We start from the raw sequence: 72,089 nt of genomic DNA on the forward strand, positions 1-72,089 counted from the left end.
ATTTGTGTAATAGTAGATAAAAATCAACTCTCTAATACCATTTTTAAATATTTCTAATAAATTTTTATATTTCTAAATCAAATTTCGTGAATTTGCCAGAATTCTAAATTCCATTGCTAATTTTTAAATAGCTGCACACATATGTTATTGCAGTTTAGGGTGGGATAACTGTGTACACTGTTCCAGGTGGGAGAAATCTGTGCATAGATTGATAAAGGAAAAAAAAACCACTTGCTATTCAGAAAAAATACCAAAAAAAGTCGTGAGGACAAGTATGGTACAAAAAATTGTTCCTATTTATTCAAGCTATGTACTTTACTTCAATAATGCAGATTCATAAGGCTGTTTAACTTCACTTCAATAATGTAGATTCATATAAGGATGGTATAAGAAACACGTTGAAGCCATTCTACTTGAATATAAGACTAACCCAGGTAGACCTTTTACTTGAATATCTAAGCCTAACCTAGGTAAACCCAAAAAAGTAAACCCACGGCTCGTAACAGAGAACCAACAAAGTGGCAAGTGGATTCGACAGATCAGGCTACCCTTCCGGGCTAAATGCATTATTCACTTTGCTACAGGCAAAACTATGTTGCACTTTTAAAACCCTTTTATGGACCCTGTACCCTACTTTTCTTTCCGGCATAAATCAAATTGCTTTTGAATACTGTTTGTCTACACTAATTAAGCCTTCAAAATCCATATTTTCTGAGCAAAAGAAGGAAAACTATATTGCAAGACTTACCTCTAGATTCCTCAGAGTGCAATGATGAATAAATCCAGATGTATAATTATAATACATATATTTGGTCATAATACCATATGCTGCATATGTGTACTTGGACTCCTCAGGGCCATACAGGACAATACTGGTTCCAGGCTCTGATGGTGTAATCCAAGAGACAATAACAGTTGTACCCTCATAGTCTCCTTGAGTGATATGAACCTGGTAAAATCAAAGCCCTAAACATCAGCTGATTCTTCCTTAGATGCCATTTAAAAAATTAGACTGTTCATTCAAGTTGAAAATAACAAAGAAGAAGAAGAGACAGCATTACCTGTTGGGGAGCATTGTAACCAGGGGGGACATAAAAAGCACCACTGTCCATGGGCATATCCACATTATCGTTAACCCTACGCACATATCTGCTAGTAATTCCTGCTTCAACTGATATACAAAAACTGAACGCCACCAATACAAATAACATTAATGAGTGCTGTTTGATTGCTTCCATTTTGCAGCCCAATCAAAACACAGAGTTTGAACTCTGTCAAGTTCTCTGCATAAATGTCTACCATTGATATTCTCCACTGTATATCTATCCTTTATATTCTCCGCTGTATATATATCTGTAAACGCTAAATGATTGAAGAACTCCTACGAAAGTGGGCTTCTCCGAATATGCTCAATGGATATTCAAAATACATCAGATTTTAAATGGGTTTTGTTCTTGGTCAAGGCATATTGTACTGCAAGTATTTTAATGGTTGATCGAGATATTGCGCTGCAAGGGTTTCGTTGTATCTGCCCAATGGGTACGCCCTTTGCATTCCTGTTTACCCACGACTCTATTGGTCGAGTCAGCCCGTGACATGGGAATGGCATCTCTGGAATAAATTATGTAATGGATATTCGAACACCTCACCTTTCTATTGATTTTGACTCTGTTATCTTCTCGATGGCATTGCATTCCAAAGTATTTTAAATCGTAATCTAGGATAAGGACTGATTTCATAAATATATGGGGAAGCTGATGTTGTGGGCTTTACTGCAATAATGCAGATTTATGAAGGAACGGTACAAGAAACAGGTCTTTTATTTAGGTTGTGGGCTTTACTGTGATCATGCGAAGTTGGGATTCTTTTTCTCTCACAGAGCTATACAAAGGGCAGGAATGAGGACAAGTATGGTACAAAAAATTGTTCCCACAGGCGACATCGAGGGCAATGGAATGAAATGGAGTGATTACATGCGTACCTGCGTACTCAGGGGCCAGATAACCAAAAGTGTCGGCCAGCCTGGTTTCAACAGAAAACTTTCCATCAGGGGCCAGCTTGACCAACTCGAAATTCGAGACCTTGGCCCTCATGTCGTCGCCCAGAAGGATATTAGAGGGCTTCAGATCTCTGTGAATGAAGCTCGTCTGTGCAAGGCTGTGCAGGTACTCAACTCCGCGGGTGACATCGAGGGCAATGCTAAGCCTCTGTTTCCATTCTAGCGGCCTCAGCCCGGCCGCCGCCCATTCAAACAGATGCAGACTCAGCGGCCCCTGGGGCATATACTCGTACACCAGCATCTTCTCCCCGCCGTCGATACAGTACCCAAGGGGACGAAGCCGATGCGCTGCTCAGGCAGTTAAGGAGTTGCAGCTACCTCAACATAATCTAACGACTCAAAATGGCTCAATCGTCTAACATATCATCTAATGGTGCAAAGTAATGACACGTAGGCAGAGAGCAAAGTTGATAAGGAAGTATATCTCTAGGTGATAATGACAACTCTTCCATGTTACACTTAAGCTCAGTACCTTGTAAGGATTTTGTGCTAGAGGGTGCAGATTTGTGTAATAGTAGATAAAAATCAACTCTCTAATACCATTTTTAAATATTTCTAATAAACTTTTATATTTCTAAATCAAATTCCGTGAATTTGCCAGAATTCTTAATTCCATTGCTAATTTGTAAATAGCTGCACACATATGTTATTGCAGTTTAGGGTGGGATAACTGTGTACACTATTCCAGGTGGGAGAAATCTGTGCATAGATTGATAAAGGAAAGAAAAACCACTTGCTATTCAGAAAAAATACCAAAAAAAGTCATGAGGACAAGTATGGTACAAAAAATTGTTCCTATTTATTCAAGCTATGTACTTTACTTCAATAATGCAGATTCATAAGGCTGTTTAACTTCACTTCAATAATGCAGATTCATATAAGGATGGTATAAGAAACACGTAGAAGCCATTCTACTTGAATATAAGACTAACCCAGGTAGACCTTTTATTTGAATATCTAAGCCTAACCTAGGTAAACCCAAAAAGGTAAACCCACGGCTCGTAACAGAGAACCAGCAAAGTGGCAAGTGGATTCGACAGATCAGGCTACCCTTCCGGGCTAAATGCATTATTCACTTTGCTACAGGAAAAACTATGTTGCACTTTTAAAACCCTTTTATGGACCCTGTACCCTACTTTTCTTTCCGGCATAAATCAAATTGCTTTTGAATACTGTTTGTCTACACTAATTAAGCCTTCAAAATCCATATTTTCTGAGCAAAAGAAGGAAAACTATATTGCAAGACTTACCTCTAGATTCCTCAGAGTGCAATGATGAAAAAATCCAGATGTATAATTATAATACATATATTTGGTCATAATACCATATGCTGCATATGTGTACTTGGACTCCTCAGGGCCATACAGGACAATACTGGTTCCATGCTCTGATGGTGTAATCCAAGAGACAATAACAGTTGTACCCTCATAGTCTCCTTGAGTGATATGAACCTGGTAAAATCAAAGCCCTAAACATCAGATGATTCTTCCTTAGATGCCATTTAAAAAATTAGACTGTTCATTCAAGTTGAAAATAACAAAGAAGAAGAAGAGACAGCATTACCTGTTGGGGAGCATTGTAACCAGGGGGGACATAAAAAGCACCACTTTCCATGGGCATATCCACATTATCGTTAACCCTACACACATATCTGCTAGTAATTCCTGCTTCAACTGATATACAAAAACTGAACGCCACCAATACAAATAACATTAATGAGTGTTGTTTGATTGCTTCCATTTTGCAGCCCAATCAAAACACAGAGTTTGAACTCTGTCAAGTTCTCTGCATAAATGTCTACCATTGATATTCTCCACTGTATATCTATCCTTTATATTCTCCGCTGTATATATATCTGTAAACGCTAAATGATTGAAGAACTCCTATGAAAGTGGGCTTCTCCGAATATGCTCAATGGATATTCAAAATACATCAGATTCTAAATGGGTTTTGTTCTTGGTCAAGGCATATTGTACTACAAGTATTTTAATGGTTGATCGAGATATTGCGCTGCAAGGGTTTCGTTGTATCTGCCCAATGGGTACGCCCTTTGCATTCCTGTTTACCCACGACTCTATTGGTCGAGTCAGCCCGTGACATGAGAATGGCATCTCTGGAATAAATTATGTAATGGATATTCGAACACCTCACCTTTCTATTGATTTTGACTCTGTTATCTTCTCGATGGCACTGCATTCCAAAGTATTTTAAATCGTAATCTAGGATAAGGACTGATTTCAGAAATATATGGGGAAGCCGATGTTGTGGGCTTTACTGCAATAATGCAGATTTATGAAAGAACGGTACAAGAAACAGGTCTTTTATTCAGGTTGTGGGCTTTACTGTGATCATGCGAAGTTGGGATTCTTTTTCTCTCACAGAGTTATACAAAGGGCAGGAATGAGGACAAGTATGGTACAAAAAATTGTTCCTGCGGGTGACATCGAGGGCAATGGAATGAAATGGAGTGATTCCATGCGTACCTGCATATTCAGGGGCCAGATAACCAAAAGTGCCGGCCAGCCTGGTTTCAACAGAAAAATTTCCATCAGGGGCCAGCTTGACCAACTCGAAATCCGAGACCTTGGCCCTCATGTCGTCGCCCAGAAGGATATTAGAGGGCTTCAGATCTCTGTGAATGAAGCTAGTCTGTGCAAGGTTGTGCAGGTACTCAACTCCGCGGGCGACATCAAGGGCAATGTTAAGCCTCTGTTTCCATTCTAGCGGCCTCAGCCCGGCCGCCGCCCATTCAAACAGATGCAGACTCAGCGGCCCCTGGGGCATATACTCGTACACCAGCATCTTCTCCCCGTCGTCGATACAGTACCCAAGGGGACGAAGCCGATGCGCTGCTCAGGCAGTTAAGGAGTTGCAGCTACCTCAACATAATCTAACGAATCAAAATGGCTCAATCGTCTAACATATCATCTAATGGTGCAAAGTAATGACACGTACGCACAGAGCAAAGATGATTTCAGAGGGGAACGCCTTACGGCGTAATAATATTTATTTTATAGTTTTAAATGCGAATAATTTTTAACGTATATATTCTAGCCTTTCTATCATAATTCTATTTACTAATACAACTTTCTAATGCAATGTTACTATCACAAGAATCATTATTTTTTGGTTGGATTTTTATAGTCCAACAGAAAGATTATTCAGGCTTTTTCAACCAAAACAATAATTCAAATTTATATGAAGATGTTTAAAGATTTTAAACGAAAAATTAATTTATATTTTAAATATGTATATTAAGTTTTTTATTTTCTAAAGAAATATTTATGAATATTAAAATTTTGGTATTTTTATAAATGTGTTTATATAATTATTATCTTAAACTAATAAAACTTTAATTTTAAATATTTTAATGTATTTAGAAATAAATATTTAAAGAAATATCTATAAATATTGAAATTTTAGTATTTTGTTAAATGGGTTTAAACTAATATAATTTTAATTTAAAAAATTTAATACATTTAAAAATGAATATTTACTCATATTGAAAATAGAATTTAGTGTGTATACATATATATATATATATATATTTTTATTAATAGCAAAAGGTATAACATTAGTTATATATAGATAACAACAAACCAAAAGTAACAACCTTGGAGTTCATGCTTCTAACTAGGTATGCCATAACTAATCACATTTTCTTTTTGTGAACCTATGCGAGAAGATCACACACTAGAGGTGTTTAGAGGTTTTTCGTTTTTCCCTTTTCTCCTACAAACATCTACCCATCCTACAAATTTTTCAGTTACAACTGAGGTTACTGTCATATCCTTGTCTTTCAGAGAAAGTTATATCGATATTGCCTCCTCAGAGTGTGTGACATCCCTGTAACTATCTGAAGGATCAGATTCATCAGGTCATTTGTACCCAATGGTTGTAGCCACGATTAATACAGATGAACTTTCTATCTCCATAGTCAGAGTATTCTTATCCATTGAGGGTGTAGGCCTATCGACCCTAGGCTGCATATGATCTTTCAAGGCTGAAGAACCCGAAAATGACAATTCCTGCTGAGTATTGTCCTTCTTATTACCTGTTTCGTTCTTGATGTTTGATGCTACCTTCTGATCACGTAATCCACGATGTGGTTTTCGCGGCTGCACAGATCTTGGCACCGCTTTAGGGCAGGCATTGTTAAGATGCCTGGGTTGTTGCCAAGATCTGCATCTAAAAGTTGTGTTTTCGTAGGCTGATGAAGTTCCTTGTCCCATTTTAGGATGGTTTTGTCTGCAAGACCTGCACTTAAGTCCAATTCAACACATGTGTAGACAAAATAGATGAACCCACTAACTAGTCACTCACTGTCTATCTTGGAAAAAAGCCCAAGAGAATTTCCAATACCTTTAAGGAAAGCCAGCCTAATCCACTCGAGGGGTAAGTTTGGAAGTGTTACCCAAACTAGAGTGGCTAGAGTCTTCATAGAAAGCAAGTTGAACTCTAGAAACCATGGTTTTATTGATAGTCCCACTCAACCCCAAAACCAGGGACCCTGGTAAAAAAACTGCTTCCAGTCATCTAGATCCGTGAAGACGACTATAAAATAACCTTTGGAACAAAATAAAAAATCTAAGTTATGTGTCCAATTCTGAAAAACCCAATCCTTAAGGGCAAAGGTCGAAGGCCAGAATCCATTGAAATGACAAATGATCATACACTCAGTAAAATAATGTATCTTCATTGTCCTGAAGATTGAATTCATTTGGAGCGCTGGAGCTTCCAATGAATGTTCAACCATGAAGGGTTGACTTGCAAGAGCCTTCGGGGGTTGAGGGCCAGGGATTGAATTGACAACTTGTTTCAATGAAAGGGTTTTTGGGGTAGAGGATGTCCCATTACCTTTAGCACCTCCTCGTAAACATGAAATGAGAGAAACAAAGGCATATTTATTTATGCTATAATCCCTCAAAGTATTTTCCATATTTAGTTTCCTCCCCACATGGAGGATCCTCGTACTCCCATTTAGAATGGTTGTTAGTTTAAAAATTTTGTCTGCAAGTGTAGGCACTTTCTTCCATTCACAAACCCTAAGGCACATAGATTTTCCAACTAGGGTTTTAACAAATATTAGAAATTTTTGGACCCCGAAATCCCCAAGACCATTCAATGGTTGGAAATTTTTATCAAACAATTCTCCAACAGTCCCACCCAAGTGTTGCAACGACCTCCTAAGGTCGTGAGCACTCAGTAGTAGTTCTTCCTAGGTTTGAGGAAAGATATCATCGACTTGAACGATGTGTTGTGGAGAAACAGTGGTTTTGAGGGTTTCCAAAACACCCCCAGCCACCTCACTAACCATCTCTGTGTAGTAAATGTCACCACTAACCAGCGACTAACATAACTTAGTATCTTAACATAATATAACAATTCTACCATACAATTGAAATAAAGCCATTACATTATTGTGGATTAACTTCAAATTTGTTTAAAACAATATTTAAAATGTATAATTATTAAAATACAATTTAACTTTAAATATTTTTTATACATTTTAATTTATATTATTGTTGCTTTCAATTTAAAATGTGAAATAGTTTATTGGATTAAAACGTGAAATAGTTCATTAGGACATGGTTTTCATACTTGTGGTATTCGAGATTATTGCGTTGAGAGACACATTCTACAATTCAATATGAGAGAAATGTATAAGATTATCGGTATTCATCGGCTATTCATCGCAATCGCACTCACTCAATTGGTATTCACTGAATTCATGCTCTCTATTATAGGCCAGCTACCATGGAAATCGTGGTTTTACCTTTATAATCTGCATAATCAGTCTTTGATAATGGTTACTGAGCCTCCACAACCCACGGACGGTTGTTCCAGGCCGACGCCCTAATATCAAATTATCAGGACATGATTTAAAACATGTCAGGAATGTTCAAGGTCTTTAAATTGAATACGTATAGTGATCTGTTTACAATTGCACAACCAGATAGCAATTTAACATCAGATCCAAGTAAATAGATTTACTAAATTTACATTTGGAAGTCCAGTAAGTAAATATTGAAATAGTGATCTATCAAAAGCTCGAGAGGAAATCAATTATGTTAACGATTTATTCCAAAAGCGATGAAAATTTTCGACAAGAATTTTTCGTTGAAGAGGGTTATGTAGAATTCGTTGCACTTGGGGGCAAAGTTTGTTTGTTGGGATTATTTTGGCAAAATGGTCATTTAAATTTTAGTTTTAATTGTGTAAATAAATTTAAATTTAATATATAATGTTTCACATTTAACATTTCTTAATTTAAAAATCAATTTAATTATTATTATTATGTATAAATATAATATACATAAAAAGAGATAAGTTAAATAATAAAAAATGTATGATAAATAAATAAAACTTCTTTTTATATTTACTCCAAAGGTATAGTAAATAAATAAAACCTTTTTTTATATTTACTCTATAAACTTATTTATATTTACAAAAATTCAAAAAAGAGGTTTTATTTAGGTGAAGCCTATGGCCCAAATACAATGAGACAAATTATTATTAATACCATGGGCCAAATACCATATTTATAAAAAAAGTATAGTAAATAAATAAATATAAAAGAGTTACAAAGAGGTTGGTAAATAAATACAAATATATCAAATGAGATTAGAAATCAACATCTAATTATATACCAAGCCTATGGGCCAAATACCATGGACCAAATTGTTATTAATAACATGCAATTTTTTTTAATTAACCCTAATATTAATATTGAAAGATTAATAATATCATTATTATTAAATCCAATATTCATATTAATTTATTAGAATATTTATATTATTAAATTTAATAACCTTGCATTAATACAATATTAAAATTTTTATATTATAATATATATTAATATATCATGATATATATATTAACTCTAGATATATATGGAAGGGAGAACAAAGACATAGATTGATAAAGGTGGAGAAATAGGGGGAGTGACAAGGGAGAGATGGAGATGAATTGAAGGAGAGGGGAGATGAGGAATGAAGAGAGAGAGACAGAGAGGAGTAAGAGAGGTAGAGAAGGGTAAGAGATGGAGAGGGAGACATAAAGATGGAGGTGGGAGAGAGAGAAGGAGAGAGGGAGGGACATAGTGAGAGGATTGGAGGGCAGAGAGGGAGAGAGAGAGAGAGAGGCGGGGGAAGAGAGGAGGTAGGAGAGAAAGGGAGAGAGCGGAAGGATGAGAGAGAGGACTTGGGAGAGAGGAGAGGGAGGGATAGAGAAATGGAGTTGGAGGGGGAGATAGGGAGGAAATAATAAAGACATAGAGAGTGAGAAGTGGAGAACGAGGGAGTGACAAGGGAGAGATGGAGAGAGAGTGTGTATGTTTAAGGGTGAGCTAAAGAGACATAAAGGGAGAGATGGAGACAAGCATGGGGAGGCCGGGAAGAAGAGAGAATGAGAAAGGGAGGGATATAGTAAGATAGTTGGAGAGAGAGAGAGCGATGGGGGGAGAGAGAGGATTGGAGGGAAAGAGAGAGAGAGAGAGAGAGAGAGAGAGAGAGAGAGGATTGGATGAAAAAAAAGAAGAGGGAGAGAGCAGGGGGGAAGATGTCGAGAGGGACAAGAGAAAGAGAGAGAGAGAGCAGGAGGGAGAGATGAATTGAGAGAGAGGAAGAGAGTGATGGGGCAAGAGAGAGGATTGTAGGAGAGAGAGAGAGTGATGGGGAAGAGAGAGGAAGGTAGGAGATAAAGGGAGAGAGAGGAAAGATGAGAGAGAGGACTTGAGAGAGAAGAGGAGAGAGGGAACGAGATTGGACGAGAGAGAGAAGGATAGAGAGATGCAGTTGGAGGGGGAGAGAGGGAGTGAAGAAGAAAGACATAGAGAATGAGAAGTGGAGAGAGAGGGAGTGACAAGGGAGATATGGAGAGAGAGTGTGTATGTTTGGGGGTGAGATAAAGAGATAAATAATAAGAGATTGAGAGAAGGATAGAGAAAGAAATATAGTAACAGAGTTGGAAGGTAGAGAGAGAGAGAGAGGGAGAGATAGGTGGGAGAGAAAGAAAGAGAGAGAGGATGTGAGATAGTGGAGAGAGGTAGGGAAAGAGAGATGGAGATGGAGGGGGAGAGAGAGGGAGGTAAGAATAAAGACATAGAGAGAGAAAGGTGGAGAGAGAGAGAGAGAGAGGAAGTGATAAGGAAGATGGAGAGAGACGAAGAGAGGGCAGCAGGAGGGAAGAGAGATAGAAGCGGGGGAGAGGGAGAGAAGGGGAAGAGAAGAGGAGGGAGTGATAGATATAATGGTTGGAGAAAGAGAGTGTGTTTTGAGGATGATATAGAAAGACAAAGGGAGAACGAGATATAGATGGAAGGTGAAAAGAAAGAAGAGAGAGATGTAGATAGGGAGGGAAAGACAAAGAGATTGATAGATGTGGAGTGAGAGAGCGTGTGTGTTTGGGGGGGTGAGACAAAGAGACAAATAAGGAGAGATGAAGAGAGATATATATATAGATGGAGCGGGGAGAGAGGGAAGAATATTTCTTGCACTATATGCATTGATTTCAGTGTAGATGGTGATTTCTAATCCTATTTGTTTGCTTGCACTAAATGCATTGATTTTAGTGTAGATGTTTATTTCTAATGATATTTGATTACTTGCACTAGATGCATTGATCTCAATGTAGATGATTTCTAATCCTATTTGATTGCTTGCACTAAATTAATTGATTTCAGTGTAGATGGTGATTTTTAATCCTATTTGATTTCTTGCACTATATGCATTAATTTCAATGTAGATGTTGATTTCTAATTATATTTGATTGCTTACACTAGATGCATTGATTTCAATGTAGATGTTTTTTTTCTGATCTTATTTTATTTCTTGAATTAGATGCATTGATTTTAGTGTATATGTCGATTTCTAATTTGATGTATTTGGATGTATGATGATACATTCTTTTTAAAGTGATTGGATTAATAGTGTGCATTGATTTTCAATGTAAGCATAAAAAATTATTGACAATGTAAATTTATTTTTGTGTTATAGTAATTCAACATATTAATATTGAAGAGCATGAGAGATAAGGTATGATTTTTACTACAACAACTTGAGCTAAATATTTAAATGGTTTATGATTTCAACTGTCCTTTTCATATAATCAATATGAAAATATGACAAAACTAACAAGGGTGACAATAAGAATAGTTGAAGAAAATAGTTTGAGATTGATCACAATGAAGACTATTTGTAATTGACTACATTTTTATTATTCACTTTTTCTATCATTCAACACTATTACATTGTCACTTTATCATTTTTCATCTTTGACAATATTTATCATCTCACAAATTGAGGTAACTAAAATAATTTAAAATTAAAATGACCATATAAATCTCATACATATTTAGCATATTTAAAATGGTTATATTAATATTAGATGTATTTACATATTATTGATCAAATTAATCATATGTTCGATATATTTTCCCTGGTCGCACAGGACTAAAACCAACCTAGATCCATCTTAACTCTGGATCTATCAAGTGCCGAGAGAGATCCAATCTCTCGAGCTTCAAACCTTTCCTCAAGTTTTGCACTCAAAAAAGAGGTTTGCACCTCAAGAGATTTGATCCCTCTCGATGCTTGATAGATCCGGAATTAAGATGGATTAATATGGTATTAAATTTTCATATATGTATGTATTATTATTATTTCACCAACTCTCTTGACATTACACAACCCTTTTCCTGTAGAATTTCCGAGAGTGTGAGCTATCACATGGAAATTTGTCTCCAATTCTAAGACATGTCCCATCTAAGTAAGATTTATGTGTCATTTTATCAACCGCATACCCATACTAGGGTTGTCATCGATGGTGGAAAATGTTTAGGTTGGTCGTGCTAACTAACCCTCCATCACCGCACTCCTTCCAAGCTCATTCTCCTCTTGTCCTACCTCTAGCAGGGATCTATAACTCCGACACATAGAGATAGGTAATCTCAACGTTTCTTAACTATTATTGGGTCGTTACAATTGGAGGATCTCACTATTCCAACATGGTACATTTGCAGAAGGTAAGGGTTCTAATTCTTATGAAATTCTCGTCATTGTTTTCCTTCAACGATTTATTCTGAGTTTACAGACTAATTGATACTTGGAAACTGCGGATAATGTATGACTGGCTAGTGTTTATTTGTTTTATTTCGTGAGTTCCCACATGAATAGGTCTTTTCTCTACCCTTAGAGAATTTATCAGGTTTGCCAACACAGTCTCTTAGGATTTACTAATCATCGTGCCTCTACAACACTTATGTTAGGCCCCTATACTACTAGTGTAACCCCTTATTGTTATTAGTACAACTCACTTATTATATTGATGTACCCATGTAGTGCCCATATTGTTACTATTGTGCTACATAGAAGCCCACTATTGTTATTGTTGTGCCCTACAATATTATTGTTATGTAGGCTTTGATTGTATTGGGACCACTTAGACTCCTATATATAGAAAGGAGGTATTTTAATTTGTATCATCCAAGAATTGTTCATTTATGTAATGTAAAGGAGGTTGCCCCCTCGAAGAGGCTGAATTCTAAGGCGTGGATCTCTCTTTTCTATCTTTTTGTGAGCTGGTTTCATAACATTTGGTATCAGAGCTTTGGATTCTAGGGTTTCGCTACTCCAAACAGGTCATCGTGGAATTTTCGCTATAACTTTTGTTCTGTGACGTTTCAGAAGTCGAAAAAAAAACCCATTTGAGAAGAATTGGAGCTGAACCTTGGGTCCGAATTTCAGATCTTTTAGCGCGATATTTTCGGAGATATGATCTGAGGAAGTTGGCCTTTTTGCAGACTCCTGAATTACATTCAAAACAGGTGACCTGGGGAAAATCATCATAACTCTCTCTCTGAAGATCGGATTGAAATTTCGTAAAAAGGTAAAGAAATAGGACGGACTGTAGTTTCTTGTGTGTGTGTGTTTCAGATTCAAAGGTTGAAACAGTGACTCGTGGCACGTCGTACAAGTTCGCTCTACTGAACTAGTCTATAATCAGGTCATCTTGGGATATTGTGCATAACTCTTTCTTGGAGAATCCAATTTGGATCAGATTGGTGGCATTGGAAAGAGGACACAGAGGGCTACTATAGGCCAGAATTTCAGAACTTAAAGATCTGAAAGTACATAGTTACAGTCGTTTCAAGGTAGAGCTCCTAAAATCAAGAAAAAGCAAGATGAGGAAGTTTGATGGCAAGGATCCGGTAAATTGGATACTTCAGATGGAGCAATATTTTGATATAAATGGTGTACAACTGTTACAAAAGGTATGTATTGCATCTTCATATTTAGAACCAGATCAATTTTTATGGTACAAAGGGCTTTGTTCTCATAAAAAACTTGTTACGTGGTCAATTTTCACGAAGGAAATGATAGCACATTATGAGGATACAAAGAGCAACACCTTCTTTAGAGCAACACCACAACAATTGGAAAGTGTAAAAGGGCTTTGTGACATAGTGGAAAGCAAAATTATGGAAACCAGGAAGCATACCCCTCACAACTATAAAGATGGAAGTATTGTTTCTCCTAGCCTTCCACAACCTACAAGGGTTACACCACAACAATTGGAAGAAAAAAGAGAAAAAGGGCTTTGTTACAATTGTGATAGAAAATGCATTAAAGGTCATAAGTGTGCTGAGAAGAAATTATTTTACATAGAATATGAAGAGGAGGAAGAAAAGGATCAAGAAACATCAAAAGAGGAAGATATGCGCCAAGACCCCATCCCAGAGAAAGAAGAAATGAATCCAACCATATCTTGTAATTCATTGGTCGAAATTACCACTCCTCAAACTATCAAGATAGAAGGACATATCAAGAAGAAAAATGTTCAAGAAGTGAAAAATCAAATTGAGCATCAAGAAATGAATCCAACCATATCTTGTAAAGGACTGGAAGAAATTACCACTCCTCAAAAGATAGAAGGACATATCAAGAAGAAAAAGGTTCTAGGAAAGAAAGATCACATCGAGCATCAACATCAAGTTCTCCAACTTTTAAATGATAACACCACTTCGGTGCAAAATCAAATGAAACAACAGGTAGATCAACATCGTAGTGAAAAATGTTTTGATGTAGGTGATTGGGTATTTTTACTGCTACATCTCAAGCAAGCTATTTATGAGAAGGAAATGTTGGCAATACTACATGCACTTAAAAAATGGCGACCTTACCGAATGGGAAGACTCTTCAAGGATGAGGATGTGGAAGCATTGTTTTGTGCTATGTATATTATCCAACCAAATTGGATAAACGAAGCAAGGGAAGAATGGAAGAAGGACGAAGAAGTATGGCCACTAATTCAAAAGTTGCAAAAGATCCCAATTCAAGCAATATTGCCAGAAATTGAAGAGGAAGGAAAAATCATATTGGAACCTGGAGTAGTCACAGAGACAAGAACCCGACAGCTACGAAATCGATCAATTTTAGAGTATCTCATCAAGTGGAAGAACTTACCTACTGAAGATTCCACATGGGAGGACAAGAATTTTATACAGGAGCATCAAGAACTACTCAAGCATTGAGGACAACGCTTTTTGAAGGAGAGGGGCATGTTAGGACCCTATACTACTAGTGTAACCCCTTATTGTTATTAGTACAACCCACTTATTATATTGATGTACCCATGTAGTGCCCATATTGTTACTATTGTGCCACATAGAAGCCCACTATTGTTATTGTTGTGCCCTACAATATTATTGTTATGTAGGCTTTGATTGTATTGGGACCACTTAGACTCCTATATATAGAAAGGAGGTATTTTCATTTGTATCATCCAAGAATTGTTCATTTATGTAATGTAAAGGAGGTTGCCCCCTCGAAGAGGCTGAATTCTAAGGCGTGGATCTCTCTTTTCTATCTTTTTGTGAGCTGGTTTCATAACAACTTACTTCTTCAGAGATTCCAACTACTTGTCAACAAAAGTATATGCAACTATTATGACTTATGTCATAATCTAGTTCGTTGAGAACATATATTTGGTTTTTTTCTTTGGGGTTATTAACTCACTCCATGGGTATCTTTGCTCCCCATTGGGCTCCCAATCATGTCATTGGCATTTCGTAAAGGACCTCCTCTTTGTTGGGAACATGCATTCCTGTTTTCTTAACAAATTTGGTAAGGTAAGAAATAATTCGTTATTTATCAAAATTCATAGGGTTTTTCTATGGCCTTAGGATTAATGTATTTTATCCTCTGCCTTTGATAGGAATTCTTATGGATTGCTTATGGGACCAAACTTAGTTAGTAATTGATTCCAGTATTTTGTTGTTGTCCTTTGGCTACTTCATTTACAAATTTATGTTATATATAATTCATTCTCCTTGGCGACTTGTACATGTATTTTGTTTTGCAAAGGAGTGGGTATTCAAGGTTTCACAACCCATTATGTATTCCAAGCTTTGATAATTTCACTTTTTCCTTGTTACAGGTCAACTTATGACTGTAAGTTGAATGAGAGTTTTAACAACACAATTAGGCTCTTTGTAGAAAATTTATATAATTTCTTCTATGCTACGACTGTTGGCCTTATACTTAATTAATTATCATTTTACATATTCAATGGTTCCAACCCTCATGTCAAGGAGCATCTTACAAGATTATATAATTTGAACCAAGGTTTTGTGATTATAATAGACTCTTGTTTGTTTTAATCATTTTGGATAGATTCCATAATCCAAGGATTATCCATTTTTTTACTATTAACAACGTACTATCGTATTATTAGACATATGTCTTTGAAATTTAACTTTATTTTACATAGAAATATACCTATACTAGCAATTACCCCAAAAGGTGCAAAATGAGGCCAATAGCTTTGTTAGTTTGGAAAAGTTGTATGAGAAAGTCAATTGTAGACGTGTATGCCATATGTTTTGCATTTTCAAAAGTATTAAGGTCAACTTTTGAAGATGAAATGTCATGCATTAGATCCTAGGTTTGGAAAAGTTATATGAGAAAGGCATTTGTAGACGTGTAGGCCATATGTTTTGCGTCGTCATTTATTCTTGAAAGCTAGAGAAGAAGGGTGCCCCTAAGCAAAAAGGCATACATTCTACACATTCCCAGGTGGTTAGCAGAGTTTACACAAAAAAGTCATATTTTCATAGTGGAATAGCTTTGTAAAAGTTAATCCATTCCAGTGGAGATAAACTTTATCTAGGAACAACTTGGTAAGATCTACTTCAACACATATGCAAGGAAAGTATTTATTCTCTTTTGTAGCCTTTTTATATATACTTTAATGAACCAACCGATGGATTTTTCCACTTCAGCTAACATATATCAACGAAGAATATGAAGGGGCATGAATAAAATCCCAAACCTCCCCAAAAACCAAGGCCTTTCATCGAAAACCCTCTTGTAATCCTAGATATAGCACATTTGTCGAAGGCCAAAACACATTGAACCTGAAAATCACTACATACCTCATAAAATCCTTCCTAGATTTATAGATGTTATACTGCTCTAGAAAAAAATCTAGGGTTTCATCTAACTCGTCCACAATGAAAGTAGGCCATAAGATTTTTTTTATGTGCTAGAAAGCCAGATCCTAGCTTGAGGGCATTCTTGAAAGACTTGGACTTAGAAGTTGAATGTGTACCCTTGCCAATGGTGCCATGTTTCAAGCTTACAACTACAGAGAGTGAGACATCCTTGGTAATGCCATAATGACTAAGTAAATATCCCTAGTGCAGATGCCATGCTTCCTAAATAATTCTTATCTTTCTTTTAATATCTAGCGTGGATATGAAATTTGTAAACCCAATATGAAAGAAATGTGTAATTCCTTTCATGCTTAACAAGGAATTGACATATAATATTTCAAAGATATTAATAACTAAAAACATTTCAATATCTATTATAAATAAAATATTTCTAAATTCCATTTTATATATAAAATTTTTATTAATATTATCTATAAAATATTTCATTATTAATATTAATAAAAAAATTCACTTTTTTATATAATAATAAATTATTATTATTAAAAAATTAAAAAAAACAAAAACAAAAAAATTTACACCATAAACATATCTACAAAATAAGAATCATTATTAATATATCTTATTTCTGAATTGATAATTTTTGAGAAAGTCTAAATTCTTTAAAATAAAACATTGTCTTTATTTAAAATTAAAATCGATATTCCTATAACGTGGAAAACAATTATTTTATACTTCTTAATACATGATAAATATAAAATTGAAATTTAGATTAATATGAGATTTGGAAGTGTGCGCTTTAAGATTTCGCCACCTAGCGGATTCAAACCAAACCAAACCAAACCTGTAAACCATAATAGTACAACTATCGAAATCCACCGTAACCGGCTCCCTCGAAAATCTTAATACGCAAAGAGAATCGAACCTTCTTAGAGGATTAAACACACCTCTACTAAATTGTAAATACGACTCTTTTTAATAGGAGAAGTGCAAAACTAACTCCGTGGGGCACCTTGGTTAAAAAAGAATTTGTATATTTAATCTAACTATAATGTCCTTGCTGATTATCCCTTGCATCAATTTTGTAATAATCTCCTTGAGGTGTAATTGCCTCAGAGTATGTTTTTAATGCATATGTCTCACACCTAAGAGATAGTTTAACTATTGTATTGATCAATGACACCGTTGTCAGTTTCCATAACGGTTTTATGGTGCATATAAAATGCTTCTCCATGTCTGATACATCGCCAGGTTGTAGTTTAAACTTTACACAAAAATTTCAAACCTCTTTGATATTGTGATGTTGCAAACAGTATACCCACACATTCTGAGGACTTTCTATAATCTACCAGAAACCTCATTAGGGTTTTGCAAATTTTGCCGTCAGTGTTGTCGTCTTCCATAAGATCCTTTGCTTGCTTGTTTGACTTTCGATTACAAACACTATCTCAGGCTTCTGCTGTAGAAATTTCACATTGGCCAAAACTTCTATGTATTGTGAATGAACTTGAAATATTCCTCACATTCTGCAATATTGGTGAAGTCATCCATCATTGAAGGTCGCCACCGCTACTGCAAACTGTCCAGCATTTGGGCACCCAGCTCCAAGTTCATTCCATACTCTCACACTGCAGCACAACACACTCAATACAGAGAGAGAGATAGTCATACTCTGGTTTTTGGGCACCACTCAAATGATTTTATTCAGTTCAATCCAACTATCATAGGGGAGAACTGGAACCACCCAACAGTCCCAACATACCTGACAGCAACATTGAATCGAAGGGCTATCATCATTTCTCATCCGTTCAAATTCATACTGCAAAGGCATAATGATTGCCAGTAAGATAATTACTATACTCTATAAGATTGATGTACCAATAAAGAGTATTATATACATAAATCGATTTTGCAAATTATTGTACCATAAAATATCAGAACTCTACGCTGCCAATTTTAGAGTACATGATGAGAACGAGTACTTTTGCTAAGATATGAACGAACTAAATAATAAAACCAGAGAGCACAGAAATAAATGATTGAAGAAATAGCATCACAGCAGAAGCCAAGGCAGCAGGCAAATCTTGGAACACCAACCGTGACTAGATGAACCAGGAAAGGCACCCGACATTATATATATTAGTTTCCTTGCATCAACTATCACTCATGCAAGGTTGAGAGTTATGGCTTCTCTTGGGAAAACCAATCCTAGCTTCAAAATAAAGAACCAGCTCAAGAAAATGTGTATGACTAAAGCCACTACAACCATCCAGGCCATGGCCATGACCTTTCTCTGTGATTGAAGGAACTTAGGCATTGGAAAATTTAGTGCATAGGCAAATAACTGAGGAAGCATCCAGATGGAAAACAACCTGAGTCGTCCGCCGAAGAACAATTAACGGATTTCCAAGTGCAGGGATCGACCCTCGCAAGCGCATCCAAATGGCAAACAACATGACTCGTCCGCCAAAGAACACTTAACGGATTTCCAAGTGCAGAGATCGACCCTCGCAAGCACGGCAAAGGTAACAGGAAGGGTAATTTGATAGATGTCATCATGATATAAAATATCAGTAATCGGATAGATGTCATGTTATGATCTATATAAAAAATCATCTGCCAGATATCAATCAGAAAATGAAAATGTAGACGATTAACGGATTCAAAAGAAGTCCTATCAACCTAATTAATTGAAAACGATTCTCTGATATGATATATATTGATTTAAGCCATATATTCTTATCTATATTGTTCTTTTCTGTTCTGCTATCTGTCTATAATTTTTACTAAATCTATTTAGAGTTATTGTTTGTGGTATTCTCCACACAAACTTGTATTATTATGGTTATAATGTATGTATGTTTTCTTTATTTCCAGATCGGTTCTTGCACAAAACATAAAAATAAATATTTATCCTTTTGAAATTCAGCTATCCTTTAGTCATGTTTTATAAAGTTATTTGTATCTTGGCTTAAGATAAAGTAGTCCCTCATTTCATTTCTTTTAAATGGGGCACAAAACTATCTTTTGGTTATTGGGATTTATCCGATTGGGCCCAAAGAATAATATAGCCCTCAATGAAATTCAAAACCTTCCCATTCCATCAATTCTCTACCATACAACACATCATCAAATCAAATAACCCATTTACATATAAGAAAGAAATTACATAAACATATAAATAAAATAGAAATATTCACATAAAAACTTATCTGTTATATTTCGTTTAGGTTACCACAAAATCACTAAGGAGAAAAGACTACTTCACCCAACCAATGAGTTCAAATAATCTTTACCAATGCTCCCCTGAGCTAGTTTCTGTGAAAATTCCAATATGGAATCTTATTGTAGCAACTGGTATTATTTCTCCTAATTTTTATTTAATTTAACAATTTATCTACTACTACAAATATCGAAATAAACACACTGCAACCTTCACAAATAAAAATACCACGGAAAAATAATGTGTTGGAAACTGAGAAACTGAGTTATTTCCTTAGTGAAGGCCCACTTCCATTCCATTCCTCGGAACCCATTCTTTGTGCATATACTATCTACCAAATAAGAGGACATGTAGAATTTTGGTTTTTCACCTTCTCCTGTGCTCTTTACTTTCTTGACAAAATTTGGCAAGGATATTGCTAGGATATCAAACCAATTGAAAATAGTACCTTTAGTTGCACAAGAATATACCGTGCAAAACCATTTCTCCTCAAAGAAATCAACATCATCTTTTCCATGGATTTGACACACACATAACCATTAGGTACTGCTATACTTTCCTCAACATCATGGTTTGGTATATCCCTTCGGGCTTCTATCGAAATTTACTTGGTTCTTGCAACCAATATTTGAGGATGTCTTTGATAGGTTTCTTAAAACTAATATACCATTGTAAATTCAAATATTTTTGTGGCTTGTGTAACTTATAATACATGTGCAGATCATGTGCTTGATATGTAGCTAATAATTCGCCCCTTGAGCTTTAGACAATCATATTTTCAAGTTCAATGTGTTGAAGTATCCACTATGTAGTCTCTAAGAAGGAAACACAAGATAATGTGCACCAACTTTATGAAGTTAGGAATTCTTGATAGTGAAGTACACATCTGTGTTCTCTTTATTTCCTAGGATCTCATTCCTAGAAAAATCCTTGAATATTGCTAGCCATGATAGTGAAATTGACTTGTCAATGAAACAGGTCATGTCCTTAAGGATTGCTACCTTGTGCTTAGGAATGTTCACTACTCCTTTAATGCTCCTCTCTACTATTTCCCTCGTTGGCCCTTTTGTTGTCAATGAAGGAATGAATTTTGTGGAGCATGGAACACTAATGCACTGAAGATTTCTTGTCCCCAGAAATTCAAAATCATTAATTGAAAATATACACAATTAGTCTAGAAAATCTATATTTTTCCTTCTATTTCATTTAAAATATTTCGTTGTTAAAAGTGTGTTGGGCACACTCACATTGGATGGAGTTAGGGGAATTTAGGCTAGAAGTTAGAGATGTGAAGTGTGATAGCAAAGGAATAGAAACATGTACTAGTCATAGTCAGAGTTTTTAGATATAATGACTCTAGACTAGGATTATGGGATGTATGAGTTCGACTATGAATAGAAAGACGTCAATATTTAGTGCATTCAAAGTTTCTAGAGCTAGGGGTTTTATTGCTATGCCTCTATCTTGTGCAATCATGTCAAGGTAAAGCGTTGATATCAGTGGATCCATAGATAACAATGGCTAGGATATATGATTAGGGATTTGGCTTGTGTGAACTTGCAAAAAAGAGGCTCGGTAAGAATGTTGGCACAAGCGGAGTTCTTAGAGGATAGATAATAAATGTTATAGTATTGATATGTTTTGGTGCAACAAGTTTAGAATTTGGAAAAATTTACTAAAGGAAATTGCGTTCGTGATCTATAGGTAGACGAAAACTCCCAAAATTTGACTAGGTATAGAGAGAATTGAGATTAAGAGAGCACACACAAATATATACATTCAACCATTCATAGGAATACAAAGAGTTGCAAAAGAACAATAGACACACAACTAAAAACTTGTAGAACTTAAACTATGAGTGATCAATCACAAAAATCAAATACGAGGGAATGAGGCTTACCTGGATTGAACACAAAATGCACTCACACTTTGGAGGGATAGTAAAAGCTCTTCTTATGAAAAGTGCGCAAAGCTCCGACAATGGTTAAATGAAATAGTGAAATGTAAATTTAGGTTCAATACTTTATATAATTGTGTCCACACGTGTGATGCACTCACACATCAAGATGCGGTTGAGCACAAGGATATGCGATAAGCTCTAGAGCCTCTCTATCACTATTAAATGAACCTTCGCTAGCGAAGAAAAGTGTGTTAGGCTTGGAATCTGTAATTGCACTTTCTCTTAGGCATGATTGAAACAAACTTATCGTGAGATCAATCACTTACAAAAAATTAGAAGCATGATCTTTCAAGAGATTGGTAGGGGTTCCCAAATTAATTTAGGTCAAAAATTTTGGTGGGTTATTTTAGCAGCTATAACAGGATCCTCATTTATAATTGACTTCAATATATCTTTTTTACCCATATAAATATATTTATTGTCCTTATAATTATTTTTACATTCCAATGCTTTTGGGTATTTTATTTGTGAGCCAAATTTATTCTATCATAAGAATATTTGTTGCTCACAAATGCAACAATTGAGATTAAAGAGAAATGTTAGATTATAATCTCACATGTTTGAGTGAGTCTGCTTATTAGTTAATTGATTTTTTGTTCCTATTAAAACAGTGCAAATATTTTAAATGTTCTATTTACTTGTTTGAATTTCTACAAATAAAATATATATGATTGTTTTGATAAGATTGGAATTGATGGTTCCTTTGTCTAATTTGTGTAACAATTCTTTTCATGCTGTGCACTGTTTTGATGCTGATGTTCTGGGCTGTAAATAGCATCTTTTTGTATTTGGTCAATGAGGTTTTTAAAAGAATAGAAACAAACGCAGGGCTTTATGACAGAGGGGAACGGTCTGGTCTGATTGGGGTTCAAGTCCGCTGAAGTATGTAGTAATTTGGGGTGATGCAATCAGAATGGGCTTGATGAATGGGCTTGATGGGATTGAAGTATGTAGTAATTTCTTATTCATTGAAATTAATTGAGGCAGTCTCTTCCATAAAGCTTATCCCCAGTCTATTCTATGCTTCCTTACATGAAGATTAGATGACCCATCGGTACCTCTCTTTGTTGGTGCAACTCGGTACTTGCCATCAGCACTTGTCCCAGTTTTACCATAGTTTTATTAAGGATTGGCTTCATGCCACTAATATGAGCTGTAATACTGGGAAACAAGGGCCTTGATCTTGTCTTCGCTTCAGTCCTTAGTCTCAATGGATTTAGCATCCACTTCATGGATCCATTTTGGATCCAGTTCTTGTTATTGAGCTTTATCTAAAATTTTAGTAGCCAGAATGACACCAAATTACACTTTGTTGTTCATTCTTTGATGAATTTCTTTTGCTTTTCTTGTTTTCCCACACTAGCAGGAACTTCTGCAGCCTGCTATGATAGCTTACAGTCCAAGGGCTAGCATCTCATATTTATGGACATTCCTTACCAGGCAATGAATCATATACCATACACAACAAGAAAAAATGATATTCAAAGGAATAGAATAATAGCATGAAGCATTTAACTATACAAGACAAGTGAGATATAATATTCAAATAAATAGAATAATGGCAGAGACAGGATATATATTTTTACCAGGATGATGTTGTAAATCCACACCCATTGTCCGTACAGGTGGACATAAATTTTAATTGAGACTATGTTTCTTTTTTGTGCAACATTGCAATTTAAAGTTACTTTCTAATGTATGGCTACCGAGATGAAATTTGGTGTTTTCTCTGGTTCTTAGTATAGCAATAGGGGTAGAGTATGAAAGTTCAGGGGGTTATTGTTCCTCCTAACAATAACTGTGCTAAACAGAATCAGTCACAGAGCCTTTGTCATGGCAGCTTCTGTATTACTGACCTCTATTACTGTGTTTTAAATTAGTTATTGCTACCCTGTTTCTCTTTACATGCATGCTATTTTTAATTTATTTGTATTAAAGTACTGGACAAACATTTTGGTTCTAGAGCTGTCCCTGTCGAAAGACAATGCTGTACTTTTTGATGCTCTCTGCAAAAGTTTCATACTGAAGGGATAGAGTGCAATGGAGAATGAAGTACTGCTTGATTAAGATGATCATAAATGTCTCTCTGATTTGGTGACAGGTGGACCTGGAGAGTCTTGTTCATGCTCGACAACTTAGCATTATGGTTATTGGACAAGATGCCTTGAAGATGAGGTGAATTCCTTTTTACTTGTAAATATGTAGCCTCTTGATTCAATCCAAGAAGGGTAAATTGTTTATAATTAATCTTTCCTTAACTGGAAGAAAGTCGTTATAACTGTATTCTTTAGGGGATACTGCTTTCTTATTAAAAATTTTAATTTTTATTGTTGGATCAGGTTGCTTCACTATGCACTATCCTCGTTGAAGAATACAAAGAACATGCATATGAACTCTTGCGACTTCCTTATATAAGGAAAATTTTGGTACACAGTTCATCTTTATTCTCCATTATGTATTTTATCTTTTGTTCTTAATGTCTATGGAAACATTTGCAAGGCAAAGAGTCTTCAGTATTTTGTGCGCAACGTTCTAATCTTTGTGAGCTTTTGAGTCTCGGACACATCTGCATTTTTCTTATTTTCATTGTTGAGTCTTTGAGGAAATTACAACTGTCAGCTTGCAGGTATTTTTCTTGATACACAGAACCTTGATTCAACTGCTGTATATTTCACCACAAGGGATAGAGTTGCAGTTGATTTACTGCTTGTTGGTTGCAGCCAATATTATAGATACTCTCTCTTTGATGAGTGTATGTCATCCATTATTTTCATTTTGTTTTGTTGAGGATATAAGTATATTTCTTTACAGTTTCATATCACTGACTTGACTTAGGCTTGTGGATTGATGCATTTTCCTGTATTTTGCTGTAGTGAATCAGAATCACAGTGATAGTTCATTTGAGGAAGCAATGCGAGACATTTACGGAGAGCCTCCTAGTAATTCTGGTAAGGATTTTAACCATCTAGAGTTTTACAGTGTTTGAAGGGCCTTTGTTATGTGCCTATTAATCAATTGATTACAACATAAGTAATGGGTCATCTCTCTTGATGTATGGCAATGTCACCCCTTCATAATTTAAACGAATCACAAGATAATTTAATACACCAGTTAGTTATAAGATAAAATAAAAGAATCCTTATTGGAGGGGAAATACCAGTAATTGGAAAATGATTTGAGCTATGTTGTGTAGTATTGTGCAAAAGCAGATTGCCATTTAATTTGAACAAAACGGTATCTATGGTATTGACTCAATAGATGGTTAGCCACAAATTTTCCTACGTAGCGTTTTTTAAGCAAGATATGCCTGATCCAAGCAGACTCTACCTGGGGTTTCAGTTTTTTTTTTGGAAATTGAGAATCTGGCTTTACAGTGACGCTGGATTGTTATGTTAAAATTCTTTGAATTTTTCTACAGAAATGGAAGTCAACAAGAGACCCTCATATTTATTCAAATTTTCCTTTTTACTTTTATGTTCTTTTCCAAATAGTTATTTTCTGTTTCTCTTTTACCTTTTTGAAATTATGTTAAGGCTTTTCCAAGATTTTGGCATTCTCGACTAAAATACTCAAAATTATGCAGGGGATCTTCATTTACAAGGGAGTAGGATGGCGCCTGCATTCAAATGAGATTATCATAGAGCCCCATAGCACAGCTGTTCCTTTTTCTTGTACAGTGGGCTTATTGAAGCCTAGCAAGCACATTAGGACTTCTGTACATACTAATATAAAAGGTCCTATGCTTATTTTGTTTTTTTTCGTCTAGGAATTGTTCCGTTGTTTGACTAGCTTGAAATTCAACTAAATTATATTGAATAATATGATTTTGTTATTTAGGTCTATGTTGCTATTGTAAAAATTACTCTTGCTTCAAATTTGAGTCCACATTGTTTATTCTTTTATGCTTTCTAATACTGCAGTGTTTCCATTTAGCAGGTGTATTCAGATGGAACAACAACAATGTCTACATATGAAAGAAAAGCCAGTCTTCGAGAATTCTATGGTAAGTTGTTTTCTTCTTTTTAAAATAAAGGGGAAAAGGGAGGTATAACAGCTGTGATCTAATGGAGATTTTGTCTTGGGCAGCTGTTATATATCCTTCCTTGCTGCAACTTGAAGGAGGTATAAAAGAGATGGAAGATAATAAGCAGAAACTGATTTGCAAAGAAAGATACAAGAAACGTGTTGATGAAGAAAGGAGACATCTTTCTGAGCTTGATTTGGAACGTGAAAAATAGTGTGGAATATGTTTGGAGACTCAGACCAAAGAGGTATTGCCTAATATAAGCCAGCAGCTGTAATCTACAGTAAAGAATGTCAACTGAACAAACCTGTTATCCAAAATGAAAATAATAGCACTTCTAAAATCCAAGTAAAGGCCCAAGAGCCATATGTAGACAATATGAAAATAAAATAACTCAACTCAGAATACTTGGCACTTTAACATGCATCACCAAGCATGTGAAGAGCCCAGAATAAAAGAAATAGTTCATTATAAAGAAAAAACCTCTACTGTCAAGAACTATCCTCATCTACTATTTTAATTGCAAATATGAATCTGAAATGCATGAGACATAAAATTGCCTTAAATTCCAGGGATTTGTGGTGCTGGACGTGTGTTATTTCTGAAGGAAAACCATAGTTTCTGTTTCAAAGCTGCATTGGCAGAAGGTACCAACTACTGGGCAGAGTTAAGTGTATTTTCGATACTGGAAAATTTAACAATTAAGAAAGGTACTGCTCAAATCCAGATACTGGGAGTTTCAGAGCTAGTCATCAACTGGGTAAATGATAAAAAACAATATGCAGATTTTGACCCTATTAACACTAATAGAAAGAATTAAAGAGCTGAATGAAAATTTCCCTAATAGGTTGTTGTAAACATCGACCTATCTAAAGTGAGAAACGTGTTTATTTATAAAAAAAGTTGTTGGTTGAATCATAAAACCCAAAACAAGGAGCAGTGGGCCACGTACTTGAATACTCTTTGTTCATACAACAGAGAACAGTTCTATTAAGATATAACTAAACATGCCAGATATAAGTAAAGATATATACAATGAAAGTTTTGTTGGCTTGTATGCATATGTACAATAAAAGCATTATGTAGAGATGTAATTGAGAAAGAGCCGCTAATCATATATGCATGATGGGCCATGGCATCGGCAACACCAGTTAGTGTTTATTGTGGTGCCATGTTGTGCGAGCTGTTCCTGCAGTTGATGTCGCATCTGCCTGTGTGCATCCCTTTCATGGATGTGAATTGTAATCTTAAGTAGTTTCCTTATATTCTTTAACAACGTAATTGCTGGGCGCAAACGGTAAAGTGGCATGGATGGTTGTGGCAGGATCCTTGTCTGCATATCTTGTAATGTAAGTTCTTGTTGCTGGATTTCTTCGCAGCACTCATACAACTGTCGAAGGTAGCATGTATTCATACCTGTTGGCATCCAAAAAGGAAACACTGTAACTGACAATGAATATGTTTGACGATTTTGTTTGAAAATTCAAAATAAATTAAACGATTCCAAATGAGTATAAAATCATATGAAATTAAATGTAATAGCAAGAAATCTATGTGAAACTTCGTTATGTAGTGAGTGGTGTTTACCATGTGGGTAATTCTGGAAGGCAGGTTGTATGATTGGCTAAAGTGTATTATCCTGGATAGATTTTGATGCAAGGAATAATTCCTCTTGCTATCTACACTTAAGATATGGATTCTTGTGCATTTGTGCAATACGGGAGAATGGGAATGCTGGATTGATGTGTATGTCCGCTAGTGACCGCACTCTTGAAATTGCAGTGAATGTTAGCCCTTGGCGTTCTCTGGTGCCGATGTCCACTGTTGCTTTGTCTAATGTCATTCCTTGTGACTTGTGGATCGTTAAAGCCCATGCCATTTGAAGTGGTATCTGACGGCGTGCACCCCTTGTGATGGGAGGAATGGGTACATATGTTGCGTGTGAAATGTCCCATGGTGTTCCTTTGTATTGTTGAAAGTCAACAACCACAAAGGATGGTAATGCTGGGGGCTTTGAATCAGTTGAATACAATATTGAGACGACCTTCCCAAGTGCGCCATTGACAAGGCCTGCATGTACCCATAAGTTGCTGGTGAGCATAACTTTTTGTTCACTGCATAAGAGCACCTTTGCAGGTAGGTGCTCATCTTTTGTTGTAGTAGGAGTTTTCTGTCTTTGTTGTTCCACAGAGCAAAGTGCTACTGGGATGTTCAATTGTTTGAGCATTTTCTTATTATGCAAGACAACTGCGTTGTTTGTCGCGAATAGGTGCATGGACTCGTCGAATGTGCATTTCTCTTCATGTGTAAGAGAGGGACTTGTTCTTGACATTAGATGTTGCCAATCTTCAAGTGTAGATATTCCATTCCTAAGATTTGCAAGTATTTGCCGGAAAGCAACTTGGGACGAGCTAGCTCCTTGTTGACGGAAAACGGTTGAAAGTGTTATGAATATGTCGAAGCTGCGCCAAAGTGCAGTGCCACGCGATGTCCCAACATATAAAGGAATGTCTTTTACAGGTGGGAGTTGGCCTAAATCTCTGACAAGGATAATTGAGCGATTACCAAATGGTGTATTCCGATGAAGAGGGAATGCCTCTCTTAGACGATCGTCAATGCGAGAAAGCATTTTTGGACCAATGAAGCTCATTTCGTCAATGAGGATGTATTCTACATGACGGAGTTGCTCTTGCAGGTGTAGGAGCGGCTGGCCTTCGAGAGGATGCATTGTCTGGATAGGGATATGAAGGGCAGAATGAATTGTGAGGGCATTTATGTTGAAAGTTGCAACGCCGGTTGGTGCAAGTAACAATAAAGGGTTTTTGTTGGCTGGCGAGTTTTCCACAAATGCTTGGTGAAGGAATTTAATCAAATGGGATTTTCCTGTGCCAGCTGTTCCTTGTACGATGATCTTCCGTGGGGATTTTGGCGAAGGGGTTTTGAAGTGTGAAAAAACAGCGGTGAAAGCTATGCTTTGGGTAGGGGATAATGTATGCTCATGGAGAAGGTTGGAAAATGAATGATGTTGGTTTTGAATGGGTGAGCGGTTGAATTCAATGAAATTGATGGCAGTTTCTTGCAAGGGGGGAGGGACAGTATTTTGTGACCAATTGTGGTTGACATCGAAGTCGCGGTAGCCAATCATGTCGAGGTCATCAATTGCAATATTGTAACTTGGGTGTAGTTGAGAGAGGATTTGCCATTCATCCATCTGAATGGAATCAGGGGGGGTGTGTGGGGTAGGTTGATCTTCAGTAGGTGGGCTTTGTGGGTTTTCGGGTTCGCGATGGACATGCCATGGTGTATATGCACCCTTTTTTTGTTCCCAGTGTGCAATAATTTCTGCATCAGTTGAACCTATATCATCAGGGAGTGTTCGGAAGGGGAAATACAAGAGTAATTCACTCCAACAGAAGGTGGCATAAGAAGGATTAGTAGAGGAAGGAATGACATTGTAATGGGGCAAGACATGTACAATCATTGGGGGGAATATGTGTTTCCAGTGGTTTCTTCTCCGCTGGGCAGAATATGACCACGAGCGAGCAGCTTCAAGGAGGGGCAGTGCTTCTAGTGAGGCAGGCCTGTTCATATACGCAATGATAAAGTTGGGTGTCGAACCATGATTTTCAGTATCTTGCGAAACACGTTTGAAAACAACCCTGTTGACATTCAAAGAACGGAATGTACGGCTGCAAAGAGAGAGAGGTAGCTTTTGTAACATATGGGATATTTCTTGTGCACCAATGTCTCTATCTGCAATGGTTTCTGTAAGGAGTTTCCGGATGACACCACTAGTAGGTGCTTCTGGAAGGGCACTTTGTGATAGTCGCGATAGCATTTGACGGTAGCTCTCAGATCTTGTCTCTGCTTTTGTTGCATATTTTGAAATATATTTCAATACAGCATGGCGAGAAAGGACTGGTTGGCAATCAACATTTGCTCTCCAAATAGAGAGTAGATCGGTGTTGTGAATATTCAATCTTTCATCATTGCGAACAGGGACATAGGTTTTATGACCCTTATCATCAATGAAAAGTGAAGAAGTGGACTTCAATTCCCACGGTACTCCATATCGGCAGCTAAGCACATTGTCTTTCTTACGCAGACAGGAAGATTCATGACACTTTGTATGACGTTGAACGCAGTTGACAAGCTCTGTGTAGTCTTCAAATTGATTGGATGTGAATATTGCTGCTGTGTCAAGGAGACACGGGTTATGAATTGTTGACTGGTGAAGCGGAATAGTTCGGTGTTCTGCCTGACGTGGATTCCAAGCAGTTACGTAGTGGTCGAAATATTTCTGTGCATTAGCAATTTCTAATGCATTGTCCCAATCAAGTGTGTCCATGTCTGGTGCATTTTGTAGCCAAAGGAAGCCATGAATGTGTGCGGATCCTCTATGTTGCCATTCGTATCTGAATATAACATGAAGGGTACATTCAGCTAATACATGTATATGCAATGTATAAAATTAATGTAGAGGGATATGGATATTAAATAATACCTGCACCAGTAGTCGGTTGCATGGAGGCCTTTTTGAAGGATTTCTTCAAGGAAAATTGTAAATCTACAATGCATATATTGGGCTGTTAGATGTGGGTTTTTAATTATGTTTTGGATTTTCCATTGGAAGGGGTTGACTGAAGTGGACTGAACACTTGTGGGCATGATCGTGTGCAAGTCATGCCATTTAGTATCAGCTGCACTGAGAGTGAAGAAGAATGTTGGGCTTCCTATTTGCGTGATCATGTCAGTCAGCTCAGATCGGCGTTTGTTCCAGAAAGACCGTGTTCCTTGTAGAGCTGACCCAAACCTCATTATTTGCTCTGGCAATCTTGAATCTGGAGAGTCATGAAGACACTGGCGTAGGTCTAACACCGTTGTTGGCAAGTTGTTCTCAATGTACTTCTTCACGAAAACACTGGTTGTTGCTTGGCTGCGGTGGTGCATTAGAATGTTATAAAGATAGTAGCGGAATCTTGGGTGTTGGCCAAAGCGGTTATCATGGTAGTGAAGCAAGTGCAAAGCATATTCATGCATTTCAACTTTTGTAAGTCTTGGTTGCATGATCATTGCAATGCCTGTAGGGAAGAGTGTGGGGAATGCCATGGCAAGGAGGCCGATGGTGTTGTATTCATTTATAGCGGTTGGAGTTATCGGAGGCCAATCGATAGAGCTTGTTGAACTTGAATGGGTCGAGTGCAAATAGTTACAAATGTGGTCACGCTTGGTACATGAATTTGGGAGGACTGGAACGAAAGAAGAGGGTTGGATTTCTATTGGAGGTAGCATGACATCATCAGGATTATAAGTGGAATCAGTAGTGGTTTGATGGGGTTCAAAAGAGCAGGTGGTTACATTGTGGAGAAGAGAAGAAATGTCTGTAGGGAGATCTGGCAGCGTAGAAATTGTAGATGAATTCAATTGAACATCACGGTAGTAAGGGTCATATTTTATTTTGTATTCAAGGGCTGCAAGGACACGTGATTTGCAAATGTAGAATTCGTAAGCCTTTTCAGATGGATTTTGCCTTTTCACAATGAGGATGTCTAAGTCAGAGAGCATCCGGGGTAAGTATTTGGCAATAATGGTGATATCTTGAGGGAAAGCAATTGTATGGCCACTATATTTATATTGACCACCACGGGAATAAGTGACTTGTAGAATGGGGTTGACACGTGCGATGAGCATTTCTTCAACTTGAGTTAATTGGTGAAGGACAAAGCGTTGTTCTCCAGGGTCCATGTTGTTTAGTTCAGAAAAACGATTGGTAGATTTAGATGATGCACAACGAAAACAAGTGAGTCTATTGTGGAAGAGCTTTGTTTTCATTCCTGGGTATGCTTCCTTGCATGTTGTGCAAACATGCAAGGTAGAAAGTCCATCAATCCTTTCTCGAAAGCGACGGTGTTCTTCGTTAAGGGGAGGGTTATATTCATTTGAGGTGGGAAGGGATGTAGAGGAAGTAGTAAGGTTGTTGTGCTGTTCATAAAGTAGTCGACGTCGTGCATTTATTTGATCCTTTTGTTGTGCATAAAGAATACGCCGCCGCTTGTTTTTGTCCGCAAGTTGATTGTTTGGTGGCATATCTAAACAAGTACAAGTAGTAGTTGTTAGTTTTCATAAACAAGTAGTGCATGTTTGGTATCTCATTTTATTGTGTGCACATCCATTGTGAAATTGGAACATTATATTTTGAACATAGATTTAAATTTTTTTAGTTCAACATCGGTGAAGATAGGTAGATTAGGTAGAAGGGAAAACATGCAATTAGGAATGATATGAAACCATATGTTATTTCAGTATCTATCATTGAGAGGAGAGAAACAAGATTAAAAATAATTTGTTCCCTTTTCTTAGAAAAATTTTTGTTTGACATGTTTGAGCGATAAAATGAATAGCTTAGGAAGCAAGGGATCAATGTGTAGCATGTAGACAACGAACGACAAAGATATGTAGTGACTCTTTACATTTGTTGATATTTATATTACGTAAAATGTAAATGGCAAACATACATATGTTGGAATGAATGGAAGAGAGTATTTGCACTGAAAACTACAGGGTTCATCATAAAAACATGGGTGTGTAATTTACAAAGATGAGACAATTAGTTGTGTGGAAATGTTTGTTTATGTACAAAAAGGCGTGGTAGATGACGCCCTAAGAAAAAGTTCACAGGCGGCGAACAATAGGTCGTTTTGAAGCGGACAGTGCTTGAATGTCAGTGAGCGCTTCCTTGCATGCAGAGGCATATTGAATTTCCTCTGAATTGATCAGTATTGGTTGCAAGCGTTGAACACCGTTGAAGTAATCTGTTTTAATGGAAAGTGTTAGCTGGAAGCGGTGCCCTGAAATCCGGCCACAAATTTCCTGTAGATCAGTTGGTTCGATAGAAAGTAGGAACAGGTCTTTAGCTGTGATGCCCATGAGCTCGTTCCCTGCATCATTGAAAACTGTGACGTTCTGTAGATTCCCGGTGTGGTCATGTAGATCAATTTTAAGCTTGTAACGGTAGTCACATTCTGGGAAGTCACCGTTACATTTTGTACAATGCCAAAGATTGTTAGAATGCTCCACAACCTTCTTCATGCATTGTTTTCCATTGAAATCTAGTGGACATGCTAGAAAGTAGAAGTCATCCATATGAAAAGCAGTAATTGTTGCTCGCACTGAAACCCAGATTGCTTTATCAGAGGGCTGCATGCCAGCAATCTCATGAAACGTCTTTCGTGGTAGGGCACGTTTCGAAGCAACACCATAGTTTCTACTCAAAGATGGAGAAGAAGAGCTATAGCCGGTTTCACGGAACCATGCATGTAGTTGCTGAGTTTCTTCAACCTGTGGATTTATTGTGAGAGTGCTCGTTGGTATCGTCCCTATTGTGGTGCCATTAAATTCAGACACGCGGCCTCCTTTGATTGCAAGAATTGGTGGGTTGTCGAAAGAGTAGAATTCAGAAAGATGTTGTCCGATATAGTCACAGTGTTCTCCCCATAATGTTACATCAATGCTAAAACCCGACCTGTCCTTTAGTATGAGTGTTTTCCTTAATGTCTCACTTCCATCTTTTCGTCGAATTGTTGATGCAGGTGACGTGGAAGTAACAACACCAATGACATCTACATTTGTATTTGGAGGTGCATTTTTTACGTCAGCAATATTCTTGAAGTGAAAGCTCTGGTAGGGAAACGTTGGATCATCTGTAGGACATGGATTGATAGTGGAAGCAGCAGACAAGTAAATCTCCCATTTGTTCTTGAGGTGGTTGTAGTTTGGATTTGCTTCTCTCACTGTGCCATTTGATACAATGTATAGTTGCCCAACCTGAATTAGATTGTAAAGAGATTCGGCCAGTTCAGCAAATGCAGAAAGGTGGATCTCTTCCTTATCACGGTTGATAAGGTCAAATCCGAAAACTTTTCCTGAGCCTCGCACATTGTTGTATGACTTCAATGATGTCTTAGCAGATGCTCTACCTTGGATAGACCAATACTTTCGGTAAGGGTTGAGTGCCGTGAATGGAATTGTTGTAGTTGTTGCCGTAGTTGGTGGGGTAACTGAAGAGGGCAAGGTATCTTTAGCTGACGAAGAGCTAAATTGGGCTGAACCCGGCTGTGCATGTTGCAGCGTCGATGTGTCCTTCATCAATGCTGCTGTGCGCTTCACAACTTCAAGCTCAACGACTCGGATGGACCTTATGTAAACAAGTAAGAAATGAATTAATAAAGATTCCATTTTCCTTCGTTTGATGCAAAAAACGGCTAGGTGGGAAAAAAGTAAAAGAGGGTGATTTCAAATGGTGGGCCTTACGAGGAGTTTTGGAGCACTGTGCAAGCTGCTTTTTTGAGCAGAATTATTGATCCAATTTGGATGTCTCCAGAGACAACTTGTGGGCCATATGCGGATGGTAGCAAAGTCTTATGTTGATGAACTTTTCCTTGCGCTTGCAAAATGTGAGGACTGTCTTCAGGGCGTCAGGGATTTAGGGTAAAAATTGACCACGTGATGAAAGCTACCTGCAACGAGTTGGCAGCAGGGGTCAAAACCCTAGCTGTAGTGGAGAAAGCCGCCTCTCTTCATAACCAAAAAAGACGCAGCAGCAATAGTTTCATTCAATAGACCGATGGATAGAATGAATGAAAAGAAAATGAACACAGAAATAGCGATCACCTCTGTCACAGGTAAAAATGCGCTGATGAACTTTTCCTTGCGCTTGCAAAATGTGAGGACTGTCTTCAGGGCGTCAGGCTGTCGAAGAAACTGGAAAATAAACCGTGAATGAGGTTGTGCTCTAACATCCATAGGAACCCCAGAACAGTTAGACGACGCCGCCATTCCCTCGCAGAACATAAATATCCACGACGCCACTCCCTCAGAACTGTTCCGCCACTCCCTCGCAGAACCGTCCCGCTGAAAAACTCCTGGTTTTCTACCTGCACGAGACTGAAAAACTCCTGCTTATGCGATTCAGAATCCGATGCCACGTTTCAGTATGAGGAGCGAAGGGGCCATTCAGAATCCGATGCCACGTGTCAGCACGAGAGTGAAAGGAACGACGAAAGTCTGTTCCAAAGGAAGGCCTATCGGCCTAATTATGGTCAATGTTGTAAAATAAAATAATAAAACTGCAATAAAAGTGATAGGAGTAATGAAAAATGTGATATTTTTTTTAATATTAAAAAGTTTTTTTTTTTTTAATTTCTGTGATATATTTATGTTTTAAATTTAAGATTAAAATTTTTTGATATATCAGTATGTTATAGATTTTATTTTATAATTTTATATTAAACATGAAAAATATTAATTTTTGGTGAAGGTTTTTTATTTGAAATTAAGGTAGATGAGGATTTGTTGATTTTTATTTATTTATTGAGGGTTTAATATGATTCTCAAGGGAATATGCATAGTATATGCTTAGTCTTAATGCTTATCAATAGCTTTAGTGTATTAAAGAGTTTATTAGGTTGCATTGACTTTTAATAAATTTTAAAAAATAGATTTGTGCTAGATGACTCCCCTCCCACCAATTTCTTAGGGATTTGAGATTATTCCAATTCTAATAAGTTTCTTCATGATAAGTTCACTCATTATTATTTATAACATTCTTTTATATATAAGCAAATTTTACTTAGCAAAATGGTCCATTACTTTTAATAAATTTAAAAAGTCACGTGGCTCCCCTTAATTTCTTAGAAATTTGAGATTATTCCAATTCTAATAAGTTCCTTCGTGATAAATTCCTCATTATTATTTATAACATTAATTTATAATTCCCTTTTTTTTTAAATTAAAGTTGACCAATAACCTTTTTATACATGGTTAATCAGGTAAATGTTTGCATTAGTAAGACATTCTCCGTGTTACAATAAATTATTTTAGTTATATTTACAAAGTCTTCGATTATATCAACCACATTAATATTTTTAATGTGGTTGAATGAAATATGAAAAGGCATAGCCATATTGGAAATTTCATGACAATTATTAAAATAAGATTTTTAGAAAAAAAATAAAAATGTTATTTCATCCAATAAAGAAGTAAGAAGATTTTATAATAATTTAATAAAATGCTAGGTCTCTTATAATTAAAAAGAAATTGAGAGAAAATCAATTTTATATAAGTAATTTATTCAAATTTATTTTTATTTTCTGATTTACTACATAGATTAAATGTTCTGTGGTGTAAATCTCTTTTTAATGAATGTTATTTTCCAAAAAAAATTACCGCTCAATAAAAATGCATCTAAATTGATTAATAAAATTAAATATAACTTTTATTTCAAATTTACCAAATCCACCCATAATAACTACATCACTTACCTTGAGTGATATATGATTTGATAAGACAATTCACAACCAAAACAACAATATAATAATTATATAAAATAAATTAGAAAGATCTCACAATTTCCTGTTATTCAGGTAGCTCTGCTATCAAACCATTGCATCATTATTTTTCTCTGTGGCTGTTGTGTCTTACGTACGTAGAATATAATTTCCCAAAATTAAAATCGTATGACTTTTTACTCAATGGTATGACGCATTGTGACAATTAGTCAATGGTAGGCGAATGCTATTTCCAACCCTATAGCAATATAAATGCCCTCTGACATGCAAGGGAAATAACGCTTACCCTCTCTCTCCACGCTCCATTCATTTGTTCACGTGTTGTCACTCAGAGGGCGAGCGCTATTTCCCTCGTGTGTCAGAGGGCATTTATATTGCTATAGGGTTGGAAATAGCATTCGCCGTCAATGGTATGCAGCAACGCAACACATCTATTTATTACCACCCGTGTGCTCATAGTGGAATGTATATATACATGCTAATTAATCATATCTGTCAACCAATATGATTAATTAATATAATGTTAGAGTATGTACGTATTTTTTTTTAGTAATTGTGGTTTACGGACTTCAATATGTGAACATTATGTTTATAGAATATTTATATTAGGTAGATTTACTCGAAGGTTTTAACCACGAAGCCTGACTTTACTTAGAATTAATGTTTGTTTGTTTGTTTTTTATTTCTTTCCATGAGAAAAAACTATAACATTTTTATTAATGGGAAATGTTATACATTGTTCAAGATCTTGTTAGAGAAAATACTCATATTGAAAATATCCATAATGCAAAGCTAAATCTGCCATAGTAATCTCGTGAATGCCACCTTGTGGCCACATATGGAAATAGAGCATGAACAGGGAGATGAAAGACCTGAGTCTAGTTAAAGGAGACATAATGCAGAAGATCAAGAAATGAAATATAACCAAGATGAGGAACCTAGAAGCGCGTCAGGGACATGAAAACCAAAAGTAAACCAAGGGGAGTGGGAAGAGATTAACAAAAATCCAAAGAACCTAGACAAAAGGAGATCCCCTCAGAAAATAGTTCATAATGAATCTGCCAAGGCAGTAGGAACAAAGCACACTTGGAAAGTGCATCTGCTTCTATTTTTTCTCCCGAAAGACATGTTGGAAGGATATCTCTAAGTAGAGGTTCTTTAGGCCCGAAATCCGCTGCATCGAGTTGAAAAGTGAGGGGATTTGTAAGGCGTTGTGATCCTGAATCTATATGATTGTAGAAAGGAAGTCACCAACAACCAAAATGAAATCAACATTGATTCATAGAGCCACCTGTAAGGCACCCCATAAGGTGAACATTTATGCTCTATTGTTGTCTCCTAAGTTGTCAAACCATCTGAATTGATAAGACATAACTGAATTGATATGAAGGGAGACACCACATCCACATTGCCCAACGGTAGAAGCTCCATCAAAAAAACAAATTGGGAAAATATTTGACAAGTCAGCAAGAGCGATAAGCATGTTAGATTCTTTGGGACGCTAGGGGCCTATCTCTTGAAAGTGAGTTATGATGCAGAGTGTATTCAAATTAAGGTTGGGAGAAGTCTCTTCAAAGATGTAATCTTTTCGAGAGGGCTAAATGCTCCAAAGCTCTTTTGATTTGAAACCCCAAGAGCAAATCCATTCCGCAATGGAGGAACTATCACCAATGACCTGGGTCCCCAAGAGAGAGGATACTTTCTTCCAAATGTCCTGTATGAAAGGGCAGTGAATGAAGATGTGAATATAGTCTTCCAATGGAGATTTGCAGTGAGGGCATAGACTAGGTCCTATAAATCCTCTCTTCATGAGTATGTCCCAGGTTAAAATCTGATTATGCAGAATAAGCCAAGTGAAGCATATAATCTTGAGTGGAACATCCCAGCACCACAATTGTGCAGTGAGCTTGGAAAATGGCAGGATTGGAGAACAAGAAATGATGTGTTCATATGCTTTTGTGGTTGAAATTCTTCCATCCATTAAATGACCGCCCCAAACTATATAATCTGTACGGGAGGATAACATGATACCGACATGGCTAAGGTTGTTATGATAAACTTCCCATTCAGATGCCAAATATTCCAAGATGCCAGTTTCCCAGGCATGTGGCCAAATTAGGGGAGACAAGAGCGTTTGAGGTCCCCTTGCAATGCTAGCCAAAGCGGAGTATCCCTGTTGATTAAGGGAGGTGATGATAGGAGCAGATAAATGGGGTCTTAAGGGCATGCCTTTAATAACATCCATCCCCACATTGACCTGTAAACCATTGCCAACAACCGAAACCAGGTTACTGCAAATCCAAGGGACTGTGCACCGTACGCTTCTCTAAGTTGCAGACATGCATGTAGTGAATGGAACACCATTGTGAATCCATTCCTCCAATCCATTGTTATGAAGATATTTTGCAACCATGATTTTTTTCCATAGGCCATGTTCTCCAAAGATGCACCATAAGTTAGCAGACAAAAGAGACAGATTGAAATCTATGAAATTAAGGAAGCCCTAGCCTCCATTCTTAATTGATCTAGATATTAGATTGACGCTAGCATGGCGGATTTTTCTTTTCGTGCCAAATCCTGACCATAGAAAATGGCACACAATGGATTCAATCTTTTTCATAGTGGATTGAGGGATGTGAAACATGTGCATCCAATATACAGGGATGCTTTGGAAAACCACTCGAATCATGACAACCATGCCTCCAAGAGTTAACCACCTATGATCCCAATGGCATAACATTCACTCGAATTTGTTGACAAGCCAATCCCAATCTGGAAGCTTGTAATATATAGGTTTCAAATGGAATCCGGGAGGTATTTGAATCCATTTGAAATGGGCAAATCTTCAAACATAATAGCAATCTTGATTACCTCCATCGAGGTACCATCATCAGAAATAAGTTTTGTTTTGTTTTCATTAATGTTAAGCCCATATACATTGTTGAATTTCATAAAAGTCATATGGAATGCTTCCCATTCTAATATTTTTGCCTCCCCTACACACATAATATCGTCCATGAACATCAGATGTGATAATCAACTACTTTTGGATATCCTACAACCTTTTATGGTGTTGACCTCTTTCATGGAGTTGATCCCCCTGCTTAATGTATCCATTACAAGAATAAACAACAGAGGAGATAGAGCACAACCTTGTCTAAGTCCTCTGTTCATTTTGAAGAAAATAGTGGGTTCCCCATTGATGAGAATTTCCATAGATGCAGATTTGATGCATGCCATTATCCATTAGACATGTCTATGTTTGAAACCGATTTTGTATAGGATCATAGTGAGGAACTCTTAGTCAACACAATCGAATGCCTGGATGAGGTCAATTTTCACGAAACATGATTTTTGATTCCTTGATTTGACTGAATGAATGCCTTCTTAAGCAATGGCCACTGCATCTTGGATTCTCCTGTTGGTAAAGAAGTTAAATTTTTCTTGTGAAATATATGGGGAGATGATCTTTTTGACACTGTTATTAGTAAGTTTGGACATCATTTTATATACGGGATTACATAAAGAAATAGGCCTATAGTTATTGAGAGACAAAGAATTTTGTTTCTTAGGGATGAGAGTGAGAAAGGTTGAATTCATTGCACCTAGAATTTTGCCGGAGATTCTGACCACTTCCATCATCTTTGCAAAATTTGGGCCCATGAGAACAAAGAAAAAAAGAAAGAATTGACAGGGCCAGCCATCGGGCCCATGACTTTTGTCCTTGTCCATCTCCTTCAAGGTTTGTAGCAGCTCCTTATTGGTAATATGATTGTCCATCATTGATGTATTTTAACTGTTGATCCATGTAGGAAAGGGATCGACTATTTCCATCTTATCAGCCACATGAATTTCCCCCCTTTCCTAAAATTGATTTTTGAAATGTTAAAATGTTCTCTCTTTGATATCATTGAAGGATGTATAAGTATGCCCTGCTTCATCTTCGATTGACTGAATTGTGTTTGTTTGTTTCCTTTTGGACGCGGCCCTATGAAAAAATTATATATTTTGATCACCTCCTTTGATCCATGCAAGTCTGCTTTTATGGTGCCAATCTTCTTCCTGTAATTTTAGGATTTTATCTTTTCTGGAAATCAACTCTAAAATTGTTTTGTGTGGATGTTCAGAAAAGTAGCCCGACACAATAGGATCCATCAACAAGGAAATTTCGGTAAATTTATTGGAGCTTCTACCTGAGATTTCGTTTTTTATTTTAAATCCATATCCTTACCATAGTTTTCATCCTCTTTAGATTTTTAATAACCACCTTTGACAGATCAGTGTTATCAAGAGAGAGAGGGTTAGATCAAGATTACAGAACTAGGTCCTAGAAATCGGTCTCATTAACCCACATCTGGTTAAATTGAACATAATTTTATGTCCTCCAGGTCATCTAGCCATTCCAGGATGATGGTGTCATGATAAGATATGTCTGAGAAGAAAGTCCATGACTTGAGGCTTTTCAATCTAAGTGATAAATTGGAGTCCACCAGAAATATGTCAATTCTTTTAGCAATGTCGTCCATGCTCATGCTACGATTTCACCATGTTGGACATATTGGATCAGGAGAAATGTCACAGAGAGCCTTGCGGTTGAAGAGATCTGTGAAAATTGCTGCTAGAGGATCTGGCTTAGCCCTGTGCCCCTACCATTCGCCTGCATTCAATGTTAAATTTAAGTCCCCTGCAATGATTAACGGGTGAATATCCAATAAGCATGAATTGTCAATCAATTCCCAGAAAGGCTTGCGATTTATGTAAGGGCCATACATATTAAGAATTGAAAGTCTACAACTCCAGCCCTGACCATGTCCTATCAAAATTATGCATGAAATCAGTTTGTAGCCCAGAAAGGAGAAAAAAGTAGGATCCAATATTGCTGCAAGTCCACCCGATTTTCCAAAGGAGTTGGTAGCACAACCATGCCGTGTCGGGCATATTCAGAGTAAGATCTCTGAGGTTTTTTCCTTAGACATCATAGTTTCTTGAAGGAGAATAATTGACGTGAGATTGTCCATGATGTGGTAGTTTAGGAATCTTTTTGAATGGGTAGATCCCAACCCTCTCAGATTTAGGGACATTAGCTTCATTGGGAACCAAAAGATACGGGATGCACTGCTCTAAGGCCCTGAACGTGTGAGTCTTCCCTTGGTTCAGTAGACTCGATTGAGGGTCCCGGATCAAAGGACATATATAGAGTCTCCTTTAGAGTTTTTGAGAACCGGGAATTCATTTATGTTTCTAAGTCCCTAGTAAGAGTTAATTTTCTAGATTTAGGGACTTTATTCCTCCTACGATTTTGAGACGTAAAAGACTTATTACATTTATTTCTGTCAGATCTCATATCTGACACACTAAATATTTACATTGCTAAAACTTGAAGGTAAACAATTTACTATTTACTGAGATGTAAAATACCAGTTCATTGAAAATTCTATCAACCTCCCCTCCTAAATTAAGAACAAGTTAGATATGAGAAACTCTATATTATAAAGTAATACATTACGTAAAGTTTTGTGGGTGTTGATGCATACATGCCTTTGTGTGTTTTTTATCATTGTTATTTGGTATCAAAGCGCAGGGTGTTAAAGTAGAGGGCATGGTTGTTGTGAGTTTGTGTGTGTGGTTGTTGCAACTTGAGAAAACAGTCGAGTATGCAATTGTAAGTGGACAAAGAATGGCCCATAGGTAGATAACACTAAAGAGATAGATCTATTCACTTCCCTTGCTCATTTTTTGAATCTCATCAGCCTTCCCACCAGGCATGACAATATTGATTAAGAACACAGAGGATGAGTACTCTCATTTGGAGGACAAGGTCATTTCGGGCATTGTTGAAAGTCTAAAGCAAAGGAGCTAAGTTTTGTGGGTGGAGTGTGGTTGTGAGCGAACTTAATTCATAGCATTGAGTGCTACATTGAGCCCCTGTGGAGACTATGCCAGCTGAGTTATTTTGTTTAACTAAGAATTTTTGTAAATTGTTCCGCTTGAGACCCTTCTGGATATGAAGAGGAGTGTTGGCCTATGCATCGAAGTCTTGTTGACTACGAGTGTATGCTCGTTGTACCCTGGAACGTGTGAGAGAATTCGATGGTCATCAGATTACCTGTTGTCCATTTTGATGGCGGGATGAGGCCGCGCAAAAGACCAAGTATGCTTGAGTTTGTTTAGGCTTGTTGTGTGACGTTGCGACAAGGTGTGTTGTCTTCACTAAGCACTTGCAACATTTTTTTCAATTATAGAGGGTGCATCGATAATTACAAAAAGGTACCTCGTATTTAATGTTTGGAAATAATTTTTTGTTAGTTTTTAAATATTTTATGATCATGGAATTCATGGTCCTAGAAAAATTTAGTGGCCTAAACTTTCACTCATGGAAAGTAAATGTACATAGGCAATTAATAAATAAAAATTTGTGGGGCATATAAGTGGTACATATAGATGCCAAACAGTTACCTGAATGGGAAAATAGAGATGACAAAGCCAAGTCCATTATCAAACTTTCTCTTTCATGTTCACAGTTACATCATGTCAATCAAACTAAATCATCTAAAGAAATATGGAAACACTTGATTCAAATGTTTGGTGCTAAAGCTACAAATGCAAAATTTTCCATAAAATTGCAGTTATTTAGACTTAAAGTGAATAAAGATACATCTATGTCCAATCTTGTATGTAATTTAATGTCTCTTATAAGAAAATTAATTGAAGTTGATGCTAAGGTAGAAAACGAAGATGCAAAATCCATCTTAGTAAATAGTTTACCTTCAAGTTTTAGCAATGTCGTCTTCACCTTAAGTCAAATTTCTTCACATATATTAGATGAGACAATTGCAACGATTTTGGCAGAGGAAAAGATGCTAAATCTAGAGGATGTAGAAATGCATTATATTCAAAGACAAGGATGACAAAGAAAAATGAAATTAAAAGTGAACTCGAATGCTACTGCTACAGGAAAATTGGGCATACAATGGCATAAAACGTGGAATTGAAAAAATTGTGTCAGCTATCTATTAAAAGGGAAGGTAAACAATCAAAAAACATAGCCACAAATGAATATTCATTGAATTCTGATTATGATGATTTCAATGAAGAAAAAGTTGAACCTCTCAAACTCGTTTAGAACAACTACAGTTAAGTAAAAAGGCTAAACATTGATGGTTGTCCAAATAATTTGACAGGTGAATCTAGGGAAGGATCCCTCATTGATGAAGAGGTGAGAGTGGTTTTCTAGTGAGGTTATGCGACAACTTGGGATGATGTTCAGTAATTGACTTTGGAAGATTTGTGATTCAGGAGTGGAACTCGGGAATCCAACTTGTTGACTATGCTGATCTGGAAGGTATAAATCATTTTAAAAATGTTTATGTATTTTGTTGTCTATGTGTGATTTTAATAAGTTTTTTGTAATGTAACCATTAATGGGGAATATAGAGTTAATTCTTACATTCTATATCTGAGAATTGGTTTATGAGTTGTTAGTGATGGTTGAGTGAGGGTGTCTAGAGAATTGAACCAAAGGTTTTTTACGAAAATTTGTTGGTGATGGTTGATTGAGGGTCTCCACAGAATTGAACTCAATCACTCAATAGCAAAGATTTTTTATAAAAATTGGTTTATGAGTTGTTGGTGATGATTGAGTAAGGATGTCTAGAGAATTGAACTCCATCACTCAATAACGAAGTTATTTCTCTTATAATTAATGAGAAAGTCATTTTATAATAACATAAGTAATTAGTTCATAGGGTTTTGGATAGACGGTGATCAGGGGTTATGTTAAGGCACTTTGTGCTATGAAGTCATGTGTTCAACTCCCCGCCTTGATCAAAATGATATATTAGACATCTTGAAAATGTAGACCTACCAAATATATATATATAGATAGATATATATATATATATATATATATATATATATATATATATATATATATATATATATATATATATATATATATATATATAATTCATTTAAATTTATTTTTACTTTCTGATTTATTGCATACTTAAAAAGATTAAATGTTTTGTGGTGTAAGTCTCTTTTTAATAAATGTTCATTTTTCAAAAATAAAAAATTACAACTCAAAAAAATTAATATCTCCTTAATAAATTTAAAATTAAAATTAAAATGCATCTAAAATGATTACTAAAATTAAATATAACTTTTATTTCGAACTTACCAAATCCACTCCTCTTATTCAGGTAGCTCTGCTAGCAAACCATTGCATCATTATTTTTCTCCGTGGCTGCCGTGTCTTACGTAGAATCTAAGCTCCCAAAATTAAAATCGTATGACTTTCTATATCCGTGGTTGACGGGTTGTGACAATTAGTGCAGCACATGTATTTATTCCCACCCGTGTGCTCATAGTGGAATGTATATATACATGCTAGTCAATCATATCTCTCAACCAATATGATTAATATAATGGTAGAGTATGTAAGTATTTTTATTTTTTAATAATTGTGGTTTACGGACTTCAAAAATGGGTGAAAATTATGTTTATAGAATATTTATATAGGCATATTCACTTGAAGGGTTCAACCACGAAGCTGAACTTCTTTAGAGTTAATGCTTTTTTTTTGGGAGAAAAAAACTGTAACATTTTCATTAATGGGACATGTTATACAATGTCGAAGATTTTGTTAGACCAAATATCCATGTTGAAAATATCCATAATGCAAAGCTAAATCTGCCATAGTAATGTCGTGAATGCCAATTTGTGGTCACATATGGAAACATAGCATGAACATGGAGATGAAAGAGCTAAGTCTAGTTAAAGGAGACATAATGCAGAGGATCAAAAAAGGAAATATAACTAAGACGAGGAACCTAGAAGCGAGTGAGAGACATGCAAACCAAAAGCAAACCAAGGGGAGTGGGAAGAGATTAACAAAAATCAAAAGAACCCACACAAAAGAAGATCCCCTCAGAAAACAATTCATAATGAATCTGCCTAGGCAGTAGGAACAGAGCATGCTTGGAAAGTGCATCTTCTTTTGAATTTTGATCCCAAAAGACATGTTGGAAAGAGATCTTCGAGAAGAGGGTTTTTAGGCCCGAAATCCACTGCATCGAGTTGAAAAGTGAGGGGATTTGTAAGGCGTTGCGATCCTGAATCCATCTGATCATAGAAAGGGAGTTGCCAACAACCAAACTGAAATCAACATTGAGCCATAGAGCCACCCACAAAGCACCCCATAAGGCAAACATTTATGCTCTACTATTGTCTCACAAGTCGTCAAAGCACTTGAATTGATAAGACATAAATGAATTGATATAAAGGGAGACAACACATCGGCATTGCCTACTGGTAGAAGCACCATCAAAAAAACAAATTGGAAAAATATTTGACAAGTCAGCAAGAGCGATAGACCTGTTAGATTCTTTGGGACACCATGGGCCTATCTCTTGAAAGTGAGCAACGATGTGGAGTGTAGTCAAATTAAGATTGGGAGAAGTCTCTTCAAAGATGTACTCGTTCCGAGAGCGCTAAATGCCCCAAAGCTCTTTTGCTTGGAAACCCCATGAGAAAATCCATTCCGCGATGGAGGAACTATCACCACTGAGCTGGGTCCCCAAGAGAGAGGATACTTTCTTCTAGATGTCCTGTACGAAAGGGCAGTGAATGAAGAGATGAATATAGTCTTCCAATGCACATTTGCAGTGAGGGCATCTACCAGGTCCTACAAATCCTCTCTTCATGAGTATGTCCCAGGTTAAAATCAGATTATGCAGAATAAGCCAAGTGAAGCATATAATCTTGAGTGGAACATCCCAGTATGACAATTGTGTAGTGAGCTTGGAAAATGGCAAGATTGGAGAAAAAGAAATGATGTGTTCATATGCTTTTGTGGCTGAAATTCTTCCATCCATTAAATGACGCCCCAAACCATATAATCCGTACGAGAGGATAACATGATACCAGCCTCGCTAAGGTTGCTATGATAAACTTCCATTCAGCTGCCAAATATTTCGGGATGCCAATTTCGTAGGAATGTGGCCAAACTGGGGGAGACAAGAGCGTCTGAAGGCCCTCGCAATGCTAGCTAAAGTGGAGTACCCCTGTTGATTAAGGGAGGTGATGATAGGAGTGGATAAATGGGGTCTTTTGGGCATTCCTTTAATAACATCCATCCCCACATTGACCTGTAAACCATTGCCAACAACCCAAACCAGGTTACTGCAGAGCCAAGGGACTGTGCACCGTAGGCTTCTCCGAGTTTCACACATGCATGTAGTGGATGGAACACCATTGTGAATCCATTCCTCTAATCCACTATTATGAAGATATTTTGCAACCATGATTTTTTTCCATAGACCTTTTTCTCCAAAGATGCACAATAGGTTGGCAGACAAAAGAGCCAGATTGAAATGTCTGAAATTAAGGAAGCCCCAAACTCCATTCTTAATTGGTATAGAGATTAGATTGAGGCCAGCAAGGGGGATTTTTCTTTTGGTGCCACATCCCAACCATAGAAAATGGCGCACAATGGATTCAATCTTCTTCATAGTGGATTAAGGGATGTGAAATATATACATCCAATATACAAGGATGCTTTGGAAAACCACTCAAATCATGACAACCCCGCATGCAAGAGTTAACCACCTACGATCCTAACAAAATAACGTTCGCTCCAATTTGTTGACAAGCCAATCCAAATCAGATAGCTTGTAATATCTAGGTTTCAAATGGAATCCCAGGTATTTGAAGCCATTTGACAATGGGAAAATCTTAATCTCAAACATAGCAGCAATCTCGATTACCTCCATAAGGTACCATCATCAGAAATAAGTTATGTTTTGTTTTTATTAATGTTAAGCCCAAATACATTGCTGAATTTTAGAAAAGTCTTATGGAATGCTTCCCATTCTAAGATTTTTGCCCCCCCTATGCACATAATATCGTCCACGAACATCAGATGTGATAGTCAACTGTTTTTGGATATCCCACAACTATTTATGTCGTGAACCTCTTTCATGGATTTGATCCCCCTGCTTAATGTATCCATTACAAGAATAAACAACAGAGGAGATAGAGCACAACATTGTCTCAGTGCTCTATTCAATTTGAAGAAATTAGTGGGTTCCCCATTGATGAGAACCGCCATATATGCAGATTTGATGCATGCCATTATCCATTGGATATGTCTATGTTTGAAACTAATTTGTATAGGATCATAGTGAGGAACTCCCACTCAACACAATCAAAGGCCCAAATGAGGTCAATTTTCATGAAACATGATTTTTGATTCCTTGATTTGACTAAATGAATGCCTTCTTAAGCAATGGCCACTGCATCTTGGATTCTCCTGTTGGGAAAGAAGTCAAATTGTTATTGCAAAATATATGGGGATATGATCTTTTTGACATGGTTAGCAATAAGTTTGGACATCATTTTATATATGAAATTACATAAATAAATAGGCCAATAGTCATTAAGAGACAAAGGATTGTGTTTCTTAAGAATGAGAGTGAGAAAGGTTGAATTGATTGAGCCTGGAATTTTGTCGGAGATTCTAACCGCTTCCATCATCTTTACCAAATCCGGGCCCCTCAAATCAAAGAAAAAAAAACATTGACAAGGCCAACCATCGGGCCATGACTTTTATTCTTGGCCATCTCCTTCAAGGTTTGTAGCAACTCCTCATTGGTAATATGACTGTCCATCGTTGATGTATTTCCATTGTTGATCCATGTAGGAAAGAGATCGACTAGTTCCATCATACCAGTCACATGAATTTCCTCCCTTCTTGAAAGTGATTTTTGAAATGTTGAAATTCTCTCTCTTTGATATCATTGAAGGATGTATAAGTATGACCTACTTCATCTTTGATTGACCAAATTGAGTTTGTTTGTTTCCTTTTGAACGTGGCCATATGAAAAAAAATTGTATTTTGATCACCTCCTTTAATCCATTTAAGTCTTCTTTTCTAGCACTAATCTTCTTCCTGTAATTTTAGGATTTTATCTTTTCTGGAAATCAACTCTAAAATTGTTGTGTGTTGATGTTCAGAAAAGTATCCCGACACAATAGGAACATCAACATGGCAATTTATGTCTATTGATTGGTGCTACTTTCTGAGATTTTGTTTTTTATTTTTAATTCATATCCTTACCATAGTTTTCATCCTCTTTAACTTTTTAATAACCGCCTTTGACGGATCAATGTTATCTGGAGAGAGAGGGTTAGACTAAGATTGCAGAACTAGGTCTTGGAAATTGGTCTCATTAACCCACATCTAATTAAATTGAATGTAATTTTTATGTCCTCCAGGTCATCTAGCCATTCCAGGATGATGGCGTCATGATCAGATATGTCGAAGAAGAAAGTCCATGACTTGAGGCTTTTCAATCTAAGTGATAAATTGGAGTCCACTAGAAATCTGTCAATTCTTTTAGCAATGTTGTTCGTGCCCATCCTACCGTTTCAACATGTTGGACATATTGGATTAGAAGAAATGTCATGGAGAGCCTTGCGGTTGAAGATATCTGTGAAAAATGCCGCCATAGGATCTGGATTAGCCTTGTTCCCCCAACATTCACCCACATTCAATGTTAAATTTAAGTCCCCTACAACGATTAACAAGTGAATATCCAATAAGCATGAATTGTCAATCAAATCCCAGAAAGGCTTGCAATTTTTGTAATGGCCATACGTATTAAGAATTCAGAGTCTACAACTACAACCCTGAGCATGTCTTGTCAAAATTATGCCTGAAATCAATTTGTAGGCTAGAAAGGAGAAAAAGGCAGGATCCCATATTGCTCCAAGTCCACCAGATTTTCCAGAGGAGTTAGTAGCACAACCATGCCATGTCGGGCATATTTGAAGTAAGATCTCCAAATAATTTTCCTCAGACATCATAGTTTCTTGAAGGAGAACAATTGACGGGAGATTGTCCATGATGTGGTAGTTTAGGAATCTTTTTGAATGGGATATCCTAGCCCTCTTAGATTTAGGGACATTAGCTTCATTGGGAACCAAAAGATACGGGTTGCACTTCTCTAAGGTCTTTTTTGTACCCTAGACGTGTGAGAGAATTCGATGGTCATCAGATTACCAGTCATCCATTTTGATGGCAGGATGAGGTCGCATATAAGACCAAGTATTCTTGAGTTTGTTTAGGCTTGTTGTGTGATGTTGCAACAAGTTGTGTTGTCTTCACTGAGCACTTGCAACGTTTTTTTCAATTATAGAGGGTGCATCGATAACTACAAAAAGGTACCTCAGTATCAAATTTTAAAAAACATTTTCTGTTAGTTTTTTAATATTTTATGATCATGGAATTCATGGTTCTAGAAAAATTTAGTGGCCTAAACTTTCACTCATGGAAAGTAAAAGTACATAGGCAATTAATGAATAAAAATTTGTGGGGCATAGAAGTGGCACCTATAGATGCCAAACAATTACTTGAATGGGAAAATAGAGATGACAAAGTCAAGTCCATTATCAAACTTTCCCTTTCATGTTCACAGTTACATCATGTTAATCTCTCTAAATCATCTAAATAAATATGGGAACACTTGATTCAAATGTTTGGTGCTAAAGCTACAAATGCAAAATTTTCCATAAAATTGCGGTTATTTAGACTTAAAATGAATAAAGAGACTTCTACCTCCAATCTTGTAAGTAATTTAATGTCTCTTATAAGAAAATTAATTGAAGTTGATGCTAAGGTAGAAAATGAAGATGCAAAAGCCATCTTAGTAAATAGCTTACCTTCAAGTTTTAGCAATGTCGTCTTCACCTTAAGTCAAATATCTTCACATACATTAGATGAGACAATTGCAATAGTTTTGGCAGAGGAAAAGAGGTTAAATACAGAGGATGTAGAAATGCATTATATTCAAAGACACGGATGCCAAAGAAAAATGAAAATAAAAGTGAACTCGAATGCTACTATTGTGGGAAAATTAGGCATACAACGACAGACAACGTGAAATTGCAAAAATTGTGTCGGCTATCTATTAAAAGGGAAGGTAAGACAATCAACAAACATAGCCACAAATGAATATTCATTGAATTTTGATGATGATGATTTCAATGAAGAAAAATTTGAACCTCTCAAACTCTTTTATAACAACTACAGTTAAGTAAAAAGGCTAAACATTGATGGCTATCCAAATAACTTGAGAGTTGTGAATCTAGGGAAGGATCTCTCATTGATGATGAGGTGAGAGTGGTATTCTAGTGAGGTTATGTGACAGCTTGGGATGTTGTTCAGTAATTGACTTTGGGAGATTTGTGATTCAGGAGTGGAACTTGGGAATCCAACTTGTTGACTATGCTGATCTGGAAGGTGTAAACCATTTAAAGAATGATTATGTATTTTGTTGTATATGGGTGATTTCAATAAGTTTTTTGCAATGTAAGCATCAATGGGGAATTTATAGTTAATGTTTACATTCTATATCTGGAAATTGGTTTATGAGTTGTTGGTGATGGTTGGGTGAGGGTGCCTAGAGAATTGAACCTGGTCACTCAATAACAAAGGTTTTTTATGAAAATTTGTTGATGATGGTTGAATGAGGGTGTCTAGAGAATTGAACCCGATCACTCAATAACAAAGGTATTTTTTGTGAAAATTGGTTTATGAGTTGTTGGTGATGATTGAATAAGGATGTCTAGATTTGGTTTGAGTTTGAATTTTTGATGAGGTTCGTATGAGGTTGGCCATATATATATATATATATATATATATATATATATATATATATATATATTGAATTATAGGATAAAATAGTAAGAAATCAACATCAATAAACATAAAAAATGCAAGAATCAATTACAATCTTGAGGTGTGACATGAAGTTATGAATTTTGATCTACGGACTTGGTCAATGGCTATGAGGTTCAATGAGGTTCGCCGAACCTCAAAAGTTTTTTAAGGTTCCCCAAAATTCGAACCTAAAAGTTAAAGTTGGACGAACCTTGTGACATATTATGACATCAATTTCTCATCTCCTCTTATTTATCCCATTCCAAAATAAAAAATATCAGTTTTTTACCTCAATCATTTCTATTCCAAAATATTTCAGAAATCAAAATAAACCCCACAAATAAAAATGCAAACAAATTAGCCTCCCTAGAAGTATGTTCTCTTTTGCATTGCATTTATGCTAAAAGGAAATGAAATGCAAAAAAACAGGGTGATATTGCATATGAAAATAAATGGATAAAAAATAGGGTGATATTGTATATGAGAATAAAAGGATTTGGACTTTTCTGTATGTGGTGTTTCAGTTTCAATGCCAAAAATCTGCTAGAGCGATTAAGAGGAAAGCGATTAATTTTTGTTGGAGACTCAATAAGTCAAAACCAATGGGAATCCATGGTCTGCATGCTTCAAGCAGTGATTCCTAGCAATAAGAAAACTGTTAGTCAACAAGCTTCAATATTCAAGGCCCTGGTAAGCTGATAAATGTAGTTTCCATGGATAGTTGTGCATTTGATTATATGGTGAGTAATGAAGTCTTACAATATTCTTTCTCTAAAAAGGATTACGATGCTTCTGTGGAGTTTTTCTGGGCTCCACTTCTGGTTGATCTGCAAAATAACAGTAAGAACCAGAGAATTCTCAATCTGGACACTCTTGTGGATAATGGTGTTTACTGGAAAGGAGTTGATGTATTGGTTTTTGAATCATCCCATTGGTGGCAAGATCAAAGGTGGGAAGTATCAAAACTCTGAACTTTCTGATTAAAATTTTCAACAAGGGGCAGCCAAATTTAGTGTTGTAATTGATATTAAAAATGTAATAGTTTGGAATGTGGTTGGACAGATGGGACCTAATCATGGCTAACAATCAGCTTTACACAAACATGGATCCACTTGTGGCTTACAAGAGGGCATTGACGACATGGGAAAACTGGATACCTGCAAATATCGATCCCTAAAAATCACTTGTCTTCTTTACCACCTCGTCCCCTACACATTACAGGTAAATCTTTATACAAACACACATTGTATATATTATAGGGCATTTTTTATGTGGATTGCAGTTTTCATGAATATTTTGGAATTGGAAGTTTAAGCTTTAAAAAAATATAACTGTTCTTATGATAGATCAAATTCCAAGATATTCATGAAATCTATTCAAGTAGCTATGGCTCTTATTTTAGGTATACGAACTGGTTTTCCTCATAAAATTGATGTAAATGTGCAGCCCAATTTATTGGAATCAGAAGAATGGGCAGAAATGCTATGGTCAGACTGAACCAGTGCAATTTGAAGGATACTCACCTCCATTGATTCCTCAGGTGCCCATAGTGAAGGAAGTTATAGGGACTATGATTTTTCCTGTTACTCTGCTCGATATCACAGGACTATCCCAATTTCGCAAAGATGGTCACCCTTCAATTTACAGTAGTACCGTTACTAGTGATGAGAAGCAGCATCCTGATCAGTTTGCAGATTGTAGCCATTGGTGTTTACCAGGTGTCCTTGATACATGGAACGAGCTTATGTATGTCACTTTGCTTTCCAAGGGTTTAGGGAATTGATAATTCTTATTGATCCTTGAAGCTGGGCAAAATCTGGGACTTGGTTGGCCATAAGGAGGAAATCCTCTGCCTTGACTCGCTAGAGCAGTAAACATATCTGGCATTGCAAACCCATACACATGGCCCATTCCAATCCTGTCAAAGCCATAAGTATCACCAGAAACCATACTTGGATGAAAGCCCAAAGCCTTTGATCCTGCCATTCCCCGGATACCCCTTGACATTGTCCCAGGCCACATCATTCCTCTTCCCTTGCCTCTTCCCTGGCTTATCAGTAGCAGCTATAGGGATGTCCTTATTGTAGGCAGCACAAAGATTACATTGAAAACATAAATTCTATCGTTGTAAAAAATGCTCCAAAACAATAAAAGAGAAACAGAAGACGCATGAGAGTCTACAAAAATAACCGAAACTCGTTACCATCGCTAATAAAACCTCTGTCATCAGTAACCCTCTTCAAAGCAGAAAAATCGAAGTCTACCCTCTTCTGGTACCTTAGAGGTTTGCTTTTGCTTTTCACAGATATATATAGTTGTTCATGGAAGCAAGATCAAAAGGAAGTCTTAAACGACAAAGTAAGAGGGACTTTGTAAACCCTCCTTATAACATTAAGAGATTTCTGTAAGCTCTCCAACATATCGAGCATAAAAAATCTACAACAAAATGTCTAGGGCTTCATCAATGATCAATGCTTCAAAGTTATAAACGACTCTATGTAGAAGAATTATAAAAGAGCTAAATTACAGATGTAGGGTTTTTGGAACTCTCAAAGATGAAGGTGAAAATATTGTTAAATCCACTGGTAAGAATTCCTCAACCTGCAAAGAACACAACGATGATGAGAAAATGAAATTGCAAAAATAAATTGAGAGTAGTTATCAAATGCCATAGAAGAGGGGAGTGGAGCAAATCAAAGTTCTTATTCCCTCAAAGAAAAACACTGCAACCCCATTTGCAAATGGTAAGGCCTTCGGACATTTCAATGCGCAAAAAACCGAACCCTTCTTTTTCCAGCTCATAATTCAGAAAAATACTCAACTTCTTCCATTTTAATACACAAAATCAAGACATATAACAGATGAACACGATATAGCCCTAACCTGTTGATTCAAAATCCACGAGTCTTCCAGATCGATGGTAGTCTTCCACTGAAATTATAAGCTCAAATCAATGGTTGAGGCATTCAATCTTCTACATAAACTCACAAACAACCCACACAAAAAGTTGAAATGTGAAGGATCTAAGGTTTTTACCTTTCAGAGGACATTTTCACTTCAGGAACCTATGATTAAACTTGAATTTATGCAAAATAGAACAGCTCGTAAAACCTTAACTGATACCAAATTTGACAATCAAACAAGCATTAAAAACAACCAGAAAACATACCAAAATTCATGTTGATCTTCGCATCAACGCCACAATTGTGCATATCAGTAACAGCTATAGGGATGTCCTTATTGTAGGCAACACAGAGATTACATTGAAAACACAAATTCTATCATTGTAAAAAATGCTCCAAAACCATAAAAGAGAAACAGAAGCCGTGTGAGAGTCTACAAAAATAACTGGAAGTCGTTACCATCGCTAATAAAACCACTGTCATCAGTAACCCTCTTCAAAGCAGAAAAATCGAAGTCTACCCTCTTCCGGGACCTTAGAGGTTTTCTTTTGCTTTTCACAGATATATATAGTTGTTCATGGAAGCAAGATCAAAAGGAAGTCTTAAACGACAAAGTAAGAGGGACTTTGTAAACCCCCCTTATAACATTAAGAGATTTTTGTAAGCTCTCCAACATATCGAGCATAAAAAAATCTGCAACAAAAGGTCTAGGGTTTCATCAATGATCAATGCTTCAAAGTTTGGAACAACAGAGGGCTAGGTCGTGCACAACAGATTTCACAGCAAAAACGGGACACATTATTGCAGGAGTAAGTAGAAAAGCACAAAAACATTATTGCAGAGGGCGTGGAAGACAACATGGAGAGCAGAAAACGGATGGATATGGAAGAAGGGGCGTTCTTTGTTACGTTGGGCGCGGGCGCATCGTCCAGCTATGCGAAGGCTTCCAGCGTCTCTTGTGGCTTCCCTCACAGGGAACGTCGGCGTCCTGCCCTCCAACCTCGGCATCCATGAATACCTCCGCGCCTGAATACCTCCGCCCCTTCCTTGCAGCGAAGCCAATACGCAGGGGCTGACGTGTTGCCTGAACAAATACGAAAACAAATTGCCCACTCTATGCCTGACGCCAAGTGTCAGCCCGACGCTAGGTGTCAGCCTGAGAAACAAAAAGACGACGAAATTCCCTTTCAAAGGAAGGCCTATCGGCCTAAATATATAATTATTAAAATATATTTTAATATAAAATAGTTTTTATAAATATATCTCCTAATTTGTTTTTATTTAATTATTTTATTTAAACAAACTTTTAACCATTCAAACACCAATATCCATGTTAGAAACGTTTCCAAAACTCATACATATATATTACCAGCGTTTCGTTGTTCAAAAACTCATATATATATATATATATATATATATATATATATATAATATTTAAAAACGTCATTTCATTTTCTTTTCAACATTGTAATATTTCATTTTCCATTGTACAAACTTGAAATTATCTTTTTATATTTCCGAAGCCGCCACCCCAAATCATATAACAAGTTTTCATCTTCAACTCTCATTTTCTTATCCGGCCATTGCATTTGAAAATGCTGAGTTTTCTAGTTCGTTGTGTATTCACGTTCTCTAAATGAGGATGCTACAAATTGAATGTAAACAAAAGAAAAATTAAAATGGGAGATTCATGGATTTCACACCCATAACGGTTCAACTGGGTGCAGACCAATCATGGTTTATGATTTTAGTAGAGATTTTTATCTTATAATTGTAGTTTTTTGTAGAATCACAGAGTATGGTAAACAATATCCCTAATTGACTACATATTGCAAAATATCTCTAAAAAACACATTATTTAACCTCCTACCAATACGAACCCAATACACCTTCCTAATTTAAAAAACCCACATATTATTTAATCCCCTACCAATACGAACCCAATACACCTTTCCAATTTAAAAACCCCTACTTTCACTAGTTATTGTAGGTATCTGTTTTTTCATTAACATTTTTTATATTAATTTTGAGCTCCATTTTTTATACTTTCCAATATATATATAAAAAAAAAAATAAATAAATAAATTACCTCTTAATATATGCTCAATATATTATGTATTTTTTTTCAATATATATCCCCAATATAAACCCACATGATATAGTATTACTTCTCTAATAAAACCTTCATTAATATATAGACAAAGCATAATAAATTTCACACCATATTGAGAATCATACTCACTAGTGGCACCGAGGAATATAGTAGCAAAACAAGAATTTATTGTAAAAAAAATTATGATGAAAAATATTGAATAGTTAGAAACAGGTGGTATTTTGAAACTATTTATGAGAAAACAAGGCTTTACTGTTAAAAAAAAAAAAATGTACGTCGATTATTCAAAATATTGAATAGTTAGAAACGGGTGGTATTTTGAAACTATTTATGAGAAAATGTAGTAGTTTGGTATGTTTATAAGTAGGGAAGTTATTTTTAACTTGGTTGGATGTAAGTAATAAAGTCATCGGTTGACTATGGTGTATCATAATCATTTTTATTTAATCATAATTAATTATCATAAAATAATGATTGATTATAAATTGCGTAATATTTGTAAAAAAATTGAAGAATCAATTTTATTGATGAATTGGATAGTTTACAGGGGAAGAGCTCCACTTGGAGACTACCTCTAACAGAACGCTCTACATCAATCATCTTACAATCAAACATATATATAGTGTTCACACATCTAGGGAAGTTAGAACAACTGCCTAAGAAGTAGGAACTAATTCCTAATCTAAGGCTCTAGTGAACCGAATCTCTCCAGATCTACATATTCTTCACTATCTTCAACACCCCCCTTAATGGAGAAAGGGGTTCACAAGTATTCCTAACATTTCCCTAAACAATTCAAACTTGATTCTACCAAAAGGCTTAGTAAATATATCAGCTACATTATCACATGAATTACAATATTCAACACATATTTCCTTTGATTGCACCTTTTCCCTGACAAAATGAAATTATGTATCTATGTGCTTGGTGTTTTTATGGAACACCAGATTATAAACAAGTTTGATAGAACTTTGATTATCACATTTTATAATCGTGGCTTCTGTTTGCGCTTCTCCTACATCTTGGAGAGGTCTTCGTAACCAAACTGATTCACATACTACTGCACACATGGCTTGATATTCTGCTTCTGTCGAGGATAAGGCTACAATATGCTGCTTTTTACTGCACCATGAAATGAACCCGGATCCAACGCTGAAGGCGTATCCTGTACTGGATCTTCGATTGTCCAAGTTTCTCGCCTAGTCAAAGTTTGTAAATCCTGTCACTCTAACATCAAATGAATCATAATATAAAATGCCAAAATCTAATGTTCCTTGTAGATACCTTAGCACTCCTTTTGCTGCAACCCAATGGTTCTCATGAGGTTGAGACATATACTAGCTCCTACCAGTGTAACATCAAATGAATCAAAATATAAAATGCCAAAACATAGTGTTCCTTATAGATACCTTAGCACTCCTTTTGTTGCAACCCAATGGTTCTCATGAGGCTGAGACGTATATTGGCTCAATACACTGACTGCATAAGCTAGATCAAGCCTAGTTGTAGTCAAATAGATGAGACTCCCAACTAGATTTCTGTACAACATTGCGTCTGCCTCTTTCGAACCATCATTAACATATAATTTGTTGTTCTGCTGTAGTGGTACAAATGTAGCCTTACACTGATCCATTTTAAACTTGTTCAACAAACTCTTGACATACTTACCTTGGGACAAGAAAGTCTGGCCTGAATCTCTCCAGACTTCTAAGCCCAAACAGTAATGTAGTTCTCCAAGGTCTTTCATTTCGAACATCTATGATAACTGCTACTTGATTTCTTCAATGAGTTTGTCTGCATTTCCTGTCATAATCAAATCATCTACATACAAAGAAATCAATACAATCTTCCCATCATCATCATACATAGTATACAAGTTAGAATCATTATTTCTCTTGATATACCCATGCTTAAGAAAGAATGAATCTATTTTGTCATACTAGGATCTGGAGCCTGTTTTAGTCCATATAAAGCCTTCTTTAATTTGCAGACTAAATGCTCTTCCCCTTTCTTGACAAATCCCTCTAGTTGCATTAGATATACTTCCTCTTTCAGATCTCCATTTAAGAAAGCAGACTTTACATCTAGCTAGTGTATTTTCTAGTGGTGTTTAGTAGCTAATGCAATAATCATTCTAATTATGTTTAATTTAGATATCAGGGTGAAGGTTTCCTCATAATCTATACCTTCTTTTTGGGAATACCCCTTTGCAACCCGTCTAGCTTTATATTTATCTATAGATCCGTCTACTCTAAACTTTAATTTACATAGACATTTGCACCCTATGGGTTGTTTGCCTTCAGGAAGCTGAACTAAATCCCAAGTATTATTTTTAATGATAGATTCATATTCCTCCTGCATTGCTTCCCTCCATTCATTACTTTGACTAGCTTCATTAAAATTAGAAGGTTCAACAATGTTCAACATACTAGTAATGAGCGCATGATCCTTGTATCTGGCTAGCAATTGTATCTTCTTGCTTGATCTTCTGAGTGGTGGAGTGGCTTCAAACTTGTTTTGATCTCCCCTCTGCGGACTGGTTTCAAACTTGATTTGATCAACCACTTCTTCTTTCTCCTACTGTTGCTGTTGCTCACCGACCCCTGTTTCATCACCTTCTTCTAACAGTAAAGGTACATGCCATTCTTCATCACTCCAAACAGGGTTCCCATCATCTACCTGTTCATGGAATACCACATATCTGCTCGCAAAAACATTATGAGTAGAAGTATTAAACAACTTATAAGCCTTAAACTCACTACAGTATCCAAAAATTGTACACTTAATGGCTTTTGAATCTAATTTCTTCCTATCTTCTTTTGGGACATGAGAAAAATCCTTACATCCGAAGACTCTAAGATGACTTACTGCAGGCTTGTAGTCAAATAATGCTTCAAAAGGAGTTTTATAATCCAAACACTTAGTAAGACTCCTATTCTTAAGATACACTGCAGTGTTTACAGTTTCTGCCCAAAAACCATTGGTCAGATTCTTACCTTCCAACACACTACGGGCACACTCCACGAGGGTTATGTTTTTCCTTTCCGCAACCCTGTTTTGCTGAGGACTGTAAGGTGTTGTGAACTGTTGTTGTATTTCATGTTCATTGTAGTATTTGATGAAATCACCCTTCTTGAATTCTCCACCTTGGTCTAAGCGAAGAATTTTGATGAACTTTCATGTTTTCTTCTCAATCATTCTTCCGAATTGCTTGAAGTATTCAAAAGCATGACTTTTCTGCCTAAGGAAATACACCAAGGTGAACCTTAAACATTCATCAACAAAAATAAGAAAATAGTAGGCCCCTCCTAACGACCTTGTCTTCATTGGCCCACATAGATTAATGTGTACAAGTTCAACTATATCCCTCTACTTCTTATCAACAATAGCAGGAAATTCATCTCTATGTAATTTACCAAGGGCACATGCTTCACAGTCAACATGCATACTCTTCAAAACAGGAAGGCCATTCACCATACCTTTTCTTGAAGAAGTAGTGGGTCACTAAAGTTTATATGCCCAAATCTCTGATGCCATAGAATCTCTGCACACATGGACAATGATGTCAATGCTTGATGTGACACACTTCTCACATCTAGTTTATACAATCCTCCTACACGTACACCTGTTACAATGGACTTCATCTGATCCAGCATGTCTTTAATTACACAATAAGATTTAAATAACTCTACCTTAAGATCTTGATCTGTTATTCTAGATATAGAAATCAGGTTCTTTTTTATCCTGGGTATATACATAACATCATGAATATGCCTAATGTTTCCATCGGGTAGTACGACAGGGACATCACCATATCCCTTGATTCATACCTTGTATCGTCTCTAAGGTAGACCTTTGTACCAATGCTGGATTCTCTGAAATTTTTAAACCATTGCCTCTTACCAAGAGCCTTCGGGGGTTGAGGGCTAGCGATTGAATTGACAACTTGTTTCAATGAGAGGGTTTTTAGGGTAGAAGATGTCCCATTACCTTTAGCACCTCCTTGCAAACATGAAATGAGAGAAACAAAGGCATATTTATTTATGCTATAATCCCTCAAAGTATTTTCCATATTTAGTTTCCTTCCCACATGGAGGATCCTCGTACTCCCCTTTAGAATGGCTGTTAGTTTAGAAATTTTCTCTGCAAGTGTAGGCACTTTCTTCCATTCACAAACCCTAAGGCACATAGATTTTCCAACTAGGGTTTTAACAAATATTGGAAGTTTCTGGAGCCCGAAATCCCAAATACCACTCAATGGTTGGAAATTTCTATCAAACAATTCTCCAACAGTCCCACCCTAATGTTGCAACGACCTCCCAAGATCGCAAGCACTCTGTGGCGGTTCTTCCTAGGTTTGAGGAAAGATATCATCGACTTGAACGATGTGTTGTGGAGAAACAGTGGAAATGTCACCACTAACCAGCCACTAACATAATTTAGTATATTAACATAATATAGCAATTCTACCATACAGTTGAAATAAAGTTATTACATTATTGTGGATTAGCTCCACATTTGTTTAAAACAATATTTAAAATATATAATTATTAAAATACTATTTAAGTTTAAATATTTTTTTATACATTTTAATTTATATTATTGTTGCTTTCAATTTAAACAATTTTCACAATTTACAATTTTACATAAAACATTTAACTATTGAAATATTGATACTTATGCTCTCAACATTCCTTATTCCAAAAGCTCATGCAATTTTTTTTTCCTTTATATATTTCCATACTTTCAATTTATTAACCCAACAAAATCTGTCGGATATTCGTATTCGTTTACAATCGTTGGATTCATGCTCTCCATTATAGGCCTCGGTAGTTAACACAAAAAAAATCTATCAGATATTCATCGCACTCACTGAATTGGTATTCACTCGATTCATGCTCTCAAATATTGAAATAGTGATCTATCAAAAGCTCAAGAGGAAATCAATTATGTTAACGATTTATTCCAAAAGCGATGAAAATTTTCGACAAGAATTTTTCGTTGAAGAGGGTTATGTAGAATTCGTTGCACTTTGTGGCAAAGTTTATTTGTTGTGATTATTTTGAGAGAATGGTCCTTGATTTAATTGTGTAAATAAATTTAAATTTAATGTGTAATGTTTTACATTTAACATTTTTTAATTTAAAAATCAATTTAATTATTATTATTATTATGTATAAACACAATATACATAAAAAGAGATAAGGTAAATAAATAAAAATGTAAATAAACATGTATGATAAATAAATAAAACTTTTTTTTTATATTTACTCGAGAGCTATAGTAAATAAATAAAACCTCTTTTTATATTTACTCCATAAATCTATTTATATTTACAAAACTTCAAAAAAGAGGTTTTATTTAGGTGAAGCCTGTGGCCCAAATACAATGGACCAAATTATTATTAATATCATGGGCCAAATACCATATTTATAAAAGAAGTATGGTAAATAAATAAATATAAAAGAGTTACAAAGAGGTTGGTAAATAAATAAAAATATATCAAATGAGATTAGAAATCAACATCTAATTATATACCAAGCCTATGGGCCAAATACCATGGACCAAATTGTTTTTTTTTTCTCGTTAAGACTATGCTATTCTATTATATACATAAACAGGAAAACAGTTACAGACATGAGGTCATATTGCCAGAGGCCAAGGATGGCACTCTGGACTGACATTGATCAAACAAACAGCCCACGCAGGGGCCACACCACCGAGACAAGTCACCCGCGCAGGGGCCCTACCACAGAGACAAGTCACCCGCGCAGGGGCATCACCACTGATACAAATCGCCCACGCAGGGGCACCACCACTGAGACAAATCACCCACGCTGGGGCATTAAACCGTTGAGGTACAGTAAGAGCGAAAATTGACATCCCACGCAGGGGCACAAAAAAGAAAAAGAAGACCTTCATAAGGATCCCTTGCAGGGGCATTGACAAACATTGAACAGGATAATTCTCGAACCAAACAGAAACAACCAAAACATATTGTAAGCCATTGTAGCAAACGTAGCAAATCATAAGAGAACCTGAGCAGCGTCTGAAGGGGAGAATCTGAGCTAACGGACCACTATTCGTCCGGCTCCTCCTCGATGATCCAGCACATACCTTCCGGGGGAGAGTCCTAAGCGGCCTTGTCCTTCTCTGGCGGAGGTGCTGCCTGAGTCGAAGGTGGAATGTCATCAGGCTCTGGGCTAACCTCTGGCAAACCCTCAGCATCCCTAGAGCTTCCAGCCTGGTGCAACTTTGTGCTAGGAGGTTCCTCGTCCTCCTCCTTCGGTTCTTCAAGAAAAAGGACCGAGAGATGGGCGTTGATGCGAGAATTGCCCTGGGAACTGCTGAAGGAGAAGACTGCAGTTCCAAACGCAGGTAGCGGAGCCGAGTCCGAATCTGGATTGCTGGGGTCCAGGAAGTGGCTCGACTGGATGGGATGAGCCTCTGCAACTTGATGGCATAGACATCGACAACAGCGGGAAGGGGGAGATGCCACTGAGGGGCGAGAGGACCCGCCTCTGCTAGAGCCTCGACGGTTGAGAAGGCGCTGTCGAGGCTTGACCATGGTTCCACTGATAGCAGGAAAACTAAACAGAGCAGGATAAGAGGAGTCGGAGATATTGAAACACCCTTCACCCACCCGCGCAGACCTGAAACCTCCGTTAATTGCCAAAGGGATGACGTGAGCACCAGCTCTGTGAGCTGTCGACCATAAACCCAATTCTGAGATCTGAACTCGACCCAACACATTACATTCCATTCCCTCACCATTCTTATGCTCCTCTGCTCTTCCTCGGACTCCGCATGCCATAATTGCACTCTGTATTCGCATTTGAAACCCAGACAGAGCAATGAATTGCCGTCCCTTATCGCACCTACACCCACGCTTGAGATCCATGGCAGCGGATCGCGGTAAATGCGAGTCTTAAACTTGGGGCTGCCCATGGTGACCATGTGGCACCTCATTCTCAGCCGTCGTGTCACCCGCATCCGGGGACCATGGACCAAATTGTTATCAATAACATGCAATTTTTTTTTATTAACCCTAATATTAACATTGAAAGATTAATAATATGATTATTATTAAATCTAATATTCATATTAATGTATTAGAATATTTATATTATTAAATTTAATAACTTTGCATTAATACAATATTAAAATTTTTATATTATAATATATATTAATATATCATAATATATATATTAACTCTAGATACATATGGCAGGGAGAACAAAGACATAGATTGATAAAGGTGGAGAAATAGGGGGAGTGACAAGGGAGAGATGGAGATAAATTGAAGGAGAGGGGAGATGAGGAATGAAGAGAGAGAGACGAAGAGGAGTAAGAGAGGTAGAGAAGGGTAAGAGATGGAGAGGGACACATAAAGATGGAGGTCGGAGAGAGAGAAGGAGAGAGGGAGGGAGATAGTGAGAGGATTGGAGGGAAGAGAGATAGAGACGGGAGAAGAGAGAAGGAGGTAGGAGAGAAAGGGAGAGAGCGGAAGGATGAGAGAGAGGACTTGGGCGAGAGGAGAGAGGGAGGGATAGAGAAATGGAGTTGGAGGGGGAGATAGGGAGAAAATAATAAATACATAGAGAGTGAGAAGTGGAGAGAGAGGGAGTGACAAGGGAGAGATGGAGACAGAGTGTGTATGTTTAAGGGTGAGATAAAGAGACATAGAGGGAGAGATGGAGACAAGGGTGGGGAGGCCTGGAAGAAGAGAGAACAAGAAAGGGAGGGATATAGTAAGATAGTTGGAGAGAGAGAGAGAGTAGGGGGGAAGATGTCAAGAGGGAGGAGAGAAAGGGAAGGGGGGGGAAGAGGGAGAGGAAGAGAGTGATGGGGGAAGAGAGAGGATTGTAGGAGAGGGGTAGAGAGAGAGAGAGAGAGAGAGAGAGAGAGAGAGAGAGAGAGAGTGATGGGAGAAGAGAGAGGAGGGTAGGAGATAAAGGGAGAGAGAGGACTTGAGAGAGAAGAAGAGATAGGGAGGGAGATTGGACGAGAGAGTGAAGGATAGAGAGATGCAGTTGGAGGGGGCTAGAGGGAGGGAAGAAGAAAGACATAGAGAATGAGAAGTGGAGAGAGAGGGAGTGACAAGGGAGATATGGAGAGAGAGCGTGTATGTTTTGGGGTGAGATAAAGAGATAAATAATAAGAGATTGAGAGAAGGATAGAGAGAGGAATATAGTAACAGAGCTGGAAGGCAGAGAGGGGGAGAGAGAGAGAGAGAGAGAGTCAGGGAGAGATAGGTGGGAGAGAAAGGAAGAGAGAGAGGATGTGAGATACTGGAGAGAGGTAGGGAAAGAGAGATGGAGATGGAGGGGGAGAGAGAGGGAGGTAAGAAGAAAGACATAGAGAAAGAAAGGTGGAGAGAGAGAGAGAGAGGAAGTGATAAGGAAGATGGAGAGAGATGGAGAGAGGACAACACGAGGGAAGAGAGATAGAAGCGGGAGAGAGGGAGACAAGGGGAAGAGAAGAGAGAGGGAGAGGAGGAGGGAGTGATAGATATATAGATTGGAGAAAGAGAGTGTGTTTTGGGGATGGTATAGAAAGACAAAGGGAGATCGAGATATAGATGGAAGGTGAAGAGAAAGAAGAGAGAGATGCAAATAGGGAGGGAGGGACAAAGAGATTGATAGATGTGGAGTGAGAGAGCATGTGTGTTTGGGGGGGTGAGATAAAGAGACAAATAAGGAGAGATGAAGGGGGATATAGATATAGATGAAGGGGGGAGAGAGGGAAGAAGATTTCTTGCACTATATGCATTGATTTCAATGTAGATGGTGATTTCTAATCCTATTTGTTTGCTTGCACTAAATGCATTAATTTTAGTGTAGATGTTTATTTCTAATGATATTTGATTACTTGCACTAGATGCATTGATTTCAATGTAGATGATTTCTAATCCTATTTGATTGCTTGCACTAAATTAATTGATTTCAGTGTAGATAGTGATTTCTAATCCTATTTGATTTCTTGCATTATATGCATTAATTTCAATCTAGATGTTGATTTCTAATTATATTTGATTGCTTACACTAGATGCATTGATTTCAATGTAGATGTTTTTTTCTAATCCGATTTTATTTCTTGAATTAGATGCATTGATTTTAGTGTATATGTCGATTTCTGATTTGATGTATTTGGATGTATGATGATACATTCATTTTAAAGTGATTGGATTAATATTGTGCATTGATTTTCAATGTAAGCATAAAAAATTATTGACAATGTAAATTTATTTTTGTGTTATAGTAATTCAACATATTAATATTGGAGAGCATGAGAGACAAGGTATGATTTTTACTACAACAACTCGAGCTAAATATTTAAATGGTTATGATTTCAACTGTCATTTTCATATAATCAATATGAAAATATGACAAAACTAACAAGGGTGACAATAAGAGTAGTTGAAGAAAATAGTTTGAGATTGATCACAATGAAGACTATTTCTAATTGACTACATTTTTATTATTCACTTTTTTTATCATTCAACACTATTACATTGTCACTTTGCATCCAAAATTTTCATTTCATCATTTTTCATCATTGACAATATTTATCATCTCACAAATTGAGGTAACTAAACAAATTTAAAATTAAAATGACCATATAAATCTCATACATATTTAGCATATTTAAAATGGTTATATAATGTTAGATATATTTACATATTATTGATCAAATTAATCATATGTTCGATATATTTTCCTTGGCCACACACGACTGAAACCAACCTAGATCCATCTTAACTCTAGATCTATCAAGCACCGAGAGAGATCCAATCTCTCGAGGTTCAAACCTTTCCTCAAGTTTTGCACTCAAAAAAGAGGTTTGCACCTCGAGAGATTTGATCGCTCTCGGCACTTGATAGATTCGGAATTAAGATGGATTAATATGGTATTAATTTTCATATATGCATGTATGTATTATTATTTAACCAACTCTCTTGACATTACACAACCCCTTTCCCTTCGAATTTCCGAGAGTGTGAGCTATCACACGGAAATTTGTCTCCAATTCTGAGACGTGTCCCATCTAAGTAGGGTTTATGTGTCGTTTTATCAACCACATACCCATACTAGGGTTGTGATTGATGGTGGAAAATGTTTAGGTTGGTTGTGCTAACTAAGCCTCCATCACCGCACTCCTTCCAAGCTCATTCTCCTCCTTTCCTACCTCTAGCAGGGATCTATAACTTCGACACATAGAGATAGGTAATCTCATCATTTCTTAACTATTACTGGCCGTCGTTACAATTGGAGGATCTCACTATTCCAACATGGTACATTTGCAGAAGGTAAGGGTTCTAATTCTTATGAAATTCTCGTCATTGTTTTCCTTCAACGATTTATTCTGAGTTTAGACTAATCGATACTTGGAAATTGTGCATAATGTATGACTGGCTAGTGTTTATTTGTTTTATTTCGTGAGTTCCCACATGAATAGGTATTTTCTCTACACTTAGAGAATTTATCAAGTTTTCCAACACAGTCTCTTAGGATTTACTAATCATCGTGCCTCTACAACACTTCTTCTTCAGAGATTCTAATGACTTGTCAACAAACGTATGTGCAACTATTATGACTTATGTCATAATCTAGTTCGTTGAGAACATATATTTGGTTTTTTTTTTCTTTGGGGTTATTAACTCACTCCATGGGTATCTTTGCTCCCCATTGGGCTCCCAGTCATGTTATTGGCATTTCGTAAAGGACCTCCTCTTTGTTGGGAACATGCATGCTTGTTTTCTTGACAAATTTGGTAAGGTAAGAAATAATTCGTTATTTACCAAAATTGTTAGGGTTTTCTGTGGCCTTAGGATTAATGTATTTTATCCTCTGCCTTTGATAGGAATTCTTATGGATTGCTTATGGGACCAAACTTAGTTAGTAATTGATTCCAGTCTTTTGTTGTTGCCCTTTGGCTACTTCATTTACAAATTTATGTTATATCTAATTCATTCTCCTTAGTGACTTGTACATGTATTTTGTTTTGCACAGGAGCGGGTATTCAAGGTTTCACAACCCATTATGTATTCCAAGCTTTGATAATTTCACTTTTTCCTTGTTATAGGTCAACTTATGACTGTTAGCCGAATGAGGGTTTTAAGAACACAATTAGGCTCTTTGTAGAAAATTTATATAATTTCTTCTATGCTACAATTGTTGGCCTTATACTTAATTAATTATCATTTTACGTATTCAATGGTTCCAACTCTCATGTCAAGGAGCATCTTACAATATTATATAATTTGAACTAGGGTTTTGTGATTATAATAGACTGTTGTTTGTTTTAATTATTTTGGCTAGATTCCATAATCCAAGGATTATCCATTTGTTGACTATTAACAACGTACTATCGTATTATTAGACATATGTCTTTGAAATTTAACTTTATTTTACATAGAAATATACCTATACTAGCAATTGCCCCAAAAGGTGCAAAAAGAGGCCAATAGGTTTGTTAATTTGGAAAAGTTGTATGAGAAAGTCAATTGTAGACGTGTATGCCATATGTTTTGCATTTTCAAAAGTATCAAGGTCAACTTTTGAAGATGAAATGTCATGCATTAGATCCTAGGTTTGGAAAAGTTGTATGAGAAAGGCATTTGTAGATGCGTAGGCCATATGTTTTGCATCGTCATTTATTCTTGAAAGCTAGAGAAGAAGGGTGCCCCTAAGAAAAAAGGCATACATTCTACACATTCCCAGGTGGTTGGCAGAGTTTACACAAAAAAGTCATATTTTCATAATGGAATAGCTCCGTAAAAGTTAATCCATTCCAGTGGAGATAAACTTTATCTAGGAACAACTTGGTAAGATCTACTTCAACACATATGCAAGGAAAGTATTTATTCCCTTTTGTAGCCTTTTTATATATACTTTAATGAACCAACTGATGGATTTTCCCACTTCAAATAACATATATCAACGAAGAATGTGAAGGGGCATGAGGAAAATCCCAAACCTCCCCAAAAACCAGGGCCTTTCATCGAAAACCCTTTTGTAATCCTGGATATAGCACATTTGTCGAAGGCCAAAACCCATTGAACCTGAAAATCACTACATACCTCATAAAAATCCTTCCTAAATTTATAGATGATATACTGCTATAGAAAAAAATCTGGGGTTTCATCTAACTCATCCACAATGAAAGTAGGCCCTGAGGATTTTTTTATGTGTTGGAAAGCCAAATCCTGGTTTGAGGGCATCCTTGAAAGAATTGGACTTAGAAGTTGAAGGTGTACCCTTGCCAATGGTGCCACGTTTCAAATTTGCAACTACAGAGATTGAGACATCCTTGGTAATGCCATAATGACTAAGTAAATATCCCTAGTGCAGATGCCATGCTTCCTAAATTATTCTTATCTTTCTTTTAATATCTACCGTGGATATGAAATTTGTAAACCCAATATGAAAGAAATGTGTAGTTCCTTTCATGCTTAACAAGGAATTGACATATAATAATTCAAAGATATTAATAAATAAAAACATTTCAATATCTATTATAAATAAAATATTTCTAAATTTCGTTATGTATATTTCTAAATTCCATTTTATATATATAATTTTTTTATTAATTTTATCTATAAAATATTTCATTATTAATATTAATAAAAAATTTCACTATTTTATATAATAATAAATTATTAAAACAAAAACAAAAAAAATTACACCATAAAAATATCTACAAAATAAGAATCATTATTAATATATCTTATTTCTGAATTGATCAATCTTTGAGAAGGTCTAAATTCTTTAAAATAAAGCATTTTCTTTATTTAAAATTAAAATCGATATTCATATAACGTGGACAACAATTACTTTATACTTCTTAATACATGATAAATATAAAATTGAAATCTAGATTAATATGAGATTTGGAAGTGTACACTTTAAGATTTTGCCACCCAGCGGATTCAAACCAAACCAAACCTGTAAACCATAATAGTACAGCTATCGAAATCCACCCTAACCGGCTCCCCCAAAAATCTTAATACGCAGAGAGAATCGAACCTTCTTAGATGATGAAACACACCTCTACTAAATTTTAAATACGACTCTTTTAATTAGTTATCTAAAAGGAGAGAGTGCAAAACTAACTCCATGGGGCACCTTGGTAAAAAAATGATTTGTATATTTAAACTAAGCATAATGTCCTTGTTGATTATCCCTTGCATCAATTTTGTGGTTGCTTTGGGGAAAAATAATCTCCTTGAGGTGTAATTGCCTCAGAGTATGTTTTTAATGCATTTGTCTCACACCTAGGAGACAACTTAACGATTATATTGATCAATGACATCGATGTCAGTGTCCATAACGGTTTTATGGTGCATATAAAATGCTTCTCCATGTATGATACATCGTCGGGTTGTAGTTTAAATTTTACACAAAAATTTCAAACCTCTTTGATATTGTGATGTTGCAGATAGTATACCCACACATTCTCAGGTCTTTCTATAATCTACCAGAAACCTCAATAGGGTTTTGGAAATTTTGTCGTCAGTGTTGCCGTCTTCCATAAGATCCTTTGCTTGCTTGTTTAACTTTCGATTAGCTACAAATACTATCTCAGGCTTCAGTTGTAGAAAGTTCACATTGGTCAAAACTTCTATGTATTGTGAATGAACTTGAAATATTCCTCACATTCTGTAATATTGGTGAAGTCATCATCATTCAAGATCACCATTGCTACTGCAAACTGTCCAGCATTTGGGCACCTAGCTCCAAGTTCATTCGATATTCTCACACTGTAGCACAACACACCCAATACAGAGAGAGATATATAGTCATACTCTGGTTTTTGGGCACCACTCAAATGATTTTATTCGGTTCAATCCGACTATCATAGGGAAGAACTGGAACCATCCAACAGACTTGACAGCAGCATTGAATCGAAGGGCTATCATCATTTCTCATCCATTCAAATTCATACTGCAAAGGCATAATGGTTGCCAGTAAGATAATTACTATACTATGTAAGATTGATGTACCGATAAAGAATATTATATACATAAATTAATTTTGAAAATTATTGTACCATAAAATACCAGAACTCTACGCTACCAATTTTATAGTACATGATGAGAGCGAGTACTTTTGCTAAGATATGAACAAACTAAATAGAAAACCAAAGAGCATAGCAATAAATGATTGAAGAAATAGCATCACAGCGGAAGCCAAGGCAGCAGGCAAATCCTGGAACGCCAACCGTGACTGGATGAACCAGGAAAGGCACCCGACATTATATATATCAATTTCCATGCATAAACTATCACTCATGCAAGGTTGAGAGTTATGGGTTCTCCTGGGAAAACCCATCCCAGCTTCAAAATAAAGAACCAGCTCAAGAAAATGCGTATGACTAAAGCCACTGCAGCCATCCAGGCCATGGCCATGACCTTTCTCTATGATTGAAGGAACTTAGGCATTGGAAAATTTAGTGCATAGGCAAATAATTGAGGAAGCATCTAGATGGAAAACAACCCGAGTCATCCGCCGAAGAACAATTAACGATTTTCCAAGTGCAGGGATCGACCCTCGAAAGTGCATCCAAATGGAAAACAACACGAGTTGTCCGCCAAAGAACACTTAACAGATTTCCAAGTGTTTCCGGGAAAACTAGTGTCTTTTCGATTTTCTAGTCCCACTAGGATTGGCAGCTATCCTAGAAACAAACAATCAAAGCAATTTGCGATTTTCTTTATGTATGATAGATAAGAGAGAAGCAAAGAGACCAACCTGGATCTTTCTCTTGACTCCTTGCTTGATTTCTCTCTCCCTTGATAGAGCTTGCAACTCCTCTCCTAATTGTCCCACTTAGAGAATATCTGTTGAAACAAAGTAACAAAACAACATCAAATCATCTCGATCTATTATATCATAAACAATGCAGAATTAGAAATACATTGACCATACAATGGCATTCACAAATAACAAGATTCGCAAATACACGATTGTATGGAGGAAAACTCAAAGAACTTTATTAAAATAGAAGGGAGAATCACAACCCAGCTGTCTGATCCAGCATCATCCTCCCAGCATCAAAGCCCTCTTCACCTCATGAAAAGCAAGATCACCCAACAATACAATTCTCCTTCTCAAAGACAAACTATCAGCACTTCCTTACAAACTTCAAAATTCTAACCTCCAGATCTCTTAGATGAGGGATCCATTTATAGATGTCGGCAAGGGTGTGAGTCATCTTTGGGTTTTTTATTAGTGTCATTCCACTTGTAGTTCTTGGTTCCACTTGGAGATTTCATTGATCTCTTACTCATCCCTGGGCGAATTCAGAGAGGCAAGTGTCATAGGAGAAGTTTCTAGAAGATTCCATGAGCATCCACTTAGCAAACTGTCTCGGACATTTGTCCATTCTCACTCATCGCACCCCACAGAAGGCCTCTTTAGTATGCATCGCACCTGGCTAGTGTAGAAGTCAGTATGCATCGCACCCTGACAGTGGAGCAGTCAATATGGTCCAATTTTGGCCAGTTCTGAGTGGTTTTTCAGGTGGAACTTCTGGGAAATGATGTAATCAGCTGACCATGATCTTTTAGGGTATGAAACAACAGTTTAGGGGTTAAAGAGCCCTTGGTTTATCGACATATAATATTGGGGTTGCAGTGCCCAAATATGTCTATAACAGTTTCCCCCTGAAGCATGAAGTCATAAATCTTTTGATGTCGGGTGAAATGCTTTATCATGAGGATCTGAGGTATTCGAACTGGAAGGTGACCTATATAAAATACAATACAATACATCATCATCATATTATTTTCATGATCTAGCTAAAGCGGGCATTCCCATGCTCAGCTTTATAAATTCATTTTCATGTACATAGGACAGATAATCGTGTGCAGTTGCATACTGGTGATTCTTTATATATAGAGTCATCATCCCTTAGCTTGGATGATCATCTGTGCAACTTCTGTGTACGTTTGATGTCTTTATATTCCTGAATATATCGCAGCCCGGATGGATGAAACTGGATCTGGGGTCTTCAAACTCGTTCAATCTTTGCCCGATGTACAAGTCGATCCATGTGAAAAGATGTCCTGAAGTCGAACATGGAAAGACATCGCCTGATTACCATCCAATAATGTACGCTATTAACAGGCGCGAGAGGAATCATCGATAATGATAATGACCCTAAAGGTACTGCAGTACAATTCACATGGTGTGAATATATGATCCGATGTCAAACACCACACAAAATCTTTCGGTCGAAGGCCATTGATGTAAACCTGTCGCCAGAAGTGAGAAACTTGCCATT

At 36.6% G+C, this 72,089-nt stretch overlaps 4 protein-coding genes, 1 long non-coding RNA gene and 1 pseudogene across 5 annotated transcripts; 2 read left to right on the top strand and 4 right to left on the bottom strand.

Moving 5' to 3' along the window:
- Positions 1-701: 701 nt before the first annotated feature.
- On the bottom strand, positions 702-1,380 carry LOC149222404 (purple acid phosphatase 2-like). Its single transcript, XM_089383100.1, has 2 exons — positions 1,062-1,380; positions 702-949 (listed from the first exon to the last, which is right to left on the bottom strand). The coding sequence occupies exons 1-2, from the start codon at positions 1,236-1,238 to the stop codon at positions 731-733; spliced, it is 396 nt and encodes a 131-aa protein (XP_089239226.1). The 5' UTR covers positions 1,239-1,380; the 3' UTR covers positions 702-730.
- Positions 1,381-25,576: 24,196 nt separating this feature from the next.
- Positions 25,577-25,815, top strand: LOC149222405 (uncharacterized). Its single transcript, XR_016248894.1, has 2 exons — positions 25,577-25,697; positions 25,781-25,815. It is a non-coding gene; the product is annotated as an uncharacterized LOC149222405 (long non-coding RNA).
- Positions 25,816-27,393: 1,578 nt separating this feature from the next.
- Positions 27,394-30,066, bottom strand: LOC149222406 (uncharacterized). The gene is made up of 2 exons (XM_089387587.1): positions 29,736-30,066; positions 27,394-29,582 (listed from the first exon to the last, which is right to left on the bottom strand). The coding sequence occupies exons 1-2, from the start codon at positions 30,064-30,066 to the stop codon at positions 27,394-27,396; spliced, it is 2,520 nt and encodes an 839-aa protein (XP_089243713.1).
- Positions 30,067-32,390: 2,324 nt separating this feature from the next.
- LOC149222407 (replication protein A 70 kDa DNA-binding subunit A-like) lies at positions 32,391-33,953 on the bottom strand. Its single transcript, XM_089387588.1, has 3 exons — positions 33,510-33,953; positions 32,889-33,395; positions 32,391-32,681 (listed from the first exon to the last, which is right to left on the bottom strand). The coding sequence occupies exons 1-3, from the start codon at positions 33,951-33,953 to the stop codon at positions 32,391-32,393; spliced, it is 1,242 nt and encodes a 413-aa protein (XP_089243714.1).
- A 184-nt stretch (positions 33,954-34,137) lies between these two features.
- On the bottom strand, positions 34,138-38,452 carry LOC149222408 (uncharacterized). Its single transcript, XM_089387589.1, has 4 exons — positions 38,426-38,452; positions 38,096-38,321; positions 34,389-34,672; positions 34,138-34,234 (listed from the first exon to the last, which is right to left on the bottom strand). Exons 1-4 carry the CDS (start codon positions 38,450-38,452, stop codon positions 34,193-34,195), a joined length of 579 nt encoding a protein of 192 aa, XP_089243715.1. The 3' UTR covers positions 34,138-34,192.
- A 13,772-nt stretch (positions 38,453-52,224) lies between these two features.
- Positions 52,225-52,569, top strand: LOC149222409 (protein PMR5 pseudogene; annotated as a pseudogene).
- Positions 52,570-72,089: the final 19,520 nt, after the last annotated feature.

This window comes from Pinus tabuliformis, chromosome Q (genome assembly GCF_031772625.1).
Source record: "Pinus tabuliformis cultivar Carrire ecotype Pingquan chromosome Q, CPIR1, whole genome shotgun sequence".
Lineage (NCBI taxonomy): Eukaryota > Viridiplantae > Streptophyta > Pinopsida > Pinales > Pinaceae > Pinus > Pinus tabuliformis.

What these genes read in the sequence shown, in the direction of transcription:
- LOC149222404 (XM_089383100.1), bottom strand. Translation starts at nt 1,238, where the DNA reads ATGGAAGCAATCAAACAGCACTCATTAATGTTATTTGTATTGGTGGCG. An exon ending in GTTACAATGCTCCCCAACAG is followed by an intron (nt 950 to 1,061) that starts GTAATGCTGTCT and finishes TGATTTTACCAG; the next exon opens with GTTCATATCACTCAAGGAGA.
- LOC149222406 (XM_089387587.1), bottom strand. Translation starts at nt 30,066, where the DNA reads ATGGACACACTTGATTGGGACAATGCATTAGAAATTGCTAATGCACAG. An exon ending in ACTTTTCATTGATGATAAGG is followed by an intron (nt 29,583 to 29,735) that starts GTCATAAAACCT and finishes CAACAAAAGCAG; the next exon opens with AGACAAGATCTGAGAGCTAC.
- LOC149222407 (XM_089387588.1), bottom strand. Translation starts at nt 33,953, where the DNA reads ATGGAATCTTTATTAATTCATTTCTTACTTGTTTACATAAGGTCCATC. An exon ending in ACATTGTATCAAATGGCACA is followed by an intron (nt 33,396 to 33,509) that starts GTGAGAGAAGCA and finishes TTTCCCTACCAG; the next exon opens with AGCTTTCACTTCAAGAATAT. An exon ending in ATAAAGCAATCTGGGTTTCA is followed by an intron (nt 32,682 to 32,888) that starts GTGCGAGCAACA and finishes GGGAATCTACAG; the next exon opens with AACGTCACAGTTTTCAATGA.
- LOC149222408 (XM_089387589.1), bottom strand. Translation starts at nt 38,452, where the DNA reads ATGGATTGGAGGAATGGATTCACAATG. An exon ending in GGAGGAATGGATTCACAATG is followed by an intron (nt 38,322 to 38,425) that starts GTGTTCCATTCA and finishes AATGGTTTACAG; the next exon opens with GTCAATGTGGGGATGGATGT. An exon ending in CATTTTTACCTGTGACAGAG is followed by an intron (nt 34,235 to 34,388) that starts GTGATCGCTATT and finishes AACTCGTTGCAG; the next exon opens with GTAGCTTTCATCACGTGGTC.